Source organism: Arachis hypogaea, chromosome 5 (assembly GCF_003086295.3).
Source record: "Arachis hypogaea cultivar Tifrunner chromosome 5, arahy.Tifrunner.gnm2.J5K5, whole genome shotgun sequence".
Lineage (NCBI taxonomy): Eukaryota > Viridiplantae > Streptophyta > Magnoliopsida > Fabales > Fabaceae > Arachis > Arachis hypogaea.
In genome coordinates this window covers 113754951-113826798 of record NC_092040.1, presented here as the reverse complement: position 1 = coordinate 113826798, position 71848 = coordinate 113754951, and the positions used below count along the sequence as shown (strand labels likewise).

The 71848-nt window shown below is 33.0% G+C and overlaps 8 protein-coding genes across 14 annotated transcripts; all 8 read right to left on the bottom strand.

Moving 5' to 3' along the window:
* Positions 1-12158: 12158 nt before the first annotated feature.
* LOC112804037 (uncharacterized) lies at positions 12159-16980 on the bottom strand. Of its 3 annotated transcripts, XR_011882446.1 has the most exons (3): positions 14184-15969; positions 12552-14073; positions 12159-12433 (listed from the first exon to the last, which is right to left on the bottom strand). XR_011882446.1 is itself a non-coding variant. In XM_025847472.2 (2 exons), exons 1-2 carry the CDS (start codon positions 15877-15879, stop codon positions 13988-13990), a joined length of 1782 nt encoding a protein of 593 aa, XP_025703257.2. In that variant the 5' UTR covers positions 15880-15969; the 3' UTR covers positions 12159-13987. The 3 variants fall into 3 exon arrangements, 1 of the variants encoding a protein (XP_025703257.2); XR_011882445.1 differs by having other exon boundaries at positions 12552-16980; XM_025847472.2 differs by having other exon boundaries at positions 12159-14073.
* LOC112804038 (receptor-like protein EIX2) lies at positions 12579-13601 on the bottom strand. The gene has a single exon (XM_025847473.2). The coding sequence runs from the start codon at positions 13599-13601 to the stop codon at positions 12579-12581; it is 1023 nt and encodes a 340-aa protein (XP_025703258.2).
* Positions 16530-19778, bottom strand: LOC112802936 (receptor-like protein EIX2). The gene has a single exon (XM_025846370.2). It carries the CDS (start codon positions 19776-19778, stop codon positions 16530-16532), a length of 3249 nt encoding a protein of 1082 aa, XP_025702155.2.
* Positions 19779-23464: 3686 nt separating this feature from the next.
* On the bottom strand, positions 23465-28040 carry LOC112802935 (protein SGT1 homolog). Its single transcript, XM_025846369.3, has 10 exons — positions 27517-28040; positions 26482-26551; positions 25902-26026; positions 25575-25695; positions 25094-25190; positions 24909-24974; positions 24430-24565; positions 24147-24232; positions 23966-24070; positions 23465-23849 (listed from the first exon to the last, which is right to left on the bottom strand). The coding sequence occupies exons 1-10, from the start codon at positions 27674-27676 to the stop codon at positions 23742-23744; spliced, it is 1074 nt and encodes a 357-aa protein (XP_025702154.1). The 5' UTR covers positions 27677-28040; the 3' UTR covers positions 23465-23741.
* Positions 28041-35096: 7056 nt separating this feature from the next.
* Positions 35097-46373, bottom strand: LOC112802934 (pentatricopeptide repeat-containing protein At5g66500, mitochondrial). 5 transcript variants are annotated; one of them, XM_025846368.3, is made up of 4 exons: positions 43950-46373; positions 42868-42988; positions 35996-36242; positions 35097-35367 (listed from the first exon to the last, which is right to left on the bottom strand). In XM_025846368.3, exon 1 carries the CDS (start codon positions 45641-45643, stop codon positions 44129-44131), a length of 1515 nt encoding a protein of 504 aa, XP_025702153.1. In that variant the 5' UTR covers positions 45644-46373; the 3' UTR covers positions 35097-35367; positions 35996-36242; positions 42868-42988; positions 43950-44128. The 5 variants fall into 5 exon arrangements, 4 of the variants coding, with proteins under 4 accessions (XP_025702153.1, XP_029154441.1, XP_072092533.1 ...); XM_029298608.2 differs by having other exon boundaries at positions 42868-42979; positions 43950-46367; XR_003818822.2 differs by lacking the exons at positions 42868-42988; positions 43950-46373 and adding an exon at positions 37093-38450.
* A 583-nt stretch (positions 46374-46956) lies between these two features.
* LOC112802933 (probable NADH dehydrogenase [ubiquinone] 1 alpha subcomplex subunit 5, mitochondrial) lies at positions 46957-49291 on the bottom strand. The gene is made up of 2 exons (XM_025846364.2): positions 48748-49291; positions 46957-47397 (listed from the first exon to the last, which is right to left on the bottom strand). Exons 1-2 carry the CDS (start codon positions 49058-49060, stop codon positions 47201-47203), a joined length of 510 nt encoding a protein of 169 aa, XP_025702149.1. The 5' UTR covers positions 49061-49291; the 3' UTR covers positions 46957-47200.
* A 2997-nt stretch (positions 49292-52288) lies between these two features.
* On the bottom strand, positions 52289-54100 carry LOC112802932 (uncharacterized). The gene is made up of 3 exons (XM_025846363.3): positions 53447-54100; positions 53150-53263; positions 52289-53059 (listed from the first exon to the last, which is right to left on the bottom strand). Exons 1-3 carry the CDS (start codon positions 53974-53976, stop codon positions 52576-52578), a joined length of 1128 nt encoding a protein of 375 aa, XP_025702148.1. The 5' UTR covers positions 53977-54100; the 3' UTR covers positions 52289-52575.
* Positions 54101-66499: 12399 nt separating this feature from the next.
* On the bottom strand, positions 66500-70801 carry LOC112802930 (uncharacterized). The gene is made up of 8 exons (XM_025846361.3): positions 70244-70801; positions 69667-69761; positions 69167-69246; positions 68960-69001; positions 68751-68878; positions 68092-68272; positions 67712-67890; positions 66500-67359 (listed from the first exon to the last, which is right to left on the bottom strand). Exons 1-8 carry the CDS (start codon positions 70672-70674, stop codon positions 66855-66857), a joined length of 1641 nt encoding a protein of 546 aa, XP_025702146.1. The 5' UTR covers positions 70675-70801; the 3' UTR covers positions 66500-66854.
* Between the last annotated feature and the right edge of the window lie 1047 nt (positions 70802-71848).

The following is a 71848-nucleotide window of genomic DNA, read 5'->3' as shown; positions in this document are numbered from 1 at the left end:
ATTTTAAATATTCATACATTTCACACTAAATTAAATATATCCATATCAAAATATACATAAGATTACTTAGAATTTATCACTAATAAACTATAAAAAACTAAAATATTATATCCTACATAAATATCTTCTAATAAATAGCTTAATCTTCATTAGCATTCTTAAAATCATCCTACATAATTATATAAAAAATAATTAAAAAAATATTTATAATGATATATATTATAATAGTATAGTGCCAAAATTAAACAACGGATGTGAAAATAACTACATTGATTTGCAATTATAAAATAAAAAATTAAAATAATTAATTAACGAGAAAAAAAATTCAGATATTAAACTATTTTGATAAGCTCTTTAAACTCGAAAGATAAGGAATAATGGTTGAATCAAAGTAGCTGTAGATAAGAGTTGCAACTAAACAAAACGGAGATTCCATAGCCTTTTATTTAGGCTAAACAATAAAAAAGCATTATCAAGGAAGATAAATATTATAAAAAAAGTTAGAACAATGCTAGGAAATCAAAAGGGTATTAGCCAAAAATTAGCTAAAATACCTTTGGTGAATTTAAAATTTTTGCGAGTTAATACATATGGATGTTTCTTTTGTTAAGTATTAGAATGTTTCTTTTTCATACTAAATGGATATTCTTTTATATGTTTTTCGAATTTTTTGGTATTGCAAATGTGAATGTGTCTATTTCTTTAAAAATTTCATATTTTTTTTTAAAAATTTTATAGATATTTAATTATTTTTGTTAAAATATAACTGGATATTTCTTTTGTTAAGTATTAGGATGTTATTTTTTCATATTAAATGAATATTTTTTTTTATATTTTTTTATAAAACCGTTCTCGAATATTGCTTCCACGGCCTACCAAGATACGTTTTCACAACACCAACGCGAGGGGCCAAATTGTCGGCGGGTCGAATCGTTGCGTTGTGTATGGAGATACCGGTAGTTTGGTTGGGGTCGATTCTGCCTTGTGCGGTAATTGAGTTGAATTGGCCGGTCATAGGGAGACGGGCAAGATGTTGTAATTTTGGAAGACTACGGTGGCGTTACCGAAAATAAAATCAACGGTGCCATAAATGTGGCAGTCGCTGTAAAATTGACGCATGGAATGGGCGTAGAGTGTGTCTTGGTAGACCTCGAAGCTGCACATGTAGAAGGCTGATAAGTCGGCTCCGCTTCCAAGGGCAACTGCTTGGTGCTTGCTTGGCCCTGCTGTGTTTCGGAATGTTATGTTCACTGCTACAAAATAGAAGCAGAAGCAATCGAAAAAGTGGGTCGCGGTGGGAAGACGGAAAGGGTCTGACGATGAGAGAGATCTGTTTATGTGATTGTTAGAAGCGGGTAGGTTAACATGAGAGAGAAGATGAAGGGTTTTATAAGTTTCAATTAGGTTTAGTTAATCAATTTTAAATTTTTTAAATTTTGAATTTAAAAAATTTAAAATTAATTAATAATATAAATTAACTTAGTTTTGTTTAGTTTTTTGCTAGCTCTTGTTACATATACTTTTCCAAAAAGTTATAATTTAGAACTGAATTCCAGCACATTAAATATTATGGATATGAGAATTATCGAAAGAAGATAAGCAATAAAGGCAAGAAAAGACCAGATTAGTAGAAGAATTTCATACCCAATAGACCTACCAAAAGTAGAATATCATCATCATTGATACAAAATATATGTATAAAAGACGAATCATTGACGGGCACTATATCATCATCATTGATACAAAATACATGTATAAATCAAGCACTAAATTCACCTCTTAGAATAATTCTCCATTTTGCTGAGTTTGCTATCTAACCTCCACTGCCACTCGCAGCATAAACTTATCAAGGAAAGAGAGAAACATCTCCTTGGTCACAGAGGAATCAGTGATAGAAGCCAGGCACCCAGTGGCTCCCTAATAAAAAAGAGATTAAATTAAAATTCAAACAACCCAACACGGTACTTTTTTCTCGTTACATGAAACAAATAATGATGCAAGAGACAAATAGAAGGAATCATGACAAGTCACAAACCAATGTAAGGGATAACAAAAGTAAGATACGAAATGGCTCCAGAGTACTGCTCAAACTAAAATTTCTCCAAAATTAATTTAAGAGGCTCAGCTAGAGTACTGTTAATAAATTATTGTGTGAACAAATAAGTCATGCATTTTATAGGACAAAAGAACATAAGCAGAAGTGTGGGAAAATAAGTCAAATAAGATATATTGCCTGACCTTCAAAGAAAAGTACATCTCAGGCTGTGAAGTAATAAATAAATCTGACAAAATAGAAAGCAACTGTCTTGCACAAGATACCAAAGACTTAATGTTTCTGGTAGCAGCTTTCTTAGAATATGCAGGTTGCACACCAAATTCTAATTCAGAATCACATACTGCATGGCAATTTGACTTGCTCTTTTTAAGAATAAGTACAGCTTTGTTCTGATTCACAAGAACCTAGACAATGTTCAGGAACGTTTACAAAGAAATTCAGTTAAACAAAATATTAGAAATATAATCACCGAAAGCTCACAGGTCACCAGTTGTATGCAAGAGAGGTGTAACTTGTAATGCCATGAAAAAATATTTCATGCATGGAGGGCTGCTTTTTAAGAAAAGAAACAAGAAAATCAGAGAGACTTGCAAAATTTTGGTGAGTATCATTTGCATAAGGACAAAAATTAAGTAGCAATCCCCATAGTTCATGGGCTCGAGTCAACAGATCTTCACTAATCTGTGTCTTCTTCATTGGAAAAAATGTTGAAAAGTAATTGCATCAACTAGGCATTACCATTACCGCATTAGAGAACCAAATATATGCCTGCTTGAAGACGTTTGGCTCAATTACTATGGAAAGCAATTCATACAAATAATCTAGTTCCAATTCACCACATACATTTTGTGCAAACAAATTTTGCACTACAAAAAATTAGTAAGTATATAGTTACAGTTATTAACTAAATTAAACACAAATATTGGGTCAACTCATGGAATACGGTAAAAGGCGTCTTTTTTGCACAAATATTCTGCACAGATCTGTCAAAACATATCGATGGAAAATTATACCAGACAGAACAACTACATCTAAGCACATCACCTTGAAACTTTATCTGCTGGCGTACCATGCACATGTGCCCAAATTCTTTCGACACAAATGCACACAAATGTAAGTAAAACACACATAATCGATAAAATTCTCTTATCCGGTCACAAATTGCTCTGTCTTCGCCGATCAATGCTAGCCTGCCTCTGACATCTATCTTCTTTGACGACGAGTACTACTGAAAAAAGTTTCCGACATTTTCCTGCAATCTCAACGGCGCATCCAAACCATCGGTTTTCCACTTTTCCTCTTCTCGTGGCGGATCAGAGACAACGCGATGTGAATGCCAATGCTTGCCATAATGATCGGCCTTCCCCCAAACCCAGATAACCTTAACTCATGTAATACTTCAGCATCCATGGATGATGTGATAACATCCATTTTCTATTTATTTTTCTAACATAAAAAATTATTTCCCTCAAATTCCAGTTTAAAATGTTTACTGTAATTATTAGCCTTTTTACCATGTTTAATCCACAGTAACTCAAAATCCAAGCATCTTATAAAAGCCAAGTGTTCACATCTAATTGGCAATTTCCTTATAGCCACCATAGTCATAGTAAAATTATAGGTACCACATAACGCACTAAAAAGAGTTCTTGTGAATTAGGCATATGCAAGAGCGAATGTGACTGTTCTTTTGATAACGTACATACCCATGCTTCCAAAACAACGATTCATTCTGATGCACAACACGTGTATGTTTGTGATTTTGTTTTTGTTGCAAGTAGAGGTCCCACGTAGAAAACTGGTGGTGTGGGACCAATGAATACGCATGAACCTTCGGAATTTGCTTTGAGGTTTCTTGGTTCTAATAAGGGCTCAAATGTGTTCAATATATAACACCGCGTGTTTTAGATACAACAACTGCGAATTGAAAAAAAGAATTGTGGGTTTGTTGGGTGCGGTCACAGCTGGGAAGCAATGATGAATGCAAGGAAGCAGAAGAAGTAGGCATCTAAAACAGAGGAAAAACAGAGTTCTTGTGGCTTAGGCATATGCAAGAGCGAATGTGAAATAAATGGTATGCAATCAAATGCACTTCCCAAAATCCAAAACTATAGCTAGCAAAGAATTCAGGGATATGATTGTATCAAAAATCATTTGAACTGAGATTCAGGTATCTGAGATGCTGCAATTCTCCGCTATTTAAGAGAACGACTTTTTTAAACACAGATCAGCCACATGTTGATTCCGTTGTTGAAAATTTTGACTATAGCTAAAATCAAATATTCCAATATAACAGTTCGCTCCTGGAATCGTAATTTCCTAATTATGCCAAAATTAAAACTGCATGTTGGTGTTAATTATCTAGAAGAAAAACTAAAGTGGAATTGTTCATTAAGCATTGCATCATTAGAACTGAAAAGAAAATGATTAACGCCACTCAAGCCCTAGATCATTACATCACATGAAATGATGAAAATCCATATCCAAATCCAGATACAAATTGAAAGAGTAAAAGCTACTATCATTAGCAAGGAATCTCGATCATATACTACTCTAATCAAACCATGCATGCATTACCTCGTTACTAATCTCAGAAATCAAAGGCGCCACACGAGTTCTTCTTCTTGTTAACCTTCTTCTTAGACTTGCAAGAATCTTGGCTCTTACCAGCTTCATGTCCATGGATCATACCATGCAGCTCCAAACCAATGAGGTAGCAAAGATAAGTATCAATGGTGATGAACATAGTCTTCTCATCCGTATACACTTTGTACAAATACCACCAGGTTTCTTCATCGTACCATTCCAGCTTCTTTTCCGGCCTCACCACGTCAAAGTGCTTCCCCAACACTGTCGTCGCCAACTTGTCAAGATCGTACCGCCACAGATCCACCTTCTCCCCTACCTCCTTCAGCCCTTCCACCGCCATCGCCCTAAGGTCCAACGCCTTCTTCAGCTCGATCCCGTGGTGCTTCTCCAGCTTTGCCTTCACCTTTTCGATCTCCATTCCCACCGCGATAACCCTAGGGTTGGCGAAGAAGTCGCAAAGGGGCCTAGGGTTTTGCTTTGCGTTGTACCAGTCACCTTGTTCGGGAAGAGGGTAGAGGAGGCAGTGAGAGCCAACGCAGAGGGAGATGAAGTCGTAGCTGTGGTCCTTGACGCCGTGCTTGGTGTACTCGGTAAATTGGTGCTCGGCGGTTACGCCGACGATGACCGGGGTGTTTTTGGGAGTGGACTTGAGAAGGTTGGTGAGCCACTTGGAGAGCGTTCGGGGAGAGGTGGTGTTGATGCAGAGGATGCGTTGGTCGTCGGCATAAACGGTGTAAGGGTAATGGCGGTCAGTGAAGTCGTAAGTCTCGACTTCGGTGATCATGCTGGGTTCAATGCTGATCTCGAGAACCATTGTTAGTGGTTGCTGCTACTCTGTGTGAGAGAGAGATCGAGTGTGTGTGGAAAGAAGAATGAAAACGGTTACGAAGTGGATTGGAATGCGTTATTAAGGAGAGGGACGCAATTACGCAAATATGATTCTGTTATAACAAATGCAGTGACGCGCATTAAGTTGCTTGATGGTTGTTGCAAGTCACGCGCGTCGTTCCGTTGCCTTCTTTTGATCGAAATGGCACACATACTTAATCGTAGTTAGGTGATTGTTTCAGTGCCTTATAAATGCTGTCTAATTCCCCATAAAATGAGTATGCATGAACCTTCGGAAATTGCTTTCAGGCGTCTTGGTTCTAATAATAACACCGCGTGTTTTGGATGCAACAACTGCGAATTGAAGAAAAGAATTGTAGGTTTTTGGATGCAATAAGGTGATGATCAATATTATCATTGAGTTGTGTTTAATTAAGATCTTGTCTATAGTGGGCAAGTGATGAACCACAACATGTGAATTGAAGTAGCATGCATGCTGGGAAGCAATGATGAATGCATGGAAGAAGTAAATGATTATGGCTTCAATGGTGTAGGTTTTGGAGATGGATAGGACTATAGGAGGGATTCGAACAAGAGATCTACAATAAGTGAGCATTTGCATAGCTCTACTGTGGGGATTGTGTGTCCCATAATCACTTCAAAATTCATACTAAGATTTTCTTTTCTATAATTATTAACGCTTGATTCGAAAAGAAATTTTAAGTGAAAAATAAATAGTTGAAAATGACATCATCCAACAAATAAAATTGGTAAAAAGCAACTAATAGTTGATGTCCAAAACAGAGGAAAAAACAAAGTTCTTGCGACTTAGGTATAAAACTGGTAAAAAGCAACTAAATGGTATGCAATCAAATGCACCAAAATTCAAAACAACTATGTCACATGAATGAATGTGATGCATCTGAAACAATGATTGCTTAACATCATGCCATCTTCCTACTTAGCTGAATTCAGTTAAGCCATATTGAGCTGCTAATCAAGCTTTTCAAGAAAATTCATTACCATGCAAAAATGATTTGATGACTATTATCCCATGAAAGATATAAAATAGATATCATATTCTCTTGTCTAAACCAAATATCACAACATTGATTGGTAACTGGTAGTTACAATTCACAAATACAAACTGATATATTAATAAGTAACACTCACTAGTACTTAGTTACAAATACACAACTCATTTTATTTACTTTTAAAGTTTCACACACTCACTTCATGAACGACTAATTAGTTTTATTCATCATTTGAAAGTACTGCTGCTTTATTTGCTTCCTGACTAAAATGATGTGGGTACATGGTCGCCGATCCACTATCAGTGAAAAGATAAGAAACCATTAACATCATTCAAAGTTCATAGGTTGAACAATATTTCATATCAACAAAAAATTGAAATAAGATCAACTTGAAATAAATAAAAAAAAAGTATTACCAATCAAGCTAGTACTTGTTGTATTTATCACCACCATTGCCACCTTGACATAACTTTTTCTGTTATGTTGTTCAAGAACCGGAAGTAAGCATGTCTCCATGAGCTATTGAAGAGAATAGTGCCAAAGATCCCCCAGAATCCGACAAAGAATCCCAATCCCATGCTTGCAAAGAATGCTTGAATAAAACCATCATTCTCATCTTGGGTTTTAACCAAAGATTCTTGACGTGGCTCTTCCTTGGGACACATGTTTTCAAGAGGTAGCCCACAGAGATTTTGATTTTCTTCGTAGCTTGAGGCATTGAAACTCTGCAACTGTGTGCCAGTTGGAATTTGTCCAGACAAATTATTATGTGATAAATCCAACACAGAGAGAAAACTAATTTGTGCAAGACTAGAAGGAATGGAGCCAAATAAATGGTTTCTTGACAAATCAAGCGACTCCAATGATAACAACCTTCCAATTCCTGAAGGAATTTTTCCTGTCAAGTTATTTCTTGATAAATTCAATGAAACTAGCTCCACCAAATTCTCAAGTTCTGATGGAATGTCTCCCGACAAGTGATTACTTGAGAGATCAATACCTTTTAGAAGCAGCTCATCATTCTCAAGTTATTCGCATGAAGATTCAAGTATGTTAAATGTGAAAGAGATCCAATTTGACTTGGAATTCTTCCATCAAAGTAACAATAGGACAAATCAAGATACCTCAAGCTGGTGAGGTTACCAAAGAATTCAGGGACATGGTAGTCTTCAAAACCATTGAAACTGAGGTTCAAGTACCTGAGGCTGGGAATCTTACCTCTCAAAAATCGTTCAAAGTAGAAATATTCATTTCCGATGGAGTCACCGTGAAGGTCGAGACTGATTACATGGGCAGTGAGGTTGCGGCAGCGAACACCGTTCCAATGGCAGCAATCACGGCCCTTCCACGACGAGAGCATGCCATAGTCATCAACCATGGCGGCCTTGAAATCCAGCAATGCTTGCCTCTCCCGCTCTGCGCACTTCACCTCTCCTCCTACTCCTCCTGCCAACAGCAGCATCGTAATAAATAGCAATACAGTTTCAATCAGAATCATGAACGGAACAGGATTCAGATTCATCCTCATCATGACCACGCTCATCACAAGTGAAGTATGAAATCGAGAATGATACTTGGCTGAGTGTGGTAGCAATGCAAATCATCACATATATAAGCACTGCTGTTAGCCATTCCTACACCCGTATTTTTCTTTCTTTCCGCGTAGTCATTAATTGTGCAAGGTCGTTCTTTTCAATGCAGATATATGGAAGATGCCTTGCAACACTTTCAGCTATCAAATCACTTCTTTTAACAATAAGTAACTAAGCGAAACTAATTGGATTCTATGCATCAACAGGTCAAGGTAAATGACCCTACCTTCACCATCTTCTTTGATATACAGTTATCCGTGCTTGAACTTTCAACTTTGATCGATGAGGACGATCCATTCTATACTCCTCTCTGTCTCTCAATGCACCCACTCACTCCAACATGCAACATCAACACCACGATAACCATAAATGTGGCTCCACAACTTGGATCCATCGGCATAAACACACAATGAACCTTGAATTATACATGTCTACTCTTGATATCTACAGCTGTTTTTTTTTTTTTACTCTTATTAAATTACGTCGACCTTGCAAGCCTGCAATGCAATTGCCGTAGTCAATGACTTAGCGTATGTTTGGCTTGTGGTTAGTCAAATTAGAGTTTGAATAAGATCGAATAAGAGTGATTTATAGAATTGATTTTGAATAGAAGTAAGTTTTTGTCGATATGATTTATGTTTGACAATTTTTTACCAAAATTGATTTGATAAAATAAATATTGTTTGGATAATATTAATTAAAATTACTTACTTTTAGATAGATAATTACTTAAGAGGACATGACATTAAGTAATAACGTTATTTTTTTATACATGTTTAATTTTTTTAATATTTTTTTATATATTTTTTATATAGTATATTTTTAATACTCTTAATATTTTTTTTTAGTACATTATAATTTTTAACTATTATCATTATTTATGATTAATTTTTTTGTTTAATTTATTTTACCTAACGGATCAATAAATTTTATTATAAAAAGATAATAATAAATATAATACACAAAAATTATAATTATAAAAATATATAATGTGAAATAAAAAATTAATAAAAAATATAAATAATAAATAATAAAAAAAGAATTTATATAAAGAGAAATAATAAGAATTTTATAAATAATGTAATAACATCAATATATATAAAGGATAAAGTTGGTAAAAGAAAAATAAATGTTAAAGGTAGTGGCTAAGAGTACGTTAATGCAATGGAAATACATCCTTAATATTTTAAAATTGCGGTCAACAATTTTTTTAGTGAAGATAGGAAGACTCGAAGCCAATACCTCTTAAATGAATATAAAAAAAATTATGTCATATATTATTTGAAATATAATTCATTAACACAGTCAACAAAATTATTACTAATTATATTTAGCTTTGGTACTACTATATTTAACTTTGTACACATCCACCCATGATGCATCTATTATACTTAGATAATACTTTTTGCACCTACGCTAATTAATAAAGATATAAAAAATATCTGTTCATAAATATATTTAAAATAAGTATGATATATTTATTTAGTTATATTTTAAATAAAAATAATATTTTTATAATATATTACAATTTAACTTTATAATTCCCTGTTTAATAATAAAAAAATTACCTAAAAATAATTATAAAATCTTTATTGAATATCCATCATATTTGATCTTTTTAATCTATAGAAAACTAGTTAGTCTCATGTATCGCACTATGTTTACTATTAACTAGCACATAGACTTATTATGACATTGATTTGATATACATGAATACACAAATAATTGTGATGTTAGAAAAAATACCATGTGCACATTAAACTCGTTCATTAAATTTAACTATTATATATTATATATAAATATATTTTATTAAATTTAATTTAAAAAAATTTGATCCTTCTTAATAATTTTGGTATTAAATGTCCTTTTTAATAATTAAATCTTTTTAACAGTCTTTTAAAATAATTTTTCTTTTAATATATTATATATATATATATAATTAATTTAGTAGATGAAAATTTTTTTATAACAGTCCTGCTAGAGAACTAAAAAGAATCTAGCCAACAATAAGCAAATAAATATTTTTGAATTATATAATTAGTAATTATTTAATTTTTTTAAAAAAATACAAAATTAATGATTATTAATTACCTTTTCTTACTTTAATTTACCTTTTACCATTTATTACGTAAACACTAATTTCTCTTTCCAAAAAAAATTGAAATTCCAGCAAACAAAAACACCAAAACATAAGATAAAGAATCATCAAAATGCTAAGAAAAAAACATACAAAACATAGGAAAAAGAATCATCCAAAACTAATAAAAAATCATCCAAATCCTAAAAAAAAACATACAAAACATAAAAAAAATCATCTATAACTAATAAAAAGAATTATCCGTAATGTAGAAAAAAGAAACATAAAAACTAGTTAAAAAAATCATTCAAAACCAAATAGGAGGAGAAAAAGAGCCGCAGGACGGCCAGCGACGACATTTTGGACGGCATTGCGTGGACAGTGGGGGGACTCGCAGTGGCATATTACAACGAGTGGAGGAGTCGCCATGGATCGGAGTAGTTGATCGCGCGTCGCAAATGGGGACCTGGTGGTGGCTGCATCGCGACGGATGAAGAGTCATGGGGTGCGAGTGGCGAGCGATGGGGAGTCGCAATGGGACGTGAGTAGGGTGAAGTAGAAGCACGATGGTGGTTGTCTTTCCAGCGCGAACGACAGATGAGGTAGCGAAGAAGGATGTAAAGACGACCGGCGATGGCGCATGAGGACAGTGCAGCGGCGACACTAGAGCCGCGAGGGCGAAACCACGGCAGCATGGGACATTGGGAAAATGGATTAGAATTTGTGGGTTTGTGTTGTGAATGGTGAATGGAAGTGAAAATAATTAGGACAAATTTTGATTCAAAAATACCATTAATGTCAATTAATTAAATTTTAAATTTAAAAAAATTATTTAAAATTAATCATTATTAATTGAGTTGTTCAATGTTTGACTGGTAGTTCACTCCTTGTACTTTTCTTTTTTATAAATGGTATAACTTAATGTGTGTCTATATACATGTTGCAAGAAGTTGTGCTGCGACTGGATCGATCAACCGATCTTTTTTTTTTAAGTTAAGAGTGAGAATTAAACTGGTGACTTTAGGTAAGTAAGAAAAGATTACGATGTTTGAACTGGTTCGATGAACCAATTTTAGAATCTTGATAATTTGACATATTTAATTAAGATAATTTTAGAGTGAAAAAATGTATAATATTTGTTATAAGATCCATAACGAAATACATAGGTCTTTTAGTACTTTTTGCGGATTAAATGTGATTGAGAAGGTGGGTGAATACTGAATGCAAGATGAGAAGACTCATCTTCATCCATGGCAACCCTAACTCGCTTTCACACGAGCCACAAGAACCTTTGGCTACTTCTCTCCAACGGATAGGCCATTTCATGTTACTGCTCTTTGGATAACAGTACATAAACGTCGTGCATGCTTCTAAAACAAAGAAAGACAACACTCACTTTTACTAGGTTTTCATGTTCAACCAACTCGTGCATTCATTATCATGCACAACCCGCGTTTGTGATTTTGATTTTGTTGCAAGTGAAGGTCCCACGTAGAAAACTGGTGGTGTTGGACAAATGAGCATGCGTGCTGAACCTTCAGAATTCGCTTTGAGGCGTCTTGGTTCTAATAAGTTCTCAAATGTGTTCACTATAACACCGCGTGTTTTGGATGCAACAACTGCAAATTAAAGAAAAGAATTTTAGGTTTGTTGGATACAGTCATGATGAATGCATGGAAGTAGAAGTAGGCGTCCAAAACAGGAAAAAAAACAGAGTTCTTGTGGCTTACACATATGCAAGAGCGAACGTGAGATAAATGTTATGCAAACAAATGCACCAAAATCTCAAACAACTATGTCACATGCATGACTATGATCCATCTGAAATAATGATTGTTTAACATTATCCCATCTTCCTACTTAGTTGAATTCAGTAAAGCCATATTGAGTTGCTGTTGTTCAAGCCATTCTCTTTTTAGTCAAGCTTTTCAAGAAAATTCATTACCATGCAAAAATGATTTGATGATCATTATCCCATGAAAGATATAAAATAGATATCATATTCTCTTGTCTAAACCAAATACATCAGAACACTGATTGGTAACCGGTAGTTACAATTCACAAATACAAACTGATATATCAATAAGTAACACTCACTAGTACTTAGTTACGAATACACAACTCATTTTATTTACTTTTAAAGTTTCTCACACACACTTCACGAACGACTAAGTTTTATTGATCACTTAAATTAAAAGTACTGCAGCTTTATTTGCTTCCTGACTAGAATGATGCCGGCACATGATCGCCGATCCCGCTATCAGTGAAAAGATAAGAAACCATTAACATCATTCAAAGTCCATAGGTTGAACAATATTTCATATAAAAAAATCGAAATAAGATCAACTTAAAATAAATAAAAGAGAAGGTATTACCAATCAAGCTAGTAGTTGCTGCATTTATCACCAGCGTTGCCACCTTGACATAACTTTTTCTGTTATGTTGTTCAAGAATCGGAAGTAAGCATGTCTACAAGAGCGATTGAAGAGGATAGTGCCAAAGATCCCCCAGAATCCAACAAAGAATCCCAATCCCATGCTCATAAAGAATGTTTGAAGAAAATCATCATTCTCATCTTGGGTTTTAACCACAGATTCTTGATGCGGTTCTTTTACAAAACACAACTTTTCAAGAGGTAGCCCACATAGATCTTGATTTTCTTCATAACTTGTGGCATTAAAGCTCTGCAATTGTGTGCCAATTGGAATCATCCCAGATAAATTATTGTGTGACACATCTAACATTGAGAGACGGTCAATTTTTGCAAGACTAGAAGGAATGGAGCCAAACAAGTGGTTTCTCGACAAATCGAGAAATTCTAGAGATACTAGCCTTCCGATCTCTGAGGGAATTATTCCTGTCAAGTTATTTCTTGATAAATTCAATGCAACCAATTCAACTAAATTCCCAAGTTCTGTTGGAATGTCTTCAGATAATTGATTACTTGAGAGATCAATACCTTTGAGAAGCAACTTATCATTCTCAAATATGTGTTCTACACCTTTCCACATTAACAAAGCAATTATATCATAATTATACATATGCCGTATAATGGTGTGGTTGACAATATAAGAATGATGATGGGAATCTGTTAAGAACCTTTCTTGGGTGGTCATTGCAGTGAAGTTAATGAAACATTTGGGAATTGGGCCCCACAGCTGATTAACCGAGAGATCCAAGAAGCGAATGCCATTTAGAAAACAAAGAGATAATGGTATGCTTCCAAAAAAGTGATTTTTCCGCAAGCTTAACATTTGCAGTTGTTGTAAGCTGCTTCCAATCCAAGAAGGAATGATTCCTGATAATTTGTTCTCTCCTGCATCCAGCATCACTAAATTTTTGCAATGCTTCATCGAGAAAGGAAGCTCTCCCATCAAGCTATTGTTTCTTAATATCAATACACGAAGCTCAAGAACTGATCCCATTGAAGTGGGGACTTGTCCAGAAAAGTTATTGTTACTCACATCTATATATGCTAATGATTTAAAATTCTCCCAACAATCAGGGATTTGACTAGATAAATAATTGTTTGAAATATCTAATCGGCTTAATCCTTCACCTGTATCATTGGCACATACAAATGAAGTAACATCTGAAAATTTATTGTTGGACAGATCCAGGGACACAGCTCTTCGTAAAAATAGCGGGATTGAGCCTTCAAATTGATTTGCAGCTAGATATATAGAAGGATATCCCGCAAGCCTCAATGCAAAATTCGGAATTGTTCCGGTGAGATTGTTGTACGAAATGTTCATTGTGTAGAGCCCAAAACCACTCTGGAGTGATATCCGAAATTCCAGCATTGGAAATATCAAGTTGGATCAAGTTTTTCTGTGTCTGCAACCATTTTGGAAGATACGGACCCAGCATGCAATGTTGCAAATTTATCACTTGCAACTGAAAAGGTGGAATCCAATCAGGATTAATTTTCAAAACGAATGAGTTGCCAGATAAGTCCAAGACCTTCAAGTTAGACAAATTATAAAAATGAGATTCTGTGATCACACCTTCCAAGGAGTTTGAGTTCATCATCAAAGTCTCCAACTGCAATGGAAAACGAATTTCTTCGGGAACCTTTCCATTTAGCTTATTTTCGGACAAAGATAATGTTATTAAAGATGGGAATATTGATGTGATGTCAGGCAAGGTTCCGTTGAATTTATTATTGCTGAGATCCAAGTACTGTAGACTTGAGCATCCAAACAAGTGCTGGATTGCAACTGGAAGCTCTGCCGTCAAAGTGTTGTGGGACAAGTCTAATGATGCGAGACTACATGTGTTTCCAAATGACTTTGGAATTCCACCTTCTATAGAGTTCGAACTGATGGACAAAGCCTTTAACTGAGATGGCAACCTGATATTGTCAGGTATTTTCCCTCTTAACTGATTACCCGAAAGGACCAACTCTTTTAAAAATGGGAATATTGAAAGGTCATCAGGTATTGAGCCAGTCATCTGGTTATCGCCCAAATACAACTCTTGAAGTGAGTGAGTGACACAGCCAGCTGAGAGATTATGAAGAACTGATTCCAAATCTTCAGTCAAATTGGTACCAAACACCCTCAAAGAAGATAAGGTACATACATTGGCAAAAGATTTGAAATCCCTGGCCGTGATTTGATCAGGAGATATGTAAAGCCGCTCAAGTGATTGCATTGTGATGTCAAAATGATTTGATGTGGCAGGTGTGGACCCCCCTAAGAGGCCGGAATAAACGTCAAGTTCAACAAGGTTGGAAGTGACATTGGACAACCATTGGAATAACAGGGAAGAAGTGAAGGTGTTATAAGAAAGATCCAAGACTGAAAGAGAACTAGGAAATTTGAACATGGAAAGACTTGGTGTTTGTGAAGAGATAAAATGATCTGAAAGTGCAGAATCGATTAGGCTGAGTTCTGTTAGTGTGGAGATATTACTGATGGCTTGTATCCATTTATAAGAATTGTTGAGATTCAATATAGAGGTCAAGCCAAGATGGGTTAAAGAGGTAAGAGTGGATAACCATTCTCCATCATCATTCATTTTGAGAGAACCACCTTCACCGGTAAGGTAAAGCTCGTGCAAGCTTGAAAGGTTCCCAAGTTGAGATGGTATTGTTCCTTGGAAATCAATTAGATTGAGATTAAGATACTCCAACTTGGACAGATTTCCAAGTTGATAAGGGATTGAACCCTCTAAACGATTGTCAAAAAGATTCAAGTATGTTAAATGAGGAAGAGATCCAAATTGAGTTGGAATTCTTCCACCAAAGCCACAATATGACAAATCGAGATACCTCAAGCTGGTGAGGTTACCAAAGAATTCAGGGATATGGTTATCTTCAAAACGATTGAAACTGAGGTTCAAGTACCTGAGGTGCTGCAATTCCGCTAACGAGCTGGGAATCTTACCTCTCAAAAATCGTTCTTCAAAGTAGAAATAATATTCATTTTCGATGAAGTCACCGTGAAGGTCGAGACTGATAACATGGGCAGTGAGGTTGCTGCAGCCAACACCGTTCCAGTGGCAGCAATCACGATCCTTCCACGAAGAGAGCATGCCGTAGTCATCAACCACGGCTGCCTTGAAATCCAGCAGTGCTTGCCTCTCCCTCTCTATGCACCCACTCGTAACAACTCCAACATGCAACATCGACACCACCATAACTGTAAGTAATATGGCTCCACAACTCGCATTCATCGGCATGATTGCGCTCAAACTCATAATTCATCAACAATACAAGCAAGTTGCTTTGACTAGAAATTCTGAAGTGAGTGCAAAACAAGTTCAACGGACTCTGAATTATATATGTCTACTCTTGATATCTACAGCAGGTTTTTTATTTATTTTTAACTCTGATTAAATTACGTCGATGCTGCAATTCTGCAATGCAATGGACGTAGTCAATGGCTTAACCTTGTGGAGTTGCGGTCAACATAATTATTGTAATTATATATTTAGGTTTGTACACATGCATGATGCATCTTATATGCTACAAATATATGGAACAAAAGCTAAAAGTTAAAGCATTTTTTTTTTTTACTTTCAATTTATAGAATTATATTAAAATTACAATTTTTAAATAATATATCAATACATCTGGCTTTTAAAAGTAAAAAACATAACACACTAAGTTTTTTTATTTGTCATTTATCAAAATATTAAAGCACAAATGCAAAACATCTATATGATACACATTACCAAACCCCACCTTCCCACTTAAACTTTCTCGTCAAAGAATGAGATAAGTGAAAGGCAAAATTGTTACAAAGCATCACACATTCAATTTTCTTTTTTTAGGTGTCACAAAACATTACCAATGAAATGAAGCTAGCTTTCATAGTTCAAACAACTTGGTGCATTCAGCCCATTTACTACCACCTTGACATAACTTTGTTTGTCAACTTGTTCAAGAATTTGAAGTAAGCATGTCTCCAAAAGCGATTGAACAGAATGGTGCCAAAGATGCTCCAAAATCCAACAAAAAATCCCAATCCCATGCTCATGTAAAATGCTTGGTAGAAAGGATCATGATCATCTTCTTTGGTTTTTGCTGAAGATGTTTGCCTTGATTTTCCTTTGAAACACATTTTCTCAAGAGGTGGCCCACAAAGATCTTGGTTTTCTTCATAACTTGAGGCATTGAAACTCTGCAATTGTGTGCTAGTTGGAATCTCTCCAGACAAATTGTTATGAGACAAATCCAACATAGATAAACGGTTGATTTGTGTAAGACTAGAAGGAATCAAACCAGATAGATTGTTTCTAGACAAATCAAGAAATTCTAGTGATGCAAGATTACCAATTTTTAGAGGAATTTCACCTGATAAATTATTTCTTGATAAATTCAAGGTAACCAATTCAACCAAACTCACAAGTTCTGTTGGAATTTCTCCTGATAACTGATTGCTTGATAGATCAATGCCCTTTAAAAGTAACTTGTCATTTTTCAACATCCGTTCCACACCTTTCCACATCAACAGAGTAATTAAATCATATTGTTCTCCTTCTGCCATGAGAAAATCAGAGGCTCCTTGCAAAGTATTGTTGACAAAATAAGTATGATCATCATAGGGCATTGCTGAAACCATTCCCTTAATCATTGCAGTGAAGTTCTTGAAGCATGTAGGAATTTGTCCCTTTAGATTGTTAGAAGAAATATCCAAAAGGTGAATATTTGCTAAGTGACAAAGAGACAATGGTAGACCTCCATAGAAGCGATTTCTTCGCAAGATCAACATCTGCAATTGTTGTAAGTCGCCCCCGATCCAAGAAGGTATAACCCCTGATAGTTCATTTTCCCCTGCATCTAACATTACTAATTTTGTGCAACTCCTTAATGAGAATGGTAGCTTCCCAGTTAAGTGATTGTTTCTCAACATCAGCACTTGAAGTTGAAGAGCTGATCCTATTGAGGTAGGAACTTCTCCAGACAAATTATTATTACTCAAATCTATATAGCCTAAAGACTTGAACTTGCTCCAACAATTTGGAATTTTTCCAGATAGACGATTATCTGAAAAATCCAATTTTCCTAATTGTTCAACTATACCATTGGCACATGCAAACAAATCAAAGTCTGAAAATTTATTATCAGACAGATCAAGGGAGATAGCTCTTTGCAAGAACGGTGGGATCGGACCTTCGAATTGATTTGTAGCTAGAGATATCGATGGGTATTCACTAAATCTTACTGGAAAATTTGGAATAGTACCTGTAAGATTGTTGTATGAAATGTTCATTGATTCTAGCTTCCATGAAGGTAGGTTCCAAAACCAGTGTGGAACAACATCTGAAATTCCAGCATTAGAAATATCAAGGCTCAACAAGTTATCTTGTGTTTGCAACCATTTGGGAAAAGATGGACCTAACTTGCAATTTCTCAAGTATATCTCTCTCAGTTGAAAAGAAGGAACCCAATTATTGCTAAATGTCAAGAACAATGAGTTGTCAGACAAATCCAGCACCTTCAACTTTGACATATTAGCAAAATGATGATTGGTAATCACACCTTCCAAAGAAGTTGACCCCATGGACAAACTCTCCAATTGTGGTGGAAATTGAATATTTTGAGGAATCCTCCCATTTAGCATATTTGCATCAAGAGATAATTTCTTTAAAGATGGGAATATTGAGAGGTCAGGCAATGTGCCATAAATTTGATTATCATCTAGATGCAATTCTTGGAGTGAATTTCTAGCACAGCCAGATAAGTGGTGAATTATCAATGAAAGCTCCTTGCTCAAATTGTTCATTGAAAAATATAATGACCTCAAGGTACATGTGTTCCCAAATGAATTTGGAACTACACCTTCTAAAGAGTTTACTGAGACTGAAAATGATTCCAACTGAGATGGCAATGTTATGTGTTCAGCTATCTTTCCGCTTAGCCGATTGAGTGAAAGATCTAACTGCTTTAAGAATGGAAAGATTGAAAGGTCAGGTAATGAGCCAGTGATTTGATTATTGCCCAAATCCAATTCTTCTAGCGAGTCCCTCATACAGCCAGCTGACAAATTATGAAGAATTGATGCAAGATCTTCAGTAAAATTGTTTTGGGACAAGTATAATGATCGAAGAGTGCAGATACTCGATAACAACTTCATGTCACTCCCCTTGAGTTTATTATCTCTTAAGTCAAGGTTCTCAAGAGAATTCATTGCCATGCAAAAATTATTTGATACATGATCCTCAAAGAGGTTATTATCACTGAGGTTGAGCTCAATGAGGTTTGAGGTGACATTTGACACCCAGTGGAATATCATGGATGAAGTGAAGTGGTTCAAAGAAAGATCAAAGACAGATAAGGAATTTGATGATTTGAACTTGAAAGGATAAAATGAAGAGATAGAATGATCCGAAAAGTTACAATTGGTTAGACTTAGCTGTCTTAGGTTGGACATATTAGCAACCATTTGGAACAAGTAATGAGAATTCTCAAGATTCAATACATGACTCAGATCAAGATGGGTTAAAGAATTGAGCTTGGATAGCCATTGGCCACCACCATCACCATTTTTGAGAGTACCAAAATTGAAGAGATAAAGCTCTTGCAAGCTTGAAAGGTTCCCAATTTGAGATGGTATTGTTCCTTCTAAATCATTGACACCAAGATTGAGATATTGCAACTTGGACAGATTTCCAAGTTGAAATGGAATTGAACCCTCTAGAAGATTAGCTTGAAGATTTAAGTATCTCAAATGCGAAAGAGAACCAAATTGAGTTGGAATCTTTCCACCAAAACCACAATGTGACAGATCAAGATACCTCAAATTTCTTAAAGAACCAAAGAATTCAGGGATATGATTGTCCTGGGAATGAATCCCAGTGAAATATAAGTACCTCAAATGTTGCAACTCCAACAATGATTCTGGAATCTTTCCTCTGAGTTCAATGTATTCAGCTTCTGAACTGAGATCAAGTCTTTGCACATGGCCGGTGAGTCTGCTGCAATGAACACCCTTCCATTGGCAGCAATTGCTCTTCTCCTTCCACGACGAGAGCACGCCGAAGTCATCCATCATGGCAGCTTTGAATTGAAGGAGTGCTTCCCTCTCACTCTCTATACACTTTGCATTTTCTTTAGAACAAACAAGGTCCACTACTTGCAACATGAAGCACATTATGAGTATGGATTTCATGAGAATTTTGAAACAAGTTGGATTTGTCATTGTCATTGCACTCATCACAATGGAAGAATGGAATCAAGTGGTGATAAATGGGATGGGATTAGCATTAAAAAATGATCACATATTTATACACAAACATTTTAGCTAAGCTAGCAAAGCCTCATCTTCCCGGAAACAAATACTTGCATTTGTTTTCTTCATATGTTTGAAAAATTGTGGAAGAGGAACTATTGCATAATGAATGAAAGTCAAAGTAAACACCTCCATGGCTCCACCATCACCGTCCTAGTAATGCAGAGTTATCCATGTTTGAAAAGTGAGGACAATCTGTTCTCTGCTTGTAGTTTCTCTTCTGAAATTAATGATGATTTTGATGAGGACTATCCATCCATTATCCCTTTAATTAGTACGTAGCAATGTAGCATTTCAGCGTGTGGTATGTCATATGTGGCATATAAGTTTTGATTTGGATATTATTTTTAAAGATATTTGTATTAAAACTAAAATCTTAAAAATATTTTATATCGACGTGAACAAATAGAATTGAAATTTATCTAAAGATATTAAAAATTTTGAATTTATAAAAAAAATAAGAAAAATGATAAAGGGATTAATTTGGTATACAACATTTAATTTTAGGAATTAAAATAAGTCACTTAATGAAAAGTCAAAAATCAATTTGATGTATGTACAATAATGACACATGGATAAATCGTATTGCAACATACGGCACAATTGTCTACGTTAAAATGCTTTATATTATTGATTGCCTTATCATTATACAATTACACGTGGCCAAACTATAAAGTGACACGTGTTATTAATGGTCCACATCATCAACATACATCAACATGCATTTAATTGAAAATGAATCAAGAATCATGAACAATTTTAAAGCATGATGCCAATTTCGGATACCACTTTGGGGTTTAAACTCGTTCAGGAAGTCAAGGTAAATGGCCCCGTAAAAATAGAACGATCCATTCTATACTCACGCCGCAACTTTGAATTCAATGACACCATTTTCCACAATATGATGTTAAATGTTAATATCCAATATCCTTGTAAAGAAAGTGTCATTATTATTTGAATAATTTTACGTTTCCTAACCCTTCTATAAGCTCTAGAAGTAAACAAAAATGAGAGAATTTTTATTGATGAAATCTATATCTAACTAGAGTGAGACCCGCGCATTGCGCGGAGATGTAGATTATTTATACTATATAGTATATTTTAATAAATGTTATATTAAAAATATTTTAGAGAACATATTATAAATAGATTTTGAATTTATTTATTTTTAAAAAAGACATAAATTATTTATATTAGAGTTATACAAAACTGCATTTTTTTATTTACATTAATGGCTACACTTTGTCTTTTTTTGTAGTTTTTTTGTTTGTAAATAATTAAAAAAATAAATAAATGAGAATGAAAAATATATAAAAATGTTATATTAAATTTAAAGATTTTTTGACAATTAGTATGGGAGATTAAGAAATGAAGAGTAGTAAGAGTGTTAATATGTATAAGTTGTAGAATTTGAATATTTGTAACTGAAATTTTTTATAATTATTATTATTATTATTATTATTATTATTATTATTATTATTATTATTATTATTATTATGACACTTTTAATGTATGCATGTTTATTGCATTTAATTAATACTTGATGTTTCAATTGAATAATAATAGATAAGAGTTTTTTGTTTTATTTTTTTTAGAACATTTTACTAAATAGTGATTGGTTGATTTTTATCTTTTGCCAGTCATTATAATTGTTGATGTAGCATCATTAGCAAAGAAAAGACAGCTTAAACTCATTGTGGATATTATATTAAATTTAAGGATTTTTTGACAATTAGTATGAGAGATTAAGAAATGAAGAATAGTAAGAGTCTTAATATGTATAAGTTGTAGAATTTGAATATTTGTAACTGAAAGTTTTTATAATTATTATTATTATTATGACACTTTTAATGTATGTTTATTGCATTTAATTAGTACTTGATCTTTCAATTGAATAATAATATATAAGGGTTTTTTGTTTTAATTTTTTTAAAATATTTTACTAAATAGTGATTGATTGATTTTCATCTTTTGTCAAAGTCATTAGAATTGCTGATATGTCATCATTAGTTAAGAAAATATGGCTTAAACTCATTGTGGAGAGAGTTGGTATCAGCTTTTAGATAGATAAATAGATAGATAGATAGATAGATAGATAGATAGATAGATAGATAGATAGATGCAAAAGATTTCATTTTCATCCTACATAGCAAACAATTATAACAAATTATACGGATTTTTTCCTATTAATTAGCTATAAGTAGCAACAATTAGAATAAAACATGTTATATAATAATTTGTACTCACCTAAGTGAAAGCTGAATTGGCAATATTTCTCAATCTAAGACATAGCTTTCTCTTCAAGGGTTGTAAAAATATTATTGAAGTATTTTTTTTTAAGATTATCCCATAAAATATTAAAAATACCAATAGGCTTCTCAATTTTTTTCTCAACAATTTGATTTAACTAATGGATTGGACAATCTTATTACACAATAAAATTGGAAAGATATCCATATTTTTCTACGGATTGCAAAATTACTATTCATGTGATTTTTTGACCCAAAGATTATCTTTTTTACACCGATTTTTGTGATTTTAAATATAATACAAAATATTTTATTTAAATCCTACGTAATGATTTGTAAACAATTACAAAAGAATTTTTTTTCTATTCGTACCAAAAATCCATACAAAAAACAGAATAGAATATGTTATAAGACTCTTTTATACTAACCTGAACTTGAAGCTAAATTGGCACTCCTCTTCGACCGGAGATATTGCTTTCTCCTCATTCTTGTTTGTCTAAATTGAATAGATCTAAATGTTTCAAATAATTGTGTTTCTACATTTTTAAAATAGTCATCAAAATCACCTTATGAATCAATTTACAATAAAATAAGGAAGGTGCAATAAAAACTATGTTAAACAAACCAAGCTGCAGAATCATATGTTGGAGGCACATATCTTATTGTCTTCTTTTTTTTTTTTTTTTGAAAGGATTGTTCTCCGCCTCTTTAATCTAGCAATTTTGGGTATTAACTCTTCCAGTCTGTCATTACCACTGCTGAGATCCAGAATCGAGATCCGGCAGGAAAACCACAACAGGAGGAATGGAGTTTGGCCTGGTTTCTGCAATTTATGCAATGCGGCTCCATCGAAGATGGACATCGCGATGGACAATTGTTTCGAGGAAAAAACAATGGCTCATGGGACCGGAAGAGGATGTAGGTAAGAAAAAACAATGGCTCATGGGATGGTACGGAGAGGTGCGAAGAGGAAGAGGGTTTCTAGAAGTATGAGAAAGGTAAGCAGTTTTTTTTTTGGGTAAATGTTAATTTGTGTTTTTATTGTTTTAAAAATAAGGATTGATTTGGAAAAAGTTAAGTTGTTGGTTTTTATTGTGTTTTTGAGTTTTGTTTTGTATTTCTTTTTTGTTTGAAAATAAAAGTTGATTTGGCAAGATTTGATTGGTTGATTCTAACATTTTGCCAAATAAGCAATGTTGCTGACATGGCGTTCGTAGAAGAAGAGGAATAACTTCAAAATAATGTGGGTAAACTTATGTATCTACTTTTATATATTAAGAATAGATTGCTAAATTAAGATATTTGAACTCTAATTTATTTATGAAATTCATACTTGGTTCCCTTGATGTATTAGTAGAAATCAGGACACAAAAGAAGCATCATTTGAAATTGAAACAGACATGACCAGAACTGCATTATATTCCAGCAGACCCCAAGAAAACAATCACTCTACCATGCACTATCTAAGTCTTAACCAAGAGTATCTCCATGAAAAATAACAAAAGAGTCAAATATGCATTTTGTTCAACAGCATAATCCCACACTCAGTATACATAATCGGTGTCAAGAAAACAGACTAATATTCCCATTTCTTCAACTCCATGCCATCAGGAGGACTTCCCTCCACCTTCTTCGATCCCACTTCTTTCCAGTTTGTTGACAGCACTGTCCCGTTAGACTCCACCTGCAAGGAAAATTTAACAAGCACCAAATGCTTAGCATATATACAAAATTTGCTAGAATTCTCAGCATCAGTTGTGTTCTTTCAATACATAACAAGATGACAAATATGAAACTTACAAATGATTTTCTCATTGCTCTTCGTGTATCCTCGTCCGCATCTTGATATATTTCCCGGAAAAACTTGTTTAGAGCTGCATCGCCATCAAGCTTCTCTTCTTTCTCCTGAAATAAACAATATCATGAGTAAGAGGCACACTGAAATGGAGTTAAATACATTTTACATAAGCAGCAGACAAACCTCTTTCTTTACTTGAGCTTCAAGCTTATCCCAATCAACCCTTGTTGGTTTTGAGGATGGGTAAGTTGGTCTATTGATTCCTGTGGCTGCAAAATTTAGGCCAAGGAATATAGCATGTTAGCATGTGAATTTTGATACATTTCGGGGAATATATGAACATGCAGAACTTGTTTCAAATCCCTATCTAATACTCCTGGACAGACCCTTTTACTCATGTCAAACTGAAAACTACTGCAGATTCAATTAAGATTATGCATATTACATGCTTACAATATAAAGTTACCTGATGGGGCAACAACCATTTGTGGAACTGTAGCTCTGGTGAATTCAAGGGATGTCCAGTGAATAGGGTCTGCTTTTACGAGTCTTATTTCAATTTTTGTGGACAAAACTTCATATCGGCATCTGGAAGGTATGATCTGATTGAAAACAAAAACCAGTAAGAATGACATACCAAAAAAAACAAAAACAAAAACAAAGCATAGCTAAAATGATCATACACGGGTAGTTAATTCATAATTTGCAAATACAGGATCAGCTATATTTTTCCATAATTTTATGAATTTTGATATATGTGAAGAAACCACAACAAAAAAATTCAAACCAAAACTATTCGAATTGAAACAATAATGTTGATGAGATAACATAGAATTACCACCCAGACATAAATACCCACATTAAAACCAAACCAATTTACAACGAAAGCTACATTTGTTCCCATGCCCCAAGCTTATACAAACAAGGAACCTCACATTCATATACCTTTCCAAATAACCGAGGTTGAAAAACATATGGATCTTCTCCAGGAACATTAATACTAACACTTAGCTGCAAAAAGAGGAGGGAAAAAAATCGTTTAAAGTGCAGAATCCAATTATCAAATATATTCTAAAGTGTAATAAAAAAGGCATACAACTGACAAGATAGTTTTATAATGTGAACCATACAATTTGTTCGCCAAAGTCAATAGTAACATTTTCCCTTGGAATTCCCTTTGCAAATACAGTTACAACCACCTCATTAGGTTTCTGGTAGAACTCATGCCTGCAATTTTTTTTTCATAAACAAAAAATGTCTAGTTGATTAGAACCATCGTTCACAAGAAATTTGACAGATGCACATATGTTTTCAAAACCTACATAAGCAATATCAATATTTACAAGGTAAAAGATTCCAAACAGAGCTATTTATTAGTCGTCCCAATCATAAACCAATATACAGAGAAACCGGGAGAAAACAACAAATTAAAAAAAAAATCTGAGACAAGATTCTTGAAATGCTCATAAAAAACTAAATACCAAACGAAATAATTCGCAAATATACACACAACAATTACATCAGTACTAGCACACTCCACATATAGGAAAAAACAATATCCATAGCATAGAGCAGTTAAAAAAAAAAATCCAGGAAGCGCCTTTTACTTGCCTGTATTTAGATTTAACCACTGCAACTGGAGGCTGCTCTGGAAGGACATTCTCAGGCTGAACTTCGTTTGCTGATTCTTCCTGTGTTGTGGTCTTCTGTATTGGTGTGTCATAAGATTCTTCTGTTCAACATAATATACCCAATCAAGAGTTAGACAGTTCATGGCCAAACTAAATGTGTATGCAAAATTTTCCCTTTCAACCATCAAAGGGGCAATCACAAGTAACATATAACTTAAAAAACAAACTAGAAAACCAGAAGTAGAGAAGAGGGTAAACACCAGATTAAAAAGTGGAAAGAATTTTAGCACGTAAAACTATACTTTACCTGCAATAAGCTTATCACATTCTTTGATTAACTTAGCATATCTTGATTCTCCTGGAGCTAATGAAGCACCGACCTCTAGAGCAGCCTTAGCAGTTTGATATTCCTCAAGTTTCATGCACGCCATACTGCAACCAAAATAACATATCAGAATTTAATCAATGAACCTATCGATTACAGCAGTTGAACACAAACATGGAATATCAAATAGAATATGGAGAGATCTGATTCAATAAGTTGCACAGCACATCGAATATTATGTAGTATGTTGTCAGATGAAAACACGAGTTGAGGCAACCATCACCAAAACTGCATCACTTTGTTCCATCAGGGCTTCCACGTGATGCAACCACATCATAACATGATGCAGATATTTAATATAACAAAGAAAACTATTCATATTTTCACGTAACAATAAAATGACAAATCATCAAAAACTGACCATATTTAGATCGGGAAGAAATTAACTCATGACAATGCATTAGAAACATAATCTAACCCAAATAAAAACGCCATATGAATAGTAAGTGCAAATCAAACAAATCCAAGACAAGATTTGTAGAGCAGGTAGCGCTTTAGTTACCCTTTACGCATATATGCCTTTGATAGAGAAGGATTTAACTCAATTGCCTTGTTTGCATCAACAACAGCCTCTGCACAAAATCATAAATGTTAGCCAAAAATAGTGAATGAACACAACTAAATCTCCAAAAGTAAATGTTTATTTACACCTAAAACACACAAAATATCAAAAGCTCACAGGAAAAATTACATATAAAACAAACATGGGAGGAATGAGGGAGTGAAATAAGGAATAAGGAATCATGTTTCAAAACCTAAACAAATGAACAATTAGATAAACATGGGATAGGTCAATCATGTGTTCATTGTCCAATTACAGAAGTCTTATCAAAAAGAGATTAACATATGATAAACAAAATGACCTTTTCTTTTCATCCGGAAATCAACCTGTTAAGCATTGTATTCTAACCTTCATGCTGGTAGTTTTACTATATCAAACGAAATCTATTCGAGATTCTTATTATAGACATGAATCATACATTAATTCTATATGGAGGTTCAAAACTGTATAAATTATCTTCTTCGAACACAGGAGATAACGCACCATTCAATTGAATTTCAGTATATGGTAAAGTAGTTGAGCATTGCCCATCTTTCAAGCCAAATATAGCTCTTCCTTGAGAAGGCATATTGGAGACACAAAAACAGAACTAAAATACATAGAAAAGAGAGACACACACGAAGCAAAGAAAGGGAAACGTGTGCAAAAGAGAGAATAACACTAGAGTAAACACTGTATAAAAGACAACTGTTTCAGAACATTACTTTTTTCCACCCTCAAAGCAAACAATCGAAGACATCATTCATAACCCACCAACTTAGCACGTGCAAGGAATTCTCCTCCAATAATGATTAAAATCAATTTATAAAAAACAACTTCGTTAAATTCCCATAATCTTTCCAGAATCTACTTCCACAAAAGATTTACCCAATTGAACACAGTTTCAGTCCCAAGCAGAAATCAAATAATTCAAACGAAACAAGCAAAAGGGTATCCGAAAAACACAAACTTGATGAGGAATGAAATAATTGATACCAGTGAAGTTGGAGAGTTTGATGTTGGCTTGGGCACGGTCGGCATAGAGTTCAGCTCTGGTGGGTTCGATATCAATGGCCTGAGAGAGAAGCTCAACCGCCAGCTCAAAGTGATCTTCCACAAACGCCTCTTTGGCTTTCGCTTCCAGATCAGAAGCCATGGCACAGGAAACAAACGAACACTGCACACAGAAAGAGAAAAAGGGGCAAAAGAAGAAAATTGGAGAGAGAGAATCGAACGCCAAAGGAGACTGATTTTAGGGTGGGAGAGTTCGAAAAAACAAAAACAAGAATGCGATTGACCTCAGAATTGGAGTTTTATGGAGATGATTTGGAAGGGAAGGTTAAGAGAAGGAAGGAGAGAAGGGAACAGAGAGAGTAGACTTTTGCATTGCAAAGTCTGCCAACAAATAATTTATAATAGGGAATTTGAAATAAATGAAAAATAAATAAATGAAAGGTTTGTTAGCTTTTTTTTTTTAATAATTTTTCCCTTTTTTTTAAATAAAAAAATAGTCAGGAATCAGAATAGATCGATTCAACTTTTTGTTTATCCTATATTTCGCATTTATCGAGGTTTAAATATATTGATATATTCTATTATGTAATGCATTTTTACATTAATACAAATTTTTTACTTTATTTGTTAGGTTTCTTGTGATGAATTTTACGAAAAGATTTCTTTTAGTTATTATTTATTAAAAGAATTTTGCGTATATTACATTTGTGATATATAGCCCATAGTGGATCCTAAATCTAGATTCAGGTTGAGGGTTATGTTAGGCCTTCGACAGCTAACATAAAAATTTAATCGAATATTCATGATATAGACTAAAGATATTATTGCGCTAAAACTAGGTCGTTGTTCGGAAGCAACGCACTGTATAGTTCGCATACAATGTCAAATAAGCAAGAACCGATTCATCGGTGTTTCAGGTATAGTATTAAACTAGAATGAGACCCGCGCGATGCGCAGGACGGTAAATTAATGATAGTATATAATAAATATTAAAAATTGTTATATTTTGTAGAAATAAATTAAATATGTATAAATTGAAGTTAAATTTAAAAGGTGTTTTATTTTAAATAATTTGTAGTACAAAAGATTTGGATGTTGGAGTTGTACAAAGTGACATTTTTATTTGGTAGTTTGATTTTTACATTTGTTTTAGTTGATGGACTTAGTCATCTTATGTGGCGCTCATCCCCTTTTTTTGTTGGTTGTTAGAGTTGGTGCTTTCTTCTTTTTGTCATAGGTTCTTGCGAAGACATGTTCTTTATGAATTGTTGAGTTTGATGCACTTTCTATTGTGTTATTTGGTTCCATCTTTGTATGTATGTTCTTCTTTCGAAGATGTGTCTTGAATTTGTATGATTTTCTTTCTCCTTAATCTCTTGATGAGGTGGTGCTTCAATGTTATTATTTTTCTGAAATGTCATTAGATTTGAAGCAGTTGTGCCCAATAAGTTTTTTGCGTCGCCATCAAATAGTACAAAAGTTGTTGTAACACTTTGTTCTAAAATCTTTAATTGAATTCTGAACCTAAAATAATTATTGGGCTAGCAACTAATAATTTGATGAGGAGTGCTACACATACAAGTCTTTTTGACTTACAAGTCTTACAAGTTACTAGGCCTTTTAATGCGTTATTCAACGTTTCCTGTTTTCAAAGCGCTACACTCAAAACGGTTCTTCTTCTTCCTCTTCCTCTTCTTCCTCTTCTTCTTCGTTTTTTTTTTTCGATTTTCATGGTTTCTGAAATCAAGCTTTGAAATCGTTTTGAAGAAGAAGAAGCAACAGAAGATGAGGAGAAAGAGAAAGAGTTCTGAATTATGCAACGAATTTTTGGTGTATTTCTTAAATCCTTTGGGTGTATTTTTCGTAATCCTTTGGGTGTATTTCTGTAATCCTTTTGAAGATAATGGAACTTCAGAAATACACCCAAACGATTACAGAAGTACACCCAAAATGATTACAGAAATACACCCAAAGGATTACAGAAATACACCCAAACGGTTATAGGAATTCACCCAAACGATTATAGAAATACACTCAAAAGATTACAGAAAATACACCCAAAAGATTACAAAACTACACCCAAAGGATTTAAAGAAATACACCCAAAATTCGTTGAAGTACATCTTATGCATAATTCATAACTCTTTCTCTTTCTCCTCCTCATCTTCTGCTGCTTCTTCTTCTTCAAAAACGATTTCATCATGAAAAATCGAAAAAAAAAGAGAAAACAGAAAGAAAAGAACGTAAATGAAGAAGAAGAGGAAGACGATGAAGAAGAACGTGCAGAAACGAAAGAAAATGAGAAGAAGAAGAGTAAGAGGAAGAAGAACGTGCAGCAAGAAGAAGAAGAAGAAGAAGAAAGAGAAGGCAATAAACGAAAGAAAAGAAGAAGGAGAAGACGGAAGAGGAAGAAGAATGGTTCGAAGCGCGTATTGAGCGTTAGTTTTAATTGAACTTGTAAGGCTTACAAGCCTTAATTGCTTGAATGCGAAGAATTACTCTAATTTGATAGATGAGATTATGAAAAGTATATAGAGTTACCTTATTGTTGGATATTGTGGTGTTTGATTACATGTGCCACAAATGTAATTGTTTCTTTTTTTTATATGCTTTCTTCTGACACTTTTTATATTTAACATAGTTCCATCCTAATTTGTCATCAATTTCATTTATAGTTGCTAAAATTGTGAAGATCTTTTCCTATTCCAATATTCAATTTATGTTATCATTAAGTATATGGTATTTGAGTAAGTATGAATGTATGATGCATGTTGTGATTTTTTTTGTCATACCTGATCATTAGATTCTCATATGATATTTCCATCTTAAAATTTCTAGGAATTATTTATAATTCTCCCAACCACACACACCCATAACGTAAAATTTATTATGATTAATAATATTATTATGAAATTTGTAATATGGATGTTTATTACCTTTAGTGAGTTATTTATAAAAATTAATAAATTAATTGTTGCGGTTATAAATTTATTGTATTGTTTATAACGGTAAGATATAATAAATAATTCAATGTATTTGGAGGTTACAAATTTGTTGGATTCTATTTTTTAGTTTTTTATTTGTATCTAATATGAAAATGTATGTCTAATATCATATTTTTTGGTTTCGTTTTGATACTCTTTTAATAAATTTGTTTTTTTTTTAGTTTTCAAATATTCTTTTTAAAATTTATATTGGTAAAATAAAATAGAATTTGTTTTTAATAATAAGTAAAAACTACAGTAATAGTTCTTTGTATCTAGTGTTACTTCTAAAAATTAAAATGATTTTTTTTTACCAAAGATACAGACGCAACCAATATGAAAGACTATGCCATTTAAGGTATAACTCATTGGCAAAAATTAAAATGATTATAATAAACATAATTATAATAATAAAATATAATTTTTATTTTTTAAACTTTTAATTTATAAATTAATTGTTGCGGTTATAAATTTATTGTATTGTTTATAACGGTAAGATATAATAAATATAGGAATATGAATTCAATGTATTTGGAGGTTACAAAGTTATTGGATTCTATATTTTAGTTTTTTATTTGTATATTTTATTTTTTTACTGATTTGGAAATAATATTTGATTTGGCAAGAATTGAGTAGTTGATTCTAAAGTTGTGCCAAGTAAGCAATATTGCTGACATGGCATTAGTAGGAGAAAAGAAATACCTCAAAAATAATGTGGTGCATGCTTATGTATCTACTTTTATATATTAAGAATAGATGAGCAAGGGTTCTCAAATTTTCGTAAATTGACAAAGGTAAATAAACTAGTTCACAAAGAAAAAGGTAAAGATAAAGGTCAGAACAACAGAAGATTGAGATTTGACATATGAAACATAGGCACTCTAACAGAAAATCTATGAAGGTGGTAGATACCATGACAAGGAGGAAGATTAACATCATGTATCTACAAGAAACAAAATGGGTCGGTGCAAAGGCTAGGGAGTTATATACTTTCGAGTTCAAACTTTGGTATACAAGAAAAGTGAATAACAGAAATGGAGTAGGTATTATCGGAGATAAACAGTAGAAAAAAGACGTAGTAGATATCTATTTGATTATTGTAGTTTTAAATTTAAAATAAATATTTGATTATATTAGTATGTTGATAGATTACTTTTATATGTTCTTAAAATAATGTTTGGTATCATAATTATATTTTTAAATTATTTTAATCTTAGGTAGTTTGGACATATGAGAAGAAGACCAACAGAGCACCTAGTCAGGAAGGTGGATGAAATGGAAGATGGACAAGGGGTGAAAGGCAAAAGAAGACTATCCATAAAGTGGTCAAACGAGATTTACATGTAAACGATCTCTTTGTAAACATGATACATGATAGAGTTTAATGACGTCATTTGATCTATCTAGCCGATCCCACCTAATGAAACAAGACTTTGTTGTTGTTGATATTAAAATCTTTGTTTTGGCCATAGCATCTAGAAAAACGATTGAACCCTCAAAGAAAGGAAAAGATCCAATGGGGGGAAATTTCTAGAACCAACCTTAGGATTTTATCAAAGGACATAGACACCATTATCAAGGATCCAATCGACACCTCTAACGTTGACAAAATTCTCTTGCCTTTTGTCGTTGACAACCATGTATATTGTTTTCTAAGGTAGCGTTTGTTTTGAGGTACTGAGATGGAGATTGAGGGATTCTGTTTCAGTATTATGTTTGTTGGCTTAGAGACTGGTATTAAAATTTCACTCTCTGTCTTAAAAATTTCAGTATTTTAGTACCTCCAAAAAGTAGGGACACAGGGATTGAGACGGAAACAGAAATTTAAATAACAATTTATCTCCAAAATGCCTTCATTCTAATTATCTAATTCCTAATTTGCCCTCTTGACCAAATCAAATAATCAGGGTTGAGTTCTTCTAATATAATTTCAATTGCAGACCTTGGAGCTCGAAGACCCTGAAGCTGCTGCCGCTGCCCATCGCCGCTTGTAAGACCACTACCTCGTCGTCACAATCGTCGAACCACCGTGAGCAAGGTTAGTCGCCGTCACACCTTCATCTTCGTAGACATATTTTTCAGTTCATGGTATCCTCGTGAAGCCTCTGTTTCTCTTCTCTTCTCCTCCATATTTGCATTTTGCTTGTCGTCTCTTCTTGTCTCTTTCGCATTTGTGTTGGTTTTTATTGCAGTTTTATAGAAGTTGTATGGAGTTATATGATTTTTTATTCAAAAGTCCTACTGCTATGCTTGTTGAAATTTTTGGTAAATTTCAGTGCCTTCTGCATATTATCTTCTGTTTTGGTATTTTCTGTTTTTATTTCTTGCATAATTTAAATTTGTGTTCTAATGAACTTAGTTTTGTGTGCTGATTTCTTGTTGAAACTAAAATGTCCTATGCCCTTACCTGGTTACCTACTATATACCTGAGACAGAGTTTAATATGTATTATTATGTCTTGTTGGTGGTTTTATAATATTATTCAATGAGATATGTTTGAGTAACGAATAATAGAGTTTGTGTGATTTTTAATAGTATTGAACTGCAAACTTTGCTGGAATTGGATATGGAGGTGTGCTCAATTGCTCATACTCATAGTTGGTGCAGACTAAATTTAAATTAAAGCTTCATAATAAGTGCATTTCGTATTCAAGTACATGTGACCAAAGACATTGAATGATTATATCTAGTTTAGATTTTGATTTGATTAAATTGAATGTTTATGCTTATTTTGTATGAAATGATTGTGTTAGAAAGGAGTGGAGCGGTCGGAGATTATTAAACGATGTGTTTCTTTTTATGAAATGATGAGATCGAAGCATGATAATTTGATGTTGAACTTTGTTCTTACATTATTTGTGTACTTTAGGAATAGAAGTAGTGGGGAAGTGTCATTAGGCGGAAGAATGAATAGTAGAATTAGACGTGATGCTTTAGAGCGTATTACTGGTGAGGGTGATAGGAATTGTATTTGGGAGTTGAGAATGAACACAAATGCCTTTGCTAATTTATGCGAGTTGCTTCAAGTCCAAGGAGGACTTCGTAAGGATGGTCAAGTAAGCTTGCCGGAATAAATTGCAACTTTTTTAATTATCTTAGCTCATCACAAGAAAAATCGTAGTCTACAAGTTAGATTTTGTAGGTTTAGGAAAATAGTTAGTAAGTATTTCAAGAAGGTTTTAAAGACTATTATACGTATGCAAAACTTGTTATTCGCCAAGGCCTCACCGGTTGAAGAGGATTGTATAGACCCAACATGTAGAAAGTTTAAGGTAAACCTAAATAAATTATGTATGTAATTTGTTTTAAGCCTGGAAGGATTGTCTATTTAAAAGTTGTAATTTTTTGTGAATTAGAGGGTTGCTTGGGAGCATTAGATGACACTTATATAGAGGTGACAGTCCTTGAGTCTGATAAGTCAAGATATCGAACAAGGAAGGGTAAAATATGTACTAATATCCTAGGAGTGTGTAACCAAGATATGAGCTTTGTTTATGTACTTAGTGGATGGGAGAGATCAACATCTGATTCAAGAATACTTCGAGATGCAATCACTCGTGGTAATAGTATCAAGATACCTCATGGTAATATCTAATTTATAAGTCATAAGTTAGATTTTGACATTAAGCTTGACTGCACAGTAGTAGAGCTTATTTTGTTTGTATGTAATGTTTATAGGTAATTACTATTTAGTGGATGCGGGTTACACAAATAGTCCTAGGTTCCTAGCACCATATAGAGGCACTCGCTATCATGTTAGAGAGTGGGCTCAAGGAACATGTGCACCTCGCAACAAGTTTGGACGATTTTGGAATGTCAGCAAATGTAAGTTTTTATGAAGGACATGGAGCAGGTTCACACTTTGATGCTGGTGCAGCTAGCGGAAGGCATTCGGGAAAGAAGCGGAAACAAAATGATATTTTAGAGAGGATGGTTGAACATGTGCAATTTTCTACCGCTGAACAAGGAAAGAATGCCCAAGTTCTTGCTGATGCTATATCTGGGGTGAATAAGAAGTTCATGGTCGGTGAGAAGCTTGAACAGCTTGAATTCGATAACGATGAGGTGGTGCAGGTTGCGGTGAAGTTTGCTAATAATGCACAGACGGAGAAGGTTTTCTGGGATTTGAAGAATTCTCATAAGAGTGGTTATGTGCGATCCATTCTCAATTAGAATAAGTGGTTCTAGTTAACAATTCTTGTTGAACATAATTAGGATGATTTAGTTATTTTTGTGAATTCAATAACTTATTAGGATGATTTAGTTATTTTTATGAATTCAATAACTTACTAGGTGAAATGTCCTAATTCACAAGTTATTATTAGATTTTGTCTTTTTAAATTATTGCTTCATAAATTTTCAAGTTAATATTAGATACTGAATTTTCAAACTAATGCTTCATGAATTTATATTGATGAGTTCAATATGCTAAATTCATACTCTCCTACCATCTATGTTATTAGCAAGTTGTTATTCCCATCTATATTAATGCTTTGTATGAAATTATGATAATATACCGTTTTAGTTGGATCAGATTTTGCAGTTGTTTTATTTGGAATTAGGTGAAGAATACAAGAATTTTCCAAAACAGCCAATCTAATTTCAAGAATTCAATGTCAACAAACCAGTCAATCTAATTCATTCATATACATGCTTTTACAACATGTTTACAAATACAAACAAATTACACACAAATGCTCCTACTGCAATTTAAAACCCAACACTACAACATACCATTATATATCCACTGGGTTTCTCAATTGTATATCATTAGCTTGCTTGGATTTCTCACTTGTGTGCTCAATGAAGTTTGAATGTCTCGAAATAGATGATAGCATTTGTAGCAGATCTGTAGATGAAACAAATTTAACTTCAATTCTAATCCAAAACAGCTTGAAGTTTGATTGTAGGATTTTAGCAAAAGAAAATACAAAAGCATAATAGTTAAATAGAACACAAGTAAAACAAATATAGTGTGCATAAACAGCTTAGATATTTTAGTAAATAGGGATCTCACAATGGACTTTTTTATAGCTTCAGCCCTATCACAACAAAGAAACCAAAGAAGAACCGCATAATTAACAATTGAAAGGTTAAAGTAATGTATGCATAACTAAGCTACTTTATTTTTTAGTTTTAATATTCAAATGCCATATTGTGCTTTGTATGTTACATTAAAATTAACACTTAATTATAATGTGCAAAATACATAGCAAAAAAAGTAACTGAAACCTGGTTTAACATATATTTTTTTTGTTGATAGTTTCTATGCTGACACAACCTTTAAAAGAAAAGGCTATTCACAAACAAATAAAAACCAAGCTTAAACAAGGCTAGTCAACCCACACTAAACAAGGAATAGACAAAACTCAAACCAGACATTACACAACAAGAAAATAAAGGAATAAAATCCAGCCACACAAGCAGCAAGAGAAACAAGACACCAATAAGTTGTTAGATATCTCAATTCTTAGCACCTGTTCTTCGAAGCCTTCTGTCTCGTGACCAAACTAGCACCATACACGATACATCTTGTTCCAAAAGAGAGATATTCACCTTTTCCTTCTTGAAGACAGCAGCATTTCTATGTTTCCATAGAGACCAAATTATAGCAAAAAAAATTGTCATCCAATCCTCTTTTTCACCCTTCCTATTCGCTCCATATATCCACGACTCAAAACATTGTCTAGGATCTCCTGCCCAACCCAAAGAATATTCGAAAACCTGGTTTAACATATGAAAAAAGAATTATAATGTGCATTCACAAAATAAGGGCCATAAAAAGATGAAAACACATGAAACATGGTTTAACAGCAAGCAACTGAAACCTGGCACACCATATACACTAATGCAAGAGCAAGCACCAAAACAGCAAACCAAGAAATGAGAACAAAAATCACAACTTGACTACAAACCCAGCCTGCAGTGGTTACTCGAATCATGCATTACATCAAAGAGCAAACCATGAGTGTGACATTTTGTCAGCTTCAAAATTGAGTTGATTAAATTCGAAGCATTTCTAGGAAGACGGATTATCAAAGGTTACACCTAGGTAGAAGGGGATTTGACAGATAGAGAAGTGGGACGGAAGTTGAAGGCTTTGTCCACTCAAGCCCCCTTTTTTTTTGCTCTTCTTTCCTTCTCCACTTCAGATAGTTCGACCAGGTCAACCCAATCATGAGATTGAAGGATGGGACCTTTAGCTAACAAAATTGTAATGAAACAAAATTATCTTCTTTTTTAGCTCTCAGTGACATAATTGCAAACATTTGGCAGAGTAAAATAATTGCAGCCAATAAGCATATCAACTGCAAGCAATTTTGGTTTTTCAAATACAATGAAAAACAGCAAACACATGACTAGGTTATGTGCTCTAAAACTCAATCACCATGTAACTATTTTCTCCTTTTAAATTTCAGACACCACAAACTCAAAATCACTCACTGTGGAAAACAACTTTTCAAATCGTGACTTTATTCAAAGTTAACAACGATGCTAACCATCTCATATCAATGTCATCATCGAATCATCAGAAATTTGGTGTCAAAATTATCGTAATCATCAGCTTACATACCTTATTCGGAGGATAGCCCCTATTTCCAGCATCAATAGCAACCAATTTGCTCTTATCTAGTATCCCCTACAACCAACAGAAGAAAGTGAGAGAGAGATCGAACGTGAGAGAGAGACAGATGGAGAGAACCGTAAGTGAAGCAATGGAGAAACGGCGGCAAGGCTTCCTCGTCGACGGCGAACTCGACGCCAAGCAGGAGAGTGACGCAGCGAAATTGGGTGAACTGACAGGAGACATCGGGGATTGAGAAAGGAGGAAGGGGAAATGGTTGTCTGGAGGATTGGATGAGGGTTTTTGTTTTTTTCTTTTAATTAGTAGGGGTAATTTGGTCATTTCATTTATTTTAGTCTCTATTATATTTTGAACGATGTTTTACACTAAATACAATACTGAGACTTATTTTAATTTCTGTCTCTGTCTCTCAATATCTATTTCTCAGTCTCTGTCTCTCTACCAAACGCTACCTAAGCCCTATTCTCATATCGATGAAGTCCTCTTTTTCTTTCGGACTTTGCCAAACCAAGAGCTCTTGATAGTACTAGGGAGCCAATGGCCTAAGTGGACAATGTGTACAATTGGCTAAATCTTTGATCCATGAATAGAATGAACATCACCTATACTATCCAGAATAACCATCCGGATCACCCATACTATCCAGAATAACCATCCGGATTCGGATCTAGAACTCTAATGTCATATCATGAAACCACTCATCCCAAAAGCATAACCTGATAGGACAATGTAACACTAATGATTATATCTCTAATATTTCCTAAACCTCCATTGTACGCATTGTATGCTTAAGTCATTGGCTCCCTATACTATTTACATGGCTACCTTTGATGATAAAACCCACACTTTTCGAAACAATCCCAAAATTTCCAAAAATACACCCTTTTTGACTTGGTTTAAGAGACTCGAACCTGACAAAAAGAAATTTTGGGCAACAAGTGGGATCTATGACCTTCTTCGAATGTCTTGGTATCGACTCACTACTCATCACTGGATGATTAGAGTTGCTCTTTACTTTTGGATTCGAAGAACCAACAATCTACACCTTCAATGTGGAATGGTCTCTCCCATACGCGCACCAATCTACACCTTCGATGTGAAATAGTCCCTCCCCTACGCACACCATTATTACTCATGACTTAAAGTCATCCAAAGAATACAAACACAGTTGGAATAGTTCATTTTACGGGAAATTCATCCGAAACAATATGGAAGGAGGTGATGACCCTGTCACTGAAGAACACATTGCGTTCTTGTGTTATTGGTTAAATGAGATAGTCTTTTGTTTGCGCAGTGTGACAATGCAGAAATTCTATTAACCATTGGCAACACTCATCCTTGAGAGCACATTGGACTATTGCCTGGCTAAACTCCTCTTAAGAAACTTATATGAAGAGTTAGGTCTAATGGTCGAAAACCTGCAAGATCGATTTCCTCTTAGAGCTGGAGGTCCACTGTGGTTATTTCAATTATGCTTGAATGTTGTCTTCGAGAAGTTCATGGTGGTCGATAGCGCTCCTCTTGCGACAGAACACCGCATTGTTGGTAATAAACTGTCATTATTGAAGCCAAATATCTCTGGTTCTCTGTGGGAAATTTATTTTGAGAGGTTTTTACCAAACTTTACCATGCCAAATTCTTCTAGGATGATGATCTCAACTTCACTCCTTTTGTCAATCGCAAATGTGGCCCTTTCTGGTTTCAAGCCTCCAAAGTAAAAACAAAAAGAGGCAGCGTCTCAACAATAACACCTGGTCCAAATTTATCCAAGTGTTTTCCATTGGTTTCCGATATACAAAAAAAGATCAATATCGAGTAACACTTCATGCTCCTCACCTAGTTGCTAGACAAATGAGATTTTCTTAGGGTATTACCAACTCCCTTTGGGTCAAAATTATCCAACTAACTTGGTCAACAAGTTTATAATTTGAAGCAAATTCATCAACTCTTAATAAAAATAAAGGCCGTCGATCTAATTACGATCTCGTTGACTTTATCTCCACTTGCTATGTGACAAAGTCTTTCCTTAAATTGTGGCAAAAAAATATTTTAGAGTCTGATCAGAATCTTGAACAAATTCAACATAGGATGATAAGAGTTTGTCCGATCATGACTGAAAAGCTTGTCATTAAAGCAACTTCAAAATGCAAGGCAGAAACCTCCATTCCTCCTAAGAGAAAGGTCAAGATGTTGAAAAAGCATCATCCTTAGCTTCAAACGTGGCTGAGGTAAAGATATTAATTTTATTTATCTTTTATCAATAATATCTTATTTACATTTTACTCAATTTCCATACATATATACGTGCAAAAATCGAAGCAATTGTAAACCCAAAACCAACAAAGTCCAATTCTTCCTCTCATGGACCTCCTTCAAAATGAAGTACTAAGAATTATGACACAGATTTTGAATATGTCTCCTCCAGCTGTCTTAACATGGCAGAATTATGACACTCAGTTCGTTTGACAACCAGGCGAATCAAGCCTGGTTCTTGCAATCGTGGTTCAGTGTCATGATGTTAGAACCATGAGAGGGAGAATTGGATTTGGTTGGTTCTGGGTTTACAATCTGTTCTAGATTCGATTTCTGCACCATGTATACGTGTGAATTGAGTAGAATGTAAATAAGATATTCTTAATCAAAAATAAATAAAATTGATATCTTTACCTCAGTCACATTTGAAGCTGTGGACGATGCTTTCAAGGTCCTGACCTTTGTCTTAGGAGGAATAAAGGTTTTGCGTTTGAAGTTGCTTTAATTGCATGCTTTCAGTTATGGTCGGACAAACTCTTATTGTTCTATGCTGAATTTGCTCAAGATTTCGATCACATAGTGAAAAATATTTTTGTCATCGTTTAAAGAAAGACTTTTCCACATAGCAACTGAAGATGAAGTCAATGGGATCGGAATTAGATCGACGACTTTCATTTTGATTCAAGAGTTGATGAATTTGCTTCAAATTATAAATTTGTTGACCAAGTTGGCTAGATAATTTCGACCTAAAGGGAGCTAATAATGCTTGAGAAAATCCCATTTTTTGAGCAACTAGGTGAAAAGCATTAAGTGTTACTTGATATTGATCTTTATTGTATACCGAAAAACCAATAGAAAACACTTGGATAGCAGTAAAATTGTACCAGGTGTTGTCGAGGCACTGCACTTTTTGGGGGTGTTGTCGAGGCACTGCACTTTTTGTTTTCAGACTTGATTCTGGACTTGAAACCAGGAAAGGCCGCATTTGCGCTTGACAAAAGGAGTGAAGTTAAGACAAAAGGAGTGAAGTTAAGATTATCGTTACAGAAGAATTTGACATTGTAAAGCTTGGTAAAAACCTCCCAAAATAAATCTCCACAGAGGAACCAGAGAAGTTTGGCTTCAATACTGACAGTCTATTGCCCTCGGTGTTCTATTGCGAGAGGAGCGCCATCAACCACCATGAACTTCTAGACAGCATTCAACCATAATTGGAATAACCATAGTAGACCTCCAGAGAGGAGATCAATCTCGCAGGTTTTCGACCATTAGACCTAACTTTTTGTATAAGTTTTCTAAAAGGAGTTTAGCAGGTAATAGCCCCATGTGCTCTCAAGGATGAGTGTTGGCAATGGTTAATAGAGTTTCTGCATTGTCACACTATGCAAAGAAAAGACTATCCCATTTAACAAATAGCACAAGAATGCAATGTGTTCTTCAGTGACAGGATCATCGCCTTGTCCCATATTGTTTCCGATGAATTTCCCGTAAGATGAACTATTCCAATTGAGTTTGAAATCCATCACTAACCAACTTTTCATCTCCTAGATTTCTATTAACATCCACAACCTTATCCAGAGAAATAGCAACATAAGGACCTGGATTATTGGAAAACAAAGAAAAAGGTTAATTTCAAGTAATATTAGGAAGATGAACATTAAATGAACAGCTTCTAAAGTCCTAGAAATGGGAAGACGAAATTAAGTTACTTTGTACCTCTCTATCCCTTCCCAAATATAGAAAGAAATTCATCTTCTACTTCTGATTCGTAATCCACATTATTAATCCCTAGAACAGAAAGCATGTGAGGGCTAAGAAAAAAAATAGTCCACAACCAGGTAAAATCAGCAAGAACAATGTAAAGGATCAGAGAAGCGGTGTTGACATGGTGGTGCATACACAGCAGTAATTCATTACATGTTCCTTGAGAACCTTCAAGTAGAAGGGGTTCTCACTTCTCACAGAACTTGTCAAGCATTTCTTTCTTTTTCTTAATGGGCTTGTTGTTCCAGGAGTGAAATTCAGAACATTTATTGCTCTTGCAGCTGTAAAAAATCTTCCTTATCTTAGTCCCAAAGCATGTCCAGTAATAGAAAATTTTGTAGAAACCACAAAAAAATATTATATTGAATGCACATAAATGCAGTAGATACCTTATCTTATATTGGACTAAGAACACAGCCATTCATTTCAATTAGAAACCAAAATAAAAGATTTATTTTGCATATTCCAATTATTGAAAATCAATTCTTATAGATTGTTGCTAATAGATGAAATTACTAAACTAACCACTTCTTTCAAAGGAACCATGGAAATCCCGAATGAGAAAAAAGATTGCTTTCAACCTGTGATCGAAGTACCGGTATAATTGAGAAGGTCTAAATAATGTTAAATTGAACTCTAAGATGAAATATATCTTTAGACTTGATAAAAATGTTATCAATCATGTCAAATGAGGCATAAAGTGCAGAAATATAATGCCAAAATTTCAATTTATAGCATCAATCTTTTCTTTCCTCTAATAACAACATAAATGCAAAACGCAATGAAAGGAAATTATAAAGGATAGTGTTATCTAAAGGAGGTTGCGGGCAATCAGACTCCATTGGAGACCACAACAGACATGTCCTTCTTGGATACACTGTTGCGAATCGATTTCCCAAGAACTCGAACGCCAAGAAAAAATTCCTCACCGTACAACAGAGTAGCGTATGCCTCATTGGAAGCTCCCCTCTCTCAAACGACTTTCTACTTCGGCGGCGGATCCAGCATCAACGGTGGCCTCCATTACTGCCATTGCCTCATTCCTCCTCCTTTCTTTCTCAATCTAACCTCCTTTCTCCCTCACTGCTCTGTTTGCTTTCACTCTCTTGCATTCGATTCAGAAAATTATTAGATCAAGTTCCACAGACAATGCAACCCATTTTCTTACTATTATCAGCCCAAAACTATATAACTTTATCAATTAATGTTTTAGTTGTTCCATAGCAGAACACTAACCCAAGTTTCTCCTTAAATCTATGTTGATATTGCAGTTAGATGCATAAAGATATCACGATTATCATCTTATACTGTATGTCGTTTCTGCATCTGAATAGTAACCAAGATGTGACAGTTAAAAGTATTTCAAGTCCTACTTTATTACTTGTTAGCATTACACAATTCCATGCAAGTATGCAACAAAAAATTGAGACCATAAGGCACCTACTCTATTCTATCAATATTGATTTGTGAAAGAAGGACTACATAATCAAACAGTTTGCAGTATGATTAGTTACTGTTAGATCTGTTTTTTGAAAATTTATATATTAATTAAAATTTATTTACAAATAGCTATTTTATCATGACTAGTTACATTTAGCAGAGGAAATTTACTTAACATGAAAAATACTTTTTGATAAAAAATAACTAACAATGAGTTTTCAAATACACAACTTTGTAGATAATAGAGTTCTAAGCAACATCATCAGCTGCTGGTAATAATTAAAAAAGAAGTATTCCTCAACTTACTTGAGCAAATCCCAAATCCCAGTCCATAATGGCGACTTTTGTGTAAATCTGTTTCTTAGATATGGCATAATGGTGACGTTCACATGAAAACTCCAAATTATGGTTCTTGAATCTACAATATCTGACCCAAATACATAACTGTACTCATTAAAAATTAAAAGGATAAAATAATGATTATAATAAAAATTTATACCAAAAAATTAAAAAGGATGAAGAAGAGCTTTAATTGACTTCCTACTATGGAGCAGTGGAATTTGAAAATGTCATTCACCAAAGAATGGATTATAAAGGATTCTTCTTTAGTTATAACAAAATCAAACAACAAAATAAAGTGTGTCTGAGCGAGAGAACTATATATATGTGAAAATAAAGTGTTTGGTTCTTTCTCTGATTACAAGTTGGGTGAAATGAAATCTAACCGATTAACAGAGTAGAAGAAAAGAATTTAAAAGAAGTACGAATAACCTTTTATACGCATTTATATTATGTAGCTTCACTTGTCCTAAGTTTTCAAGTATGCAAATCTCAAGCTCATAGGAATTTTTCTTACAGATTGCTGAGTACATTTTCTTCCAAGAACAAAAGAATAATATATCAACGTTATTCTTTTGCAAAGGATAGAAAATTCTAGATTCATGCATGACATTCTCTGCTTAACATACATCATAACATGTCATTTACTTTGCAAATTAAGCATAAGACTGAAGATCTTGTCTACACAAAGCATTATATTCAAGGGGTCAAGACCACGAAGTTATTTACTTTACAAGTAGATAAAAGAAGCTTTTTAAATTGCATATTCAAAAGTGGAATGAAGTGAGCACAGAAAGATTAGAAAATTACAGCAAAGTGAAGCCTGTGCACTCCATCCCCGTAAAGAACTTTTCCTTTTTCTTGTCATTCTATTATATACTATTCCAGATACAACACCAATTAATAATTTTCGTTGAACTAAATTGAGGGAGGAAGAGAGTTTGAGTCTGGAAAACAATTAGGACTAGGAAAAAGCTCTTCCTAATACAGGATCAGGACATATTCATGGTCTCATTAGGTGCTAATAGGGAAACTTAAATTTAGCATACCGATGTTAGAAACCAAAAGTCGAGCCTATAATAGAACCAAGCACGAGCAAAAGGCCGACGATGTTAGCCAATGATATAAAGAATGCAGAGCAGACACATTGCCAACTTGCCACTATATTCAATCCATACTTAATAGTAAGACTCGGGCTCAATTTTGTGTTGGCAGTTGCTAGCAAACATCAAGCAGATCGCAACCCAACATGTTGATTGAAGGCTGAAACATTAATCCAGCTATTGCCAGCTTCCTTGACCAACCCTTTTGTCCTCATCATGCTTCTCAACTCATCTACACAATCCCACTTTCCAGTGGCTGCATAAAAATTTGATACAAGCACAATATGGCTAGCTTTATCAGGCTCCATCTGCAAGAGATGCTTTGCAGCAAATTCACCTCTTTCAACATCCTGATTAAGACTACAAGCATTCAGCAATGCTATCCATACTCCTACAGTAGGTTTAGTACCTTGCTCAATCATATTTTGATATGCTGACCATACTTCTTCCATGATACCGGCTCGGCCTAGGATATCTATGAAGCATGCATAATGCTCTGGATCTGGTTCAAGACCATATTTCTCCCTCAACAAATTAAAGCCTTTTTTACCTTCCTCCACCAATCCAGAGTGAGCACAAGCTGACAACACAGACAAAAAAGTCACAGAGTTCGGAATCACCTTATTCCCATCCTCCATCATCTGCTCAAACAGCTCAACAGCTTCATGTCCACGCCCATTCCGACCATATGCATCAATCATACAAGTCCAGGAAATCACATCTTTCTGAGAAATTCCATCGAACAATGAACGAGCATGTGAAATCTTCCCACATTTCGCATACATGTCCAACAAGGCATTGCACAGTTGAGTCTCATAAGTGAAACCTTGACGTACTGCAACACAGTGAATCTGTTTCCCTACCCACAGATCCAGATTCTCAGAGCAGCCAACCAGAGAACTGGTAAGACCAACCACATTAGGCTTCATCAAGCTCAGAATTTTGAACCCTTCATCATACCTCCTATTCCTGATGCATGCAGAAACCAAAGAGTTATACATCATGTCATCTTTCCAACTCTTCAAACTATAGAAAACTTTCAAAGCATCATCAATACATCCAACACTGGAGTAAAAATCAATAAGAGCAGTGCTCAGCACAACCAAATCACGCCCCATGGACACCACCAAACCATGAACCTGTCTACCCAATTCCAAGGCCTTCAAAGAAGCACAACATTTCAACACAGAACAAAGTGTGAACTCACTAAGCTCAACATTCTCCTTTCCCATTTTTCTTAGAACACTTAGTGCTTCAAGGGGAAGATCATGCCTCAAGAAACTCGAAAGCAAAGCATTCCAAGCAACAACATCCCTGTGAACCATCTCTTCAAAGATTCTTTTGGACTGTTCCAAATACCCATATCTCGAATACATGTCCATCAGTGCAGTTTTTGCGACAGTTCCGATATCTGCACCGGTCTTGATCATGTGTGTGTGGACTTGTTTGCCCCGCTTAGAGAGTGGTAACAAAGAGCACGCACGAAGGACAGGGGTGAAGGTGTGTGCATCAAGGTCAGAGCGTGTGCGTCGCACGTCACAGAAGAGGGTCCATGCAGCCGCAAGGTCTCCACGGCGAACATATGAGGTGATGAGGGAGTTTACATGGGAAATGTCTCTATGGAGCATTTCATCGAACATGTTATATGTGAAGTTGGTTTTGGAGGTAAAATAGGACCGAATCAATGAGCATTTTGAAACCAACCAAGAACAAGACAACTCCAGGCAGTAGATTCAAACCATCATCTCAATATCGAAATCCAGGGACAGCATAGAGAGACAGGGGGCCAAACAGAGTGTCAGTTCGGCCGTGAGTAAGTTAGAGGGAAAGAAGATTGCACAACAACGCTGCGTTTGCCGCTGGGTTCACAATACCAAGAATCAATCATCTCAAACAAACCCACCAGCACGCACGACGTAGCACTCGGAGCTCTTGCAGAGCCTACTCGGAACCGATCAGGAACCACGCCGGAAGCGACCAGAGACGACGAGAGGAGAGCTCCGCTGCGGTCCGATAGCTTAACCGATGATAGGGAGTGTTTGAGGTAGCTCGCCGGCGTTAGCTCCACGGCGAACTGGCACGGCGATCCTCTGGTAGAAGTAGTGCTCCTCAGGCGGTCTTCATCAGCTTCTCCTTCTGGAAGCGCAGCATCAGGAATCGCAGAGAGGAAGAGGGGAAAGCAATTTCTGTTTTTGAATTTTGGGGTTGTTTTGGGGTACTTTATCGGGGCTGTCCGGCCCAGCCCACGACAAACAAAAAAGAATGATGGTGCTTGCGATCTGGATAGTGTTCTAGTTGGGATCTTTACTAACTTTTGACACAATCTAACATTTCACCCACAGATCTGATCCAAAAAAAAATGTTTGTTATGGTGTCTAAAAAGTATTATCTAATTACTAAAATATGTAAAATAATTAATTTTAAATTTAAAAATATACAAATTAAAAAATTTTAAATATTTTAAAGTTACTATAAAAAATAATTTAAACAAAAGTTAGACACCAAACAAAAAGTACCATAAAATTGGCTCAAAAAAAATATCACCCATAGGTGACAGGTCTATCTCTGGTGGTGTCTTGTTTATTTTGGCGCATTAAGTAACCCGAAACTCTTACCATTTTGTACTTGTACTCGCTTATTCATATTGACTGATTGGAAATTCAATAGCATATGTTCCCACTGAGAAACTTTTCATGTCTTGGAACGACTGTATTGATAGTATCTTGAAATCATAAACACCACCCGCAAATGATGAATGATATTTTGCGATGATTTTTAACGTTTAATATCATTATTATCCTTCCTCTCTTTTATTTATTACTTCCTTGTTTTTTGGGAGAAAATACTTGTAACGAAACCATAGTTATTCGAAATGCATTGATTATTTAATATATCATTTTAAATCCGAGATGGTATACATTTATCGAGGTTGAGAGTCAAGGGAACACGAAAATGGCAGAATTTGGTGTCAAAAGACTTAAATTACTTTTAATCACGGATACATATAACGACACAAGGAATATGTATTCTTTCTCAAGGTTCAAAGTTCAGGTTATTTAGGAAGCCAACGGTTTTCTCTCACAAAAGCAGAGCCTGTTCGGTTTGAAACTACCTAGCAGAAACAATTTGATGAAAAGAAAGGGGAAAATACATTGGAAATTGAGAAACCAAAAGCTCTTTATCTTCCTGGCTGCAGATCAAGCCTTTGAGGGTGATTCACTAGAGCTGATAGCAGGATTATCCTTTCCTGACTTGGATTGAAGTGCTTCTAACGTGTCGTGAAACTCTTGAGGAAGAGGAGGAGGTCGGTGGAGGGGAACATGCCTGGGAACTGGTGCATCATTCTCGATCACCTCAATTTCATGATCATCTGGGACACCCCAAGGATCCCACTCTGAAATTCAAACATAAACATGACTATTTAAATCAACTTCGTAACATAACAGTTGCCTTACATGTGTATCGTTCAATCCAAAAAGAAAGGTAAAGCACATGCAGAATGGGCAGCAGATAGCATGCTACTTCCACTTGTATTGTTTAACTACGTGAGTCATTATATCATACAGAGTGAATGTCATATTTAGGAGTATTATTGTATCATATTTGCATATATATTGTCATCCTGCATATGTTGAAACATGGTTATAAGAGAAAATCAACTGCACTTGAATGAATGTCAACAAGAAGAAACCTAAGCAAACTATTCTTTGGTGAAATGGTATGATCCTACAATGTGACTTGTAATCAAAATTCAAGGTTATATAAACTATATTACTAGAACTTGAAATGCTCAAACTTTAACAGCTAAAATATTGTGATGCAAGTCCATTTAACTTGTCAAAAAGACAGGAGCGCATCTTGAATTGAAAAACTGTCCACCAGTACATTCATCAAGAGCTAATGAAACACCTGGAAGCACCAAAGGTCAGGTAAAAACCCAGGAAGGTGTGAACTATCTCAATTTATTGTGTAACAAGTCGATAAAAATCCAGAATTAGGCTTGAAAGACAAAACAAACAATGAGTATGACTGTGAACCAGGTCCACAAGGAACTTCAAATGCAGAAAAACAGATAAACAAGTACATGCTAAAATCTAAAACTCCAAGGATGTTATAGGCGGAGCCAGGAACCAACTTGATAGTGTCTTCCTCAGATAGTTTTTATCCCATTGCTAACTTCTACACAGGTTGTGTATTACACAAGATTTTATAGGTTTGATAGACCAACTTTTGCTAACAATGAAAAGCAAAGTGGAACCAAAGGAAAACATCCCCGTGTTTATTCAAATATGTATACATATTTCCCTCCTTTGCTCAACATTCACGCGATTCCACAAGCATATAACACACACAGGTGCAAGAAAACACACAAAAAAAAAAAAAAAACCATCACAACCCTTGTATGACCAACATATGATAAAAACAACACGACTTAATTATCATTTTCAAGAACCACCAATTTTCCACAAAGGCACACATCAAAGTATCAAACAACTATTTGATCATGAAGTTAAAACTTCAAAAATCAGTCCCCGCAAAATGCATTGTATCCCACATATTAATATTAATCGCTAAAAAGAAACAACTAATTCGACCTAAAAAATTCCCATTTCTCAGCACACATTGACCTTCCCTTAAAATCAATCCCATAAAAATTCCCAAATTCTCCATTTCTCACAATCCAAACAATCAAACAGAACAAATCAATTGAATTCAACAAGCGAATCACGAATCCGACAATTACCGATCATTTTATCGATGAGCTTGAGTTCATCCTGAGCTTCCTCGATGAGCTCCTCGACCTGGCCACAACCGAGTCGCTTCTCGATATTCTCCCAATCCTCTTCTTCCTCGCAGACCTTGAGCCGGTGCCTCGTGAAACTCTCCACCGCCTTACGATACCCTTCGTCCTCCGGCACCGCCTTGATCTCCTTCAGTGTCTTCCTGTATAGCCCTATCAGAACCTCCCTCGCGTTCGGCACCACGTCCAATCCAACGATCCCCGTTGTCTGCTTCACCTTCGCCATTAACGGCCGAGCCACCGCCCTCAGAAACATTTTCGCTCTCCTCCGATCACTCACTCTCAATCACTCCTTCCTTCTTCTACGATCTCTGTCTCTCTCTCTTGCTCTCTCTCTCTGGTAGAGTAGATGCTGGAGACTGTGAGGTGAATGGATCTATATTGGGCCTTTCATTTATGGGTCGGGTGTTCTAAAATCCGATCTGTTTGGTCCAGATTCTGTTGTTAATTGGGTCTAAATGTGGCCCAAATATTTTTTTTTCCTCATGTGCAATGTTGATTATGCAGCTTATTCCATGACTAAACATACAAGATTAGGCAGCTTATTTAGTGCTTTTGTTTGGAATATCTTAGGGTACCGTTTGTTTTCAGGTACTGAGACAGAGGTTGAGAGACTGAGATTTAATATCGTATTTATTAGTTCAAAGACTGGTATTAAAATTTCTGTTTTTGTCTCCAAAATTTCAGTATTTCAGTACCTCTAAAAAGTAGGGACATAGGGGATTGAAATTTTTAGAGATAAAGATTGAAACTTTAATAACATTTTATACCTAAAATACTTTCATTTCAATTAATTAATTCCAATTTTACCCTTTGTGCAAATTAAATTAGAGTTTCATTCTTGTTTCAATTCATGTCTCCTATTTTGCACCAAACAGAATACTGAAATTTATTTCAATCCCTGTCTCTTAGTCCCTGTCTCGCAGTCTCAGTCTTTCTATCTCTGTCTCTCCACCAAACGCTACCTAAAAGAAAGTACAAGGAATTAACATTTAGTTACTTAATTTTAATATTTAGATTTATATTTAAAGTTAAAAATTTATTATTTAAGATTTAGATTTTAAGATAAACAACTAACTTTTAAAAAATTGATTGATGTTGGTTGAAAAAATTGATTACCTAATATTACTTGTATTTTATTAGTATTAAATATATAATTATTTAAACTAACTTAGGTTGGTCAAATAATTAGTTCATTGATTTACTTAAATAAGTGTTGAGAGTTATAATTCTACTTTTCTGTGTATAGTAATATATTAATCAATAATAAAATTTTAAATAAAATTTAAATCTGCAATAAATAATTTATTGATTTGTTAAATTAAAAGATAATTATTTTTGTAAACCTATGGCTCAATTGATAGTTTAAATTTTTATGATATATCCATTAATGGATTAAAAATGTTTATATTCTCAATACTCATTGGAATAAGGTTTTTATAATATTTATAAATATAAGACATTTCAATAATTTTTTAAAGGAATTATGTCTATTTAATTATTAAATAATATTAAAAATTATATAATCAGCAGTCTCTCAAAAAGTAAATTTAAGTACCTCCATGACACTTTGAACTTTGAAGGTGTATGCTTGTTTATTCACTTGTTTAACATCACCAAAACAAAACAAATTGGATAACGAAGTCTATCGCCAAAAATGACCTTTTTAAAGACTAGTTCAAACTCCAAATCCGGGTCACCCTTAATCAGATTCCCTTTATTAAAATACTTTGACAACTTGGCCAATTAAATAAAAAAAAAAAACATATTATATAATTAAACAACTTGCATACACACATTTTATATAAATTAAAAACCAGTTTCGTGTATCACACACCCCCAATCAAATACTTAACTGCAAGAGTAACAAAAAAAAAAATACTTAACTGTAAGGCTGCAATAATAATAATATATATGCTTTAATTTGATATTTTTTGTCTGCCTTAAATGTGGCACATATGTTTATTTGCATAAAGGAAACACCAAATAAAATATAGTTGACTGGCTGCTCCTTCCTAGGAATAAAAAAGCTTTGACCTTGGTATCAACAGCTGGTGATCTGATCGTGGATGTGAGAAGAATAAATATATACAAAGAAAAGTGTAAACTCAGTTAAAAATAGTTAGAATTTAATCAAATATATCAAATTATTTAATAAATTTTAACTATTAACTTCATGTAAAATTAACTCACTTTCATTTTTACAAATTACAAAATATCATTCTCGTGATAAAGGCGTGATTTTGAATTAAAAAAACAATCACGCATTGTTCTGATAATTTCCCTATTTATACATAATAAAATCTTTTGTTTTCCTCATAGAATTTTGAACATTTTAATTCAAAGTATGACTATATATATATCATTCTCCAAGGGAAAAAGACAAGTATTATTGTTCAATGAATTAAAAATTATAACTTATACAAGCTGCACTACTATAACGTTGTGGATTGAAATAATTTATTAACTCCTTTACGACATGACATTTTCAAATTCTTTTCTTCCCCAGTTGCAGACACCAGACAGAGGGGGGAAAATGAATTATATTAGATGGAGCTTTCTTAATTGTATATATGAAATATTCAATAGAAACTTAAATATTTGCATGATTTATAAATTGGATTTGGTTTGGCGTTACTCCTTGCCACGACTTTGATAATGATATGCCGACTTCAAAGTTCAAACTTTGACTTGGTCATTCAAATGAATAGAAATAATTATTTAATTTTCTAATTACTCATTAATTAACTTGATGAGTTGTTGTCATGATCCTATATTTTGACATTCAATTTTTATCATAAAAAATAAATTTTGACAAATTTGTTTCTCTATGTGGTCAATGAGTTTGGTTACGCATATGGACAGTAAAATTTGTACTAACTAAGATTTCATACATATTATCCAAACATTTTAACACTAAATTAAACCAATCTTAATTGCATCCAACACTAGGATGAAGCCATCGGATGACGATGATTTCATGATCATGACATCAACAAAACTCAATCACCAAAGATGCAATAGTAAATCTTACGTCCCTTAATTAAGGAGTGAGAAATTTATAAAGGTGAAATAATTATGTACTAATGAAATAATCAAATGTTAACAAAGTTAGCTCCCATAAAGTTAGAAGATTGGATATAATTAAAATTATTGTCTATAAACATTGAAAAAGCACTATTAAATCAACATTATTGTAAAAACAAAAATTCTAAAAAGGATATCTCTTTTGACTTATAACAATACAAACAAATAAAAAACCAAAAAAATAATTTACATTTACAGTATATTAAAATTAAAAAAATACAAATATTACATTTATTTGCATAATAAAAAATAAAAAAGATAAGCCGTTTATAATTAACCTTTTAGCAAAAAAAAATGAATAATATCAAATTTTGTTAATTTTGTACGTAACTAAAAGAAAAGGCAACTATTAATATAAAAGATCTCAATGTAAAAATAATAATTGAAAATGAATTAACTAAGCTATTTAATATAATATATGTGTACATTTTAGATATTAATTATATTATTATGTGTATATAAAAAAATTAGTCACAAAATTAGTAAACACTAATTTGGTGAGTGATTTTTTTGTTACACAACCTAATTTTGTTTAGATATTATGTTTACAAATGGTAATAGACTAATAGTAGATTAGTAGCCATCCAAAAAGGAAGCTATTATGCTTCATAGGATTTTGGACCGGACAGAGATAGTCCAACCGGCGCTGAACCGGTTATATCATAAACCGGTTCAAAACAAACCTTAGATCCGATTACTTGGACCGTCCGGATCGGACCTATTCTCAAATCCACCGTCGCAGTGCCATGTTTCAGCGGCGGAGGTGCTTCCCAAGAACACTGCATCCGACATTGCAGCAGTGCTGTTGGGAATCAAGACACCATCATCATCACTGTCTTCACATGAAGAATCATCTATTTCTTGTTCAATTTCCGGCGGTTCAGCGTTCTGCTCTTTCGTTGTGGTGCTGCTATTCTGAGCCTTCTCATCAGGACTATTATTTTTGTTATTATTATTAGGATTCTTAGTATCATTATTTTCTTGGGTCTCAGCTAAACGAGGCGTGGATGGTTTCCGGGTGCTTCCGGCGAGTGAGTTCCGGTGAGCCGGTTTAGCGTGCTTGTGTTCTCCGGTGTAAGTTACAACAAACATGGTGGGGTCTGATAAGCTTCGCTCTACTTGCTTTCTTGCTACACAACCCTTGCAGCTGCTGCATCTGTAATAGTTTCTGGAAAGAGATGATGGCACATTAAAAAATGTTTATGAGAGGACTAATTGTGTTTTGTGAGTGTTAATGTAAAGTAATTAAGACTAGTACCTTGGATATGGGGAACCCTTGATGGGTTTCTGGCCATATTTACGCCATGCCCACAAATCTGATGAGAGGTTATCTGCGGTTACATGGCATACCATTTTTTTCTGTTGGCTTTTTCTGTAAAAGGAAAAAAAAAATGAAAAGTAGAAGTGATAAAATGTTAGTATTTTTTATTTGATGTTATGAAGGGTATTTATGTATGTAGAAATTAAAGTTTGGTTTTTTATATTTGGGATGTAACGAGAATGATTGGAAATTAGTATATTAATGGAAAAAGAGAATATTTTCATAGTTATTTACCTTTTTCTTGATCTGGGTGTTTGCGTTTGTGATTGTGATTGTGATTCTGAGCTTGGTAATAAAGTCAGAGAAGTAGTTGTACTAGTTTGGGGAACTTGAACCTGTAGTAGATTATGCTGCTTTTGTTGATGTTGTTGGTGGTGGTGGAATCTATCATCAAAACCAGAAGTGGAGGCTCCAAGGGTGGATGGCGGTGCTGTGAAATGAGGAAAAGTGGGAGGATTATTAGAATTGATGCCATGGGCACTAGTGGTAGTGGTGGTGGTGGTGATGGTGGGGTTAAAGGTATTGAGCAATTGTTCTAACTCTTGGAAACCATTGGTCCTGGGCTGCACAAAATTGTTAGAAGAAAATGGACCATCATTTTGTTCTGCAGTGATAGTAGTAGTGGCCAAGCAAGTTGTAGAAAAAGTAGACATGATGCTATTACTACTAGTTTTTGTTGTGTCTTGTGGAGTTTGTGCAGTGTTGTTTGCAGCTTTGCAGCTTCTAACTATGGCAAAGAGATCCCAATCCTCCTCATTACTCATTTTCAGAAGAGGGAGAAAAAAGGAAAGGAAAAAAAATAGAAAGGAAAAGAGAGAATGATTTTCTTCTTGTTGTTGTGTTTTTTTGGTGCTTTTTGTGTTTTTTGGGCCAATAGAAGGAAGTTGAAATTTGAGAGCAAAGAGGGGAAGACTCAGACAGAGGTTGAAATTTGAGGCACAAAGGACGGCGCTGACTTTTTTGCTTTAAATCAGAACACACACAAAAAACAAAGAAGGGACTTTGTTTGAAGTTTGAAGAGAGAAAAAGGGTGAATGTGGAAGCAATATGTTATGTTGATGGTGGAGCACTTAACTTGGACAATTCTTAATTACTAGTTAATTTATCATTATAAAAAAGTACTTGTTAACATATTTTATTATTTTTTCTTTCTTTTTTTTTCCCAATGGATTTGAGGGTTATTTTAAGTGGAAGATTTTTCTCTCTCCATATAAGAAAGGGGAAAATTCGGTTACCTTTTTCTTTGACTTTGGTAAATGTCAAAGGGGGACCCAAGTACCAAAGGTGGCATTAGCAATGTTAGGAGTTAGGACGATGATTCCGATGCTTGCTAAGAGATGCCCTATACCGGTAAATTTTTTTTGTATATTAGAAAAAATATTGGTGTAATACTCGATCATTAGATTTTATGGCGTTTTTTAAAATTGTGGAAACAGTGCAATATGAGAGAAGTGTATTGTCAATATAAGGAAAGCATATTGCACTATTTTTATAATTTTAAAAAATACCATAAAATCTAATGATTGAGTATTATACCAAAATTATACTAATATATAAAAAAAATTCGCCCTATACCATGCCATTAAATATTTAGATACCCTTATAATAGTAATAACTAATAAGTAGTGTAATATATTCCTTCCCTTTTATATTAAGTATTTAAAAAAAAACATTACAAAAATAATATATTTTAGACAAATGAAAAAGAGACATTTAATTTAAAATAAAAAGAATAAAATATAATATATTAAGATCTTTTGTTAGTTTAATACATTGACTATATAAAAAAACTCTAGTTGAATCTTAATATTCAATATATGTCTTTTAATTAGTAACATTTTTTAACATTATATAAAAGATAACTTTGATCAAGTAGTTAATTTATTTATCTATTTATTAAGTATCTGATTTTGTATATATAAATTTTTAAATGAGGTTTAAATTCACTTTCGGGTTGAGAGATACCAAAAAATATAAAAAAAAAATCAAACACAGTACAATAAATTCAAATTTGATATATGTAAAACATAATTACTAAATTAAACATTCAATTATTTATTTATTTTCGTACGTAGGAAACTCAACTAGTAATCATTATTCTTTAAGACCTTGTTTGTGAGTTTTGATTTAGAAATTTTAGAAGATACAAAAAGACTTTAAAGGGTTTGACTTTATTTACGAATTTTATTTATAATTTAAAGAATAAGATCTTTTAGATAATTTTTATTAATACATTGAATAAAATAGATAAAAATTTAATACCAACCTCTTGGCTCTTGCCATGATATATAGAATGCGCGTGCTTGCTAGTTTGGAAATGTACCTACGTACATACATAGTACATTCATTTATACTATGATAAATAATGTTTGTATTTTTTGTATATTTTTATTTTATTTTATAAAGAATGTTTCTTTTTCAATTCTTACCAATCATTTTTAATATTAAAAATAAAAATGTAAAAAAAAATTATACAACAATAATACATATAACATCTTTATACATGAATTAGGTGTGGTAGTTGTTAGTGTTGCAAGTGTGAGGAGTGTTGAAGTTAGTTCTACATCTAAGAAAGCATGGAAGAGTGAAAAGTTTATAAGATGAGAGACCCATTAACTTGACATATTAAAGTTTTGAGTTGGATGTGGCGTCATCTCATCCCAGCAGTAGTAACATATAGTGGAGTAGTAGTGGCGCCTTTTGTTTCAAAATGGTGACCCAATAATGTAATGCATATCAGCACTGTCGTTACTGTATCATGTTTTCTGCATGGCATGCATATATCATGTCTCTTACCATGGGGGCCCCATTCTGCATTCTGCACTACCTCCTCCTCTCTCTTTATATTGCATCTCTGTTACATCCTCGACACATCTTGTTAATTTTGGTGAAAATTTACGTACAATTAAAATAAATATACATAAATATTCACCTTTAATTTATTTTATTATTACACCAAAACAAAAGTGTTTTAGGTTTTGAATGTTTTATAAGCTAGCAAAGGTACGTAGAGTTAGCAAAGGAGTATTTTCAATGAAAAATTTTGGATTTTTTAAATTTTAGATTTTTATTTTAGATGATAAAATGAGATTTTTTATTATTAAATTTTTTTTTTGGTTTTACTAATGAAATAAACGGTAATAGATCATATTTTATCCTTTAAAATAAAATTTAAAATTTAGAGAATTCAAATCCTTTAATAAACTGTGCAAATTAAAGTAATAATTTTAAAAAATTATTACCTTTGCACATAAAATTATTTATTAAATTAATTATTATATATTTATATTATATTATTTAATTTATTTTTTAATATATATTTTATATTCTAATATATATTTTATACGAATTATTTAACTGTTGATTTTTAAATATTTAGGTAACATGGTTAAAAGAATTTTTGTGTGCTTGGATCGTATACAATAAAGTGATATTCTTTTGGACAAGCAAGGACTAATAATATATAATATATAGTGAAATCAATTAACACCAACGCCGCAAATATAACAAATTACATTAGTTAACTTTATAAAATATCTATGATTTATATTTATTTCAAGTATTATGGTTCAAAAGAAATTCTATCTTGTTTTTATATATAAGGAAAATCCAGCTAAATTTGGCAAAGAATCATGCCTGTTAAGTGATTTGAGATATGCATACTTTTAGCAAAAGATTAGAACATTGTATAATATTTTTTTTTTGCACTTAGAATAAAAAAGAGAAATCGGAACAAAGTTGGAGGGAGGAATGAATATGAAAAAAACAATATATATGTTGATGCTTCCAGAGACCGGAAGATATCCGTACATATATATAATAGAAAGAATTTTAAGTATATCCAAAATATTAGGTGTCTAATTATTTTAATAATTGATCTTAATTATAAAAAATATATTAATTAAAATTAATAATTAAAATTATTAAAATATTAGTGTTTAAAATACATTCTGAAATTTCCTATATAATATACTATTTTATTTAAAATAGAAGTAAAATGTAAAGAATTGCATGCACTATTTTACACACTTGATTGTATTGTGGATTGAATGAACTGCTTCGTAATTTTGTTTTAATAAAAGTAGGCTTGATATAACATATTGTGGCCCTATTTGGTAAAATATTTTGGAGAAACGTTTATATTTTTTTTGGTGACTTAGTTAGAAGGTTTATATTTTTAAAAGCATAAATATTTTAGTTTGTATTGGATAAATAAAAAGATCTCGTATTTGTGTTTTTAATTTCAAAATTAAAAAAAAAACTTATAAATATATTTTTAAAGTTAAAAAATATATAATTTCATATATTAATAAATATCTATATTTATTTTTATTTTTATTATATTTATATCTATTAAAATAATTTTAAATAGAAATAATTTTATTAAATACAAATTTTGTAATTTATTTTTATTTAAAATTACTTTTATTTTAATTTATTAAACAGATTTATTATAATATTTGAAAATTATCTTTAAAAAAATCAGTTTTAATAAATTATTTTTTAAAAATTAAAACTTTACATTAGATTTTATATTAAAAAATAACAATACTAACTTTATCTCTAGATATTTAAGATAATCTAACCAATTCGAATAGGATTGATAATTCGATCTGCAATGGGTCAGATTTAGAGCGAAGCGGGTTAAATTGTGGGTAGAATCAACTACGAGTTTAAATCTAATCTTATATGTACTTTTGATATATTATAGTATGTAGTTAAAAATTAATATACATGTACTATAATAAAATTGATAGAGATTAAACACATATCCTCTTTCTTTTAAATTTTAACATAGATTTTATTATGATTTTTTTGCTTTAAATTTTAATATGAATTTAATTTTGTATTTTTCTATTTTATCAATATGTTTATAAAAATAATTAAATATTCATTTGAATATTTGATTGAAAAAGATTCATTTGTTGCAAGTAGGGTTGAGTAGGGACGGGTGAAAAATTTTAGAGTGTAAATAAAATTGAAATTAAGAACTTTTAATTCGTAGATAAAATAATAAAATTATATTAAAAAAATAAATTGATGTATAAAATTAGAGTGAAATTTAAAGCCTAACTTATCCTACTCATTTATCATTGCTAATCCTATTTATATGTGATTAGAAGTTTCGACACTAAACATTAAGGTGATGAGTTTATGTGGAAAAGATGTTGGGAATATATGAATGATGCTATGTGTTTATTAAAATTAGTCACTAAAATTAGTTATCAGTATAAAATACATGTTGAAATATAAATACATATTAAAAATAAATTAAATTACACATGTATTTATATACAAATGTATTAATAATTGATTTTAGTAGCTGATTTTAGTATACAAATAGCATTCACTTTAAGTGGTTTATGAATACTTAAAAGGGAATATTGTCGTGCGATGTAAGAAAAATAGAAAATGACCGTATAACTAATAAGGGTTGGGATTAAAAGTTTCACCATAATATATAGAATATTATGAATATTTAACATAAAATTAAAATATAAATATAATAGCAACAATATACAGTAGGACACTTAGCTTCCACTTTTATTAGGCATGGCTGGAATGACAATTACTTTTGATGGCCAACATTTTTTCCCAATATAGACTTAATTTATTCTCAATACATGGTTAGGATATACTTTATTTTAAAGAAAAAAAAAGTTAGGATTATTTCATATGAATCCTCCTTGAAGCAGGACTAAAAAGGTTAGCTTAATTTTTTTCAAGTTATTTGATGATTATTAATAACTACATAATTTTTGGAAGAGGGGGAGGGGAGTTTGAAATTCTTAGAAGTATAGTTATAGGTAGTCCATTGTAATTTGTAAAGTAAATGCTTGATGAGGTTATGATTTTACTTTAATTACCTCCATGAAATAATTAAATAAGATTCTCACTTACTATTTTTCTTTCCGAAAAAGAAAAAGCTAGTCCTTTCTCATTGTGCAAGTTTCTGGAATCACTACGAGAATATGATTTGATGACACTATTTCTATGGCATCTTTGATGATTGTGATATAGGAGTGTTGTTCAAACAGCTTTATATATTTCAATAATAAATATGCAGAGATATATAGTTAATTGGTGCACCAATATATATAGCAATGGATCAAAATAAAAATGATATTTGTATATTTTTTTAATTTTTTTGCATGTATTATATATCTTCTTTTATAGTATAAAAGATAAATTTTTTATCTTCTTTCATTTCTTAGTAACTATTTTTTAATACTAAATAAAAATATCAAAAAGATGTACGTACAAAGATAATAATACATATAACATTGCTAGATTAAAATATATAATTATATATTGTAACAAGGAGTAGAAGCATATAGAGACGGTACCTCAAGGAAGCTAAATGTGTAGAATGGACCACCACCACTATCATATCTCTGATGTATAACCCATTAATTTCTGCCTAAATTGTGGGAGGGGTCCAAACAAAAATTTATTTTAATTCTTTTTTCTCTTGTACAAGAATATATAATAATGAGATCTTTTAAGTATATATTTCTTGATTTCATTTGAGTTTGATTGGCTGTTTTCCAATGGAATAATAATTTACAAAACGTCAGTTTTCTTTTGTGTGGTCATTTTGAGAATTTAATTTAGACATATATATATATATATATATATATATATATATATATATATATATATATATATATATTTTAATTTAGACATACCTTTCATGCTTTATATCGATATCATCCTTCCTTCTTGTGATGAAAGCCCACTTGAAAAGAATTGCTGATTTATGATTATTCAGTGGCTCTATTTCTTCTTCTCAAATTTCAAACATTAATAACTTACTGACTTTGATAAAATACCAATAACAAAATGTTTTTTTGGAGTAGTGGGGGATAAAATTGTCTACAAAAACATATTTTCATTATATACCACTATTAAAGGAATTTATTTGTGCAGTACGATATTCACTTAAAAGAATTAATATTATATGTATTTATTATTATTATTATTATACAAATACATAGTTGTTGAATTTTTGGTAAATACATAGTATAATTATTATTATTTTATTAATTCATGGTATAAATTTATTTTCATATCAATTAAACAATTTATATATCCACGCACTTTTAAAAATACACGCTGAGTTTTTTATTAGAGTAAGACTAATCCGAATTGCATTATAAAATGTATAAATATATTTTTTAATTTGTGCTAGATTAATTTTTGATTTATTAAATTAAAAATATTATAAAAAAATTATTTTTGGGAGAGAAAACCATGAAGAGGAAGCGATAAATAGGATATAAAAAGACTGATCTTAAATGTTTATTTTTTTATATTAACAACGGGCTAAAGCTTAAAAGAGAACTAACCAAAAATTATTTTAGAATGAACCGTTCCTACAGCATCAGTAAAAAAATACAAGAAAATATAAGATGACAATGAAAAAAGAAATGACAACCATAACTTAAGCTATGACCAAAAGATGCCAATTTATCGACACAAGAGTATGCTTCCCTGAATTTATGGTGAAGAGTCTAACTACTGAGCCTGCTGTACCTAATCCTTATTGCTGACACAAGAACTCCTACCGAATGTAGGTTGCCCAAATCCTAAGAACATAGCTGCTCTACTACCGCTGAATCAACCTTAATTTCAACATGGAGATGTCCCAAATTAATGATTAGCTCAAGGCCGAAGAGTATGCCCCAAAGCTCTGCCGCAGTCACAGTGCAAGCACCCAAATTCGCACTATAACAAGCCAAAAACTTACCATTGCTATCTCTAAGGATACCACCACAAGCCGCTTTGCCATCCTTACTAATTGAGTCGTCCGAATTCAGCTTAATAAAAAAGGGAGGAGGTGGCTGCCACTTAATAAGCTTCTCTGCAAAAGTTTCCACTCTTCTCCTAGATCGCATATATTCAAAATGAGCCCTGTGATAGTTCTGTGTCACATACCAGGCTATTTCATGAATTTTGCTTTCATCTGGGACTCTATCCTTGTCAAAGACAAAAGTGTTCTTTCGAAACCAAAAAAAGTTTAAGGTATTAACAAAGAAGATGGGCCAAAGAATCCCTTTGAAGGGAGGTTGAAAAGATAAATTCTCCATCAACCCCTTTGATTTTAAATGTTTATACAACTTTAAACCCTTACTTTTCACTCGCTAGTCACTCTTAAATTCAATTTAGTTACTATCAATACTTTTTTATATAAAAAAATATTGTATACACACAAAAATTAATTATTAAATTAATTATCAATATTTATATATAAATAGATATATTATTTAATAAATTTATAATATATATTTTATATTAGTCATTTTACATATATAGGGGCGAAGCTCGAACCCCCTTTTAGATGCAAAATACAACTAAATAGAGAACAAAAAATAAAATTAAAGACGGGCCAAATTATAAAACTAAAAGACTTTATAAGTAAAATTTATTGAGGGACTATTGCCCCCTTCATATATACTAAGCTTCTAAGCTTCGCCATTATATATATATATATATATATATATATATAATTTTTATGCATGCATATTATTATCAAGTAATTGTAGCGAGGAGAGGAATAACGATAATAATAAGATAAAAATTCAGGTGCAATCAATTTTATATGAAGTTAATAATTAAAAACTGTTAAATAATTTGATTAATTTAACTAAATTTTTATATAATGATTCTCAGTTATCAACTTTATATAAAGTTAATTGCACCTAAATAATAATGAAAAAGTATTTCAACCATTTAATTTGTGGCCGGGGAAATAAAAATATCAATGATGTTTTTAAGGAAAAAATTAAACATGCAGAAGAAATTAATTAAAAGTAATTTATTGTGTTGCAGAATATCAAAATTTAATTACTTAATTTTCTTTCGATCACAATTAGGATGTCAACGGAGCAGGATGGAGGCAGGGAATGCCTCCCTACTCCCCATTTTCGTCCCAAAATTTGTTCTCCGTCTTTGTCTTCATTTTTCGTTATAAAAAATATTGTTCTTCATCCCTATTTTTCATAGGGTCCCGTTTCTCGCGGCTGCAGTGGCGGAGTTTGAAACAAAATTTTGGGAGAGACAAATAGAAGATAATTGTCAAGATGCTTTTAATATGAACCCCATTTAAAATAAGCTCGTCTAACCTCATTTCTCTGATTTGGATGATATTGCCAAATTTAAAGCCGTTTTCCAGAGTCTTGTTCCAAAGAATTAAGGTCAAACTCATTAGATGCAACTTTTTGAACTTTTAAAGGTTGTATCTCACTTTCTTCGTGATTTATTAAAGTAGAAGAACTATATATAGGTGTTGATATTGTAAAAGTTATATGTTCTCCTTCTTGAATATTAGCCTTCTTCTTAAAAAATACATCAATTCTTTGATTTTTTATGATTATTTTATATAAAAATTTAAATATATATAAAATATGTAAAAAAGAAGTTAGAAGGACAAATATCAAAATTATAATATTTATGAAATTTTTTTATCAATTTATATAAATACAATAATATCAATACTTATTGAATATTCTAATATTTTTTATCATATAAAAAATTAAATTAAATAAACAGTAAAATATAAAATAATATTAAACTACATAAATAAAAAATACTTAATTTTTTATATTTGAACTCAAAGGTAGAGGGAGTGTTGCTTATTGAATAGAGAGTTGCGAAATGCGATTATACTTAGTTCAGTCCAAATCCAACGTGTTTTGAATGTTTAAAACTAAAAACTATTGTGCAATCAAAGCAAGAGATGAAAATTGAACTTTGGTATTTTAAGTCATAATAAAGTATTTGAGCCAACTAAACTATTTTTTATTTTTTGAAAAAGTATTACTAATTTTTTTTAACAAAAGTTTGGGGGGCCATGACCCCTTTGTCTTAACTAAGTTCTGCCCATGCTATCGGGGACTCTATTCCCCATCTCTCTAATAGTTCTGACTAATTATTAATTTCCATAGAATAGAGTTGAAAGTATCTATTCTGTACAAAAACAACAATATTTTATACAAAAAGTCTAAACAACAAAATGGTGGCTTTCAAAATGACGCAGTGGGAGACGTCATGGCAAGTCAAAGCACAGAGCAGTGGACGAGGTGGGGGACGCGGCGACAGAGAGGAAAATGGACATGACAACAGAGTTGTGGAAAGGAACGCATGAATATAGAGAACGACGCAGTGAGGGTGATGGAACGGGAAGGGGTGACAATGCGGTGAGACGGAAGAGTGGCGAGGAGGTGATTGAAGAGAGGCTAGATAGAATATGGACAACGCTAGGGATTTATGAATTAAAAAAGAGTTATGCAAATGAGGATTAGAATTTTAAGTGTCTCTATATATATATATAGTATGTGAAATAACTAAAAAACATATATGAAAAATAAATTATTAAGGACAATTAAATAAGTTTATAAATTTCGAAAACTAACAGAAATCTCTGCTCGAGTCCCGACGTCTGTCTCAGAGAAATTTCGTCCCTCATCCTCATTCCCGCAAAAAAAAAAATTCTCCATAGTCGAATATCAATTTAGAACAATCCCCACACAAATTTTTACATCTTGAAAAGTATCCCTCACCACAATATATTCTGATCTCCATCCATTTGATTTTGATGAACACAATAATGATCTTCTCTAGAGAAGCTGATCTATATTCACCCGCCTTACCCTCTAGCTAGCACTTGCGGATTTTCTTTAAAATTCTTAAAATTGGATTCAGGATGAAACGAGCTATTAAATAATGATAAAACTCTACACATTTAAATAATTTCGCTGCATTTCTTGAATCATATAATAATTCACTCCAAGAAAAGAAATAAAAGGCAGAAAAAAGTTAAGGCTAATATGTAGAGAAATTAAAGAAGCTAATTAACTCATAAAAAAACCTCAATTACTAATTTATTTGGTTTGTATTTTTTTAAAAAATAATGTTAGAAAACTAATTTTTTCAGTTAATATTAATTAATTTTTTAAGATTATTTTATTTATTTTAAATTTAAATCCTAAATTGTAAATCATTGACACTAAATTCTAAATTATAAACTTGAAACTTTAAATTCTCAAAAAATAAAAGAAAGTTAATTTTCTATATTTTCTTTCAAGTTTTTTATGACACGAGTAGATAAATTATTTTATTATTATTTTAAAGAATTTAATTTTAATACATTGTCAATATAAAATAAATTTATACTTGTATTTAATTATATAATATCACAAAATAAAAAAATACTTTTTTTACGTTGGTTTTGTAAACATTGATATTGTGAATGGTCATCCAAAAAGAACTAGTATGATTGAACAATTTTATAAAATATTTTACACTGTTGATATTCAAAATTAAACTCTAATTTAAATCATTGAAAGATAAAGTGGAAGCGAAAAATCTTTAAAAAACTAATTTCATACCAAGGTTGAAAGGATATATATCATGAAATTGATAGTTTGGTTCGTAATCTGATTTGGTAGTCATTATCAATGGAAGTTTCAGTAATAGCATGATTAAGGTATTTACCTATCGCAAAAATTGAAAGGGTAGCGTGAGATCCATTTGGTTTGGCAACTCCAATTACTTCCCCCTACTAGTTTGGCAAAAGATGTCTTACTATTTTTATCAATTAATCATGATAATATATTGATAGGGACATCTCAAAAAACCTGAAGTTGATACTCATCCATCACCCATGGATAGTGGTGTGTGTGTTTAAGATATATACGGAGAACGAACATTAACAATTTTTAACGAGCTCATGCATGCATGATCCTATCTTTGCACAATTGCACTTGTTTTGTTTATCTCTAAACTTTTAATTTCTATATTCTATTATTTGTTTCAACTATCTAATTGACTAAATTGAGTTAGGATAGATCAAGAAAGGTGTCGTTCAACCAACTTGAGTTGGTCGAGTAATCAGCTTACTCGTAAGTGTTAGGGATTTGAATTCCGCCTTATGCATGTAGCAATTCAGACCATTGGCCAACAATAAACCTTTAAATAGAGCTCAAATCCGCGATAAATTAGTCCTTAACCTGTCAATTTTTTGTTAGCCACTAACCATTGTTCACTTTACCAATATGTTGATGGTGAGGGTCCAATATCCATGACTTAGATATCAATTGATAGGCTAAGCTAGGAGAGTTGACACATATAGTAAAAAGACTAAAAGCTCAAAATATATTTTAAAAAGATGTGAGTTCGATGATACCCAAACCAACTTTCCAGATATATATTTCTCGGTTTGTCGTCATTCAAACATTGTGGGTGACATAAACATGCCATATACCTAATATAAGAATTTAACGTTGTTTTGTGCCAAAAAAAAAAAAAAAAAATTAATACACTAACCGTGTAATTTATTTTTTAAAAAATATGTAATTAAATGTATATTTTGGGTGGCGATTTACAGATATGAATGAAAGTTAAATATTCTATATTTCTATTGATATAGCAATAATAGGTAACTGGATACATGCATTAAAATAAAATATAAAATATATTTAAAATGAGGATAAATCACGATTAAATTAAAAAAAATATTTGCATAATTATCAAGTTCTCTAATGAGTTAAGAGTTATATGCAAAAAATGCGTGTATAAATATTTCAATATCACAACTACTAGAAAGATAAGGGAGCACTAAGAAATTCCATTAACAAAACTATGAAAGGTATTTGTAAATAGAGCCAATACATGAGGTTTTCTGGCATGTGCTTAAGTGCTTCTAATCATCATGCAATATATATGCTCCACTACTTGAGTTTCACACTTTCACATGAGATCAAACCTACAATGACAATTGCACTACCAATAGCTATAATAAGTGTTACTCAATCAAGTAAGCTGAAAAATTTTTGCTGTTGAAAACAAAGACACATCTTATGTATTATTGGCCAAGGGACATTCTCCTTTCTTATTCACTCAGAGGAAGGTTCTTTCTATTTTAATTTTTTTTGTTTACTATTATTTCTCACATAATTCTCCAACTTGTTGGTCAAAAATTAATTTACTGTAGATCTAAATTTTATTTAAAAATTTATCATTAATAAGTGAATTGTTATATACATAAAACAAGATTTAAGTCTCTAACATTTACTTAAGCAGACAAGTGAACAAAATAACAAATTACTTGACCAATCCAAGTTAGTTAGTAGAAAAATCTTTTTGAAAGATACAAAAGGGTGAAGCTTCATTCTTCGTTTAATAAGGTAAAAAATTTTAATAAACCATAGACATGGTATAAAAATCATCCATGAATGTAAGTATAACTATCAAGACGTGTGTATTGATAAAAAAATCGAAACAGCGTTAACATAGAAGGCGATAGTCTCTAAGATTTATATAGTTTCAATTCTTCTGGTACAAAAGTTTCACTTAACTCCTCAAAGGTCAGCAAAATGGGCCATATTGATGGATTACAAGGAAAAAATATAAATAATTTACAACATTGACCAGCCCCAATCTCAAGCTCACAGTATGCAGTGGCATTATGCACCTCTATCTCATTATAAGTTTATTTCTACCTCAGAAACGTTTTAACCTGTTAGTTTCTAACAAATCCTCTCTATATTTTATTGGGGAGACAAACAAAAATATCCACAAGAGCACAATTACCTGCAAGGTTGCAACTGCAAATGGAGTTGTCTTTCTATAAATTAAGGTTTTAGTTGGTTCCTCCACGTATCCAGCGACCAGGTCCTTTTCTTGCAATACCAGAATAATAATCACCAACGTTTGCTACAAAAAGTGGATCTCTATCTTCTACATTGCCCTCACTGCTACCACTACCAATCACATTATCTAACTCTGACTTCTCCAACTCTTTTGTTAAATTCTCCATTTGCTTCTTCAAACTAGCTTTGCTCATCTGGCTTGCTTCCTCTGTAGATAGACCAATCATTGTTACTTTTGGAAGGAAGGGACTCAGTCTTGAATCTTCTTTGTGTACCCCTTTTCTCGAGGATTCTACTTTTTCCTGCTGTTTTTGGGGAAACCAACCACCAAAAGGTAGCCTAAATTTGGGATGAGAGTCTTCGATTGTAGAATTGTTATCATCCAAATTGAAACAAGAGGAGTCAATGCATTCAGAATGTTTCCTATCATCTTCCCCTTTAGAGTTATCAAGACAGCTGCTTGAATCTGAAATCCTCAGCAAAGAAGCTTCACTTCTACAGAACCATAAAAAAAAGTTACAAATCACTGTATGGGAAACAAAAAACCTCACTTGGAAAACTAATTTCAACCAAAGCAGAATAGTTATGCTCTGTGGTTGACAATAAAACCATAGTAGATGAACCCAAAAGGTAGCAGCATTTCAAAATACAAGCTAAATCACACCATTTGACAAGTGAAAGTATAAACTGAATTCAATTTAACCTGAAAGAATAACTATTGTATATTCTTGGGCAGACTTGCGAATATTTGTTAATTTTACATATATGATAAGATCGACGTAACTAGGAAACCATTGAATTTGGATTTTAAGTCAGTTTAAAAGGATAAAACCAACATGGAATGTACCTTCTCTCAAACGAGTCGACCATATAGGGAAATTTTGGTTGTATGCCTGTTGCTTTCCGCAACCACCTATTACCCAGGATTACCTTGTCAACAGTATAATGGAACTGGAGTTCTGCAGCTTTTGAAATAACACTTAGTGGTATACTTGGATGGCCCATTTCATCTAGGACTTCCTGAACCTATCACAGGGGAAAAAAAAAAAAACTAAACTTTCCAATTTTCCAAAGAGAAATGAGAAGAGTAATAAAGAAGGATCATACTCAGTGCTTTTATGATTGCAAATAATTGTGTAATATCAGAGTCATGCAATAAACAACATCATATCCTTCTTCACGAAATTTCTCTCTTTCTAGTATAAAATGTCATTAAATGAATCCTACCTCTGGAGGATCCCCTAAACTGTCATTCATTTCCTCAATCACTTCTGCTGCTAGGTTGTCATCAACCACATCTCGCCGTCGCTGCAAGTGTCGAGTTTGGATTAATGTATGGAAATGTTGATCAACAGCTTCTTCAAGAATGTTATCAAGCACGCCTTTATCAAAAAAGTAGGGAGTATACCTGATAGATCCAGCATAAAGAAAAAAGGAAAAAGAAGGAAGTGTAAGCATAATGTATACTCTGTTATGTGCTTTTCTTACCATACATTATAGATATTCATATTCTACAACCATTCGGTATAATGGGGTAAACAACCAAAACAATTTCAAACCTAACAGAAAAATTTTCAGCTCACAACCATTGTAGGGATGAAAAATAAAATGCCAAAAAAGCTCAAAAACCAAAATACACCCCCAAAAAGAAGAAAAAATTAACGGCAAAAAGAAACAGGCTATGATAAAGCAACTATTATTTCATATCCATACAATTGCACAAGAAACACGAGATATTCCTGTTGAATCACTTCTCTGGGGAAAAATTTGAGAGGTAACCTTCAATTCAAAATCCATATTCATATGATGGATACTAAATTTCATATCAACAAATTGTGAAAATAACACTAGGGTCATATGTAACAAAGAAGAAAAGCAACATGCACCATTTAATTCCATCTTTAGTTGCAATTGCAATGTCTAAGTTCTGGGCACTAAACACAGGCACCCCATCGACCTTTTTTCCAACACCATCTTGTGCAATTGTCTTCAAAAGCTTGTTAGCTGCCTTGACCTACAGAGGAAGAAAAGTGTATCTATAAAAAATTCAGGCAGCATCAAACTATAGCATGAACCAACGTAAGAGAAATAATACCTGCTTCTCATTTGGTACAAATTGGAACAAGTGTGGTTTTTCCTGCATGGTATATAGTGAAGAACATTATAGATTAACCAAACATCATAAAAATGGGTGAAAAGAAAAAAAAAATAACATATCAAATCCCATCATTTATGACATTAGTGCACTTTATCAAACCATCATAAGTTCATCTGAATGGCAACCGAAAATGTTCAGAAGTACCTTGAAATGTTCATATGCTAGATCAAGACGACAGGCTCCCACCACACCACTTGGAATATTCAGTTTTTTGACATATGAAACTAAGACCATCAGAAGGGTCAGTATATGAAGAAGAAATATCAGATATCAACATTAGCCAAACAAAGATGATAGGAGAATAAATTCATGGATACACATGTAAATAACACAAAAACATACGCACGCAGCAACTTAATGGAATTGCCATTTTGGATATGCAGATAACGGGCAGTCAAGTTATTTTTCTCGCACCTTGTTTTACTATCTAGGTTATGTCGGATATCTATTTCTCACATAGATTTACTTTCCTCATCTTAGTCATATATGAGACAAAAAGCGATCTCAGTTCATAAAAATATGCAATTTTAAAAATGATATTTAGATAATGTTACAACCAAAGATCATCTGATCAATTGCTGCAGAAAAGCTATAGAGAAATTTCAATCGAACTATCAAAGTAGCCTCAAAGATTAAAAGCTAACCTGCATCTCCTAGATCAATAAAAAAGCGGAATACAGGGCCATTCCTCTCACTCTTGGTGATTGCTGCAAATATTTTTTTCAGCCACTCAGGTGTTCTACATATAATAACAAAAGCCATTTCAATTAAGACTCTTTAAGTCTTAACCATAAAATTCTTTTTATGACACAAGATACAGTCACAACAATGGCAGGATATTAGGACACCACAAATGTTAGTAATTCAAAGACACTATAACACTATGGTATAACATACAAAACCAGTAGACCCACAAAATCACAAACTTACACTAAAACAGAACAATAATGTTTTAGAAGTTAGCACAAGTAAGTTGTCTAATTCATGTGGTAATTTTATGTGTATTTACACATCAGAAATTAAAAGGGGAAAAATGGAGCAAATTTTCATTCATAAATCCGTAACACAAGTATATAAATTGTTATCAATTTCCCTCCTTAGTCCAACAAATAAATACTAGAAGATGGAGAAAAACAGGTATTAACTGATTTTATAACGTGACGATTTCAACAAAACTAGCTTAATATTGGAAAACACGGAAAAGATAAGATTAAGAGGAACCTTTTAGAGATGAAGGGAATATCGAAGTGAGTGGAAACTGCCATGAGGCCAGTCCCAGAGAGGTCACACATGCTGAATACCTGACCGACGAAGGCAGGGCCGCCGCCACCCTTGCCATCCTTGCTGAGTCCGGCCACGCGCAGCGATTTGGCGGCGGAGGGGAATGGTGAGTCGGGGCGAGTTGACTCGGCCGAGGTGGATGATGATTGCGCGGGGAGTAGCGGTGCGAATTGGAGAGGGAGTGGTAGAGGGAGAGAGATTTTGGAGGAGAGTGGTTGTGGAAGGGTTGGAGGAGAAAGGTTGCTGCTGCTGCTGTTGCTGTTGAAGAGAGAGAGGAGGTTGGAAGCTGTTGATTGAAGGAAGTTGCAGATGTGGTTGTCACGGTGGTGGTGGTTGTTGCGGCGGCGGAGAGGTTCTGACGGCTGAGCCATCGACGACGGGGGATTAGGTGCTGTCAGGTCAGCTGTGAGAGAAAGTAATGCTTGCTGTATGCCTAATTAGTAATTGCCTATATCTTGTTCGAAGTTCGAACTAAGCATAGCATTCCTTTGTGGCTTTGTCTTGTTCTGGGTGTTGATTTTTTATTTTTAAATAATAATGTATTTGTAATTTTGACCCCAAAAAATCTTAATTTTATGCATTAACAGCCTCAAATCAATGTTTATAGAATCAATTCCAATAATAATTAATACATTCAAATAAAATCCTGTTGTAAAATAAAAGATATATAAAATAAAGATGTATAAATAGAAGACTCTATTATTAATATAATTAGTTCAATAATTTTTATATATATATAATAATATTATATGTTGTATAGTGTATATATATACAAAGATAAGAAAAAGTATTAAAAATAAAGAGAGAGATAATTGCATTTATTTATCGTTACTATCTCAATATAATAAAGATGACTAATATTGCTATTAATATTATATGTAAAGAGTAATAGAAAATAGAATTTAAAATGCTTATAAAATAAAATAAGAGGAAGAATTGTAGTAGAAATATAAGAAGAATAGTATTTGATTGTAGCATAAAGAGGAAATATATTTCTTATTACTTGCTTCTGTGTAAGAAAGAAAAGAGAGAGTATTTGAATATTATTGTTGTGTGTAAAGCTTCGTACCACACCCCCTATTTATACATGCATGGGGTCTTTATTTTCAACACATATTTAATATTCATTCTCTCTTTGAAAATATGAGTCTTGCATGGGAATGGGCATCCACGTTGGTCATTCTTATCACAACACTCCCCCTTAGATGCCCATTTAGGATTATTGTCTCATTAAAACCTTACCAAAGGAAAACCCTGTGGGAAAAACCTTAGTGAAGGGAAAAGAGTACAATATCCTTTGTAATGGGGACTGCCTCATTAAAAACCTTGTCAAGAAAAATCCAATGGGAAAAAAAACCTGACCAAGGAAAAAAGAGTACAGTCTCCCCCTCTTGCCGACATCATTTAACGTCTCGAAATCGGCGCATCCCAATCTCATGTACCAATCTTTCAAAGGAGGATTTTGGGAGTGACTTTGTAAATAAATCTGCCAGATTGTCACTTGAACGGATCTGTTGGACATCAATTGTCCCTTGATTTTGAAGG

Bases quoted from the DNA above. Each gene is read 5' to 3' on its own strand.
- LOC112802932 (XM_025846363.3), bottom strand. From the start codon at position 53,976: ATGAGTAATGAGGAGGATTGGGATCTCTTTGCCATAGTTAGAAGCTGC. The intron at 53,264-53,446 runs GTAAATAACTAT...TTCCTTTTACAG, and splicing joins ACACCCAGATCAAGAAAAAG to AAAAAGCCAACAGAAAAAAA. The intron at 53,060-53,149 runs GTACTAGTCTTA...ATCTCTTTCCAG, and splicing joins AAGGGTTCCCCATATCCAAG to AAACTATTACAGATGCAGCA.
- LOC112802934 (XM_025846368.3), bottom strand. From the start codon at position 45,643: ATGTTCGATGAAATGCTCCATAGAGACATTTCCCATGTAAACTCCCTC.
- LOC112802936 (XM_025846370.2), bottom strand. From the start codon at position 19,778: ATGTGCTTCATGTTGCAAGTAGTGGACCTTGTTTGTTCTAAAGAAAAT.
- LOC112804038 (XM_025847473.2), bottom strand. From the start codon at position 13,601: ATGGGATCAGTTCTTGAGCTTCGTGTATTGATATTAAGAAACAATAGC.
- LOC112802930 (XM_025846361.3), bottom strand. From the start codon at position 70,674: ATGGCTCAGCCGTCAGAACCTCTCCGCCGCCGCAACAACCACCACCAC. The intron at 68,879-68,959 runs GTATTATTTCTC...CTTCCTCTGTAG, and splicing joins TTGTACCAAATGAGAAGCAG to GTCAAGGCAGCTAACAAGCT. The intron at 68,273-68,750 runs GTGCATGTTGCT...TGGATCTATCAG, and splicing joins ACTAAAGATGGAATTAAATG to GTATACTCCCTACTTTTTTG.
- LOC112802935 (XM_025846369.3), bottom strand. From the start codon at position 27,676: ATGGCTTCTGATCTGGAAGCGAAAGCCAAAGAGGCGTTTGTGGAAGAT. The intron at 26,027-26,481 runs GTAACTAAAGCG...TTTTGGTTGCAG, and splicing joins AAGGCATATATGCGTAAAGG to TATGGCGTGCATGAAACTTG. The intron at 24,566-24,908 runs GTATATGAATGT...GTTTTCAATCAG, and splicing joins AACCTCGGTTATTTGGAAAG to ATCATACCTTCCAGATGCCG.
- LOC112804037 (XM_025847472.2), bottom strand. From the start codon at position 15,879: ATGAGTTTGAGCGCAATCATGCCGATGAATGCGAGTTGTGGAGCCATA. The intron at 14,074-14,183 runs GTGTGATCACAG...CCACCTTTTCAG, and splicing joins GAACTCAAACTCCTTGGAAG to TTGCAAGTGATAAATTTGCA.
- LOC112802933 (XM_025846364.2), bottom strand. From the start codon at position 49,060: ATGTTTCTGAGGGCGGTGGCTCGGCCGTTAATGGCGAAGGTGAAGCAG. The intron at 47,398-48,747 runs GTAATTGTCGGA...TTTGAATTTCAG, and splicing joins GCTCATCGATAAAATGATCG to AGTGGGATCCTTGGGGTGTC.